Genomic DNA, 68,769 nt, shown 5'->3' on the forward strand with positions numbered 1-68,769 from the left:
GATGCTGCTGCGCAGGCGCCCTGCCGCCAGCCCCCTCCTCGCTTGCTGGCACTTGGCTCCCTTGTTCCTCTGTCTGGCTTCGCCATACAAGCTGGCCAGCCTGTGGCCCCTTATGCCGCCAGCCCGCCTGTTGACGGCCACCATCATGCCGCCTTCTCCCGGCCAGCTTCTTGGCCAGATAAACTGCTTTGGCCCCTGCTGGACACTCCCTGATTCCTGCATCTCTGCCAGCTGCCTGTGCTTCAAATGTCACCAAACTGCCAAACCTGACCAGGTGCCCTGGCTGTTTCTGAATGTGCCTTGCACTGTTCCTGACTAAGAAACCGCAGTGATAAATTTCATGCTGTCGCAGCTTATCTCCCTGCCCCCGCCCGGGCCTAACTTACGAGAAATAGCTAGAAGAGGCAAACGGTTCTATCCTCCTAACATCTGATGCTAACATCAATGGTTGCCCCCCATTGGATCCTGCTGCATTTCCATTGACTTCTGCTAACAAAACCAGTAGCACGCTAAATGCGAACCTCAATGGTTACGAACCCTCGGGAACCAGCTGCCTCTATGCATCTCCGCTGCCGGCAGACCGTGGCCCAACGCTTCAAAGCAGTTAGTTAGGAAAAACCTTCCTAGCCTCCTATTGTATGCCAACATCGATGCTTTGAACCCTTGGATGCTAAAACTGTCTTGGGCCCTCAGTTTTTCTGGTGCGATAGGCACGCTGAATACCTCCAGCATGACCTGTAGTTCGCGCAGCAATTGGCTGAGCTGACACAGAGGTAGCCACAGCCGTGAACTACCGCACTGTACTGTGTCTGCTGCTAATATATAGACTGGTTGATAAAGAGATAGTATACTCGTAACTAGTATGTATGTATAAAGAAAGAAAAAAAAACCACGGTTAGGTGGTATATACAATTATGGACGGGCTGCCGAGTGCCGACACAGAGGTAGCCACAGCCGTGAACTACCGCACTGTACTGTGTCTGCTGCTAATATAGACTGGTTGATAAAGAGATAGTATACTCGTAACTAGTATGTATGTATAAAGAAAGAAAAAAAAACCACGGTTAGGTGGTATATACAATTATGGACGGGCTGCCGAGTGCCGACACAGTGGTAGCCACAGCCGTGAACTACCGCACTGTACTGTGTCTGCTGCTAATATAGACTGGTTGATAAAGAGATAGTATACTCGTAACTAGTATGACTATAAAGAAAGAAAAAAAAACCACGGTTAGGTGGTATATACAATTATGGACGGGCTGCCGAGTGCCGACACAGAGGTAGCCACAGCCGTGAACTACCGCACTGTACTGTGTCTGCTGCTAATATAACTGGTTGATAAAGAGATAGTATACTACTAATATTATATATACTGGTGGTCAGGTCACTGGTCACTAGTCACACTGGCAGTGGCACTCCTGCAGCAAAAGTGTGCACTGTTTAATTTTAATATAATATTATGTACTCCTGGCTCCTGCTATAACCTATAACTGGCACTGCAGTGCTCCCCAGTCTCCCCCACAATTATAAGCTGTGTGAGCTGAGCACAGTCAGATATATATATACATTGATGCAGCACACTGGGCTGAGCAGTGCACACAGATATGGTATGTGACTGAGTCACTGTGTGTATCGTTTTTTTCAGGCAGAGAACGGATATATTAAATAAAACAAACAACTGCACTGTCTGGTGGTCACTGTGGTCGTCAGTCACTAAACTCTGCACTCTCTTCTACAGTATCACAGCCTCAGGTCAATCTCTCTCTCTCTCTCTCAACCCTAATCTAAATGGAGAGGACGCCAGCCACGTCCTCTCCCTATCAATCTCAATGCACGTGTGAAAATGGCGGCGACGCGCGGCTCCTTATATAGAATCCGAGTCTCGCGATAGAATCCGAGCCTCGCGAGAATCCGACAGTGTCATGATGACGTTCGGGCGCGCTCGGGTTAACCGAGCAAGGCGGGAAGATCCGAGTCGCTCGGATCCGTGTAAAAAAAGCTGAAGTTCGGGCGGGTTCGGATTCCGAGGAACCGAACCCGCTCATCTCTAATTCAAGGTATGTGCAAAACATTGGACGTGCTGGAATTTGCCCATATTTAATGCACACACAATATTGCTGGCGTTGTCCGATGCCACAAATCCACAGGAGAGTCCAATTGGGGTAAGCCATTCCGCGATGATCTTCCTCAGTTGCCGTAAGAGGTTTTCAGCTGTGTGCGTATTCTGGAAACCGGTGATACAAAGCGTAGCCTGCCTAGGAAAGAGTTGGCGTTTGCGAGATGCTGCTACTGGTGCCGCCGCTGCTGTTCTTGCGGCGGGAGTCCATACATCTACCCAGTGGGCTGTCACAGTCATATAGTCCTGACCCTGCCCTGCTCCACTTGTCCACATGTCCGTGGTTAAATGGACATTGGGTACAACTGCATTTTTTAGGACACTGGTGAGTCTTTTTCTGACGTCCGTGTACATTCTCGGTATCGCCTGCCTAGAGAAGTGGAACCTAGATGGTATTTGGTAACGGGGGCACACTACCTCAAGAAATTGTCTAGTTCCCTGTGAACTAACGGCGGATACCGGACGCACGTCTAACACCAACATAGTTGTCAAGGCCTCAGTTATCCGCTTTGCAACAGGATGACTGCTGTGATATTTCATCTTCCTCGCAAAGGACTGTTGGACAGTCAATTGCTTGGTGGAAGTAGTAAAAGTGGGCTTACGACTTCCCCTCTGGGATGACCATCGACTCCCAGCAGCAACAACAGCAGCGCCAGCAGCAGTAGGCGTTACACGCAAGGATGCATCGGAGGAATCCCAGGCAGGAGAGGACTCGTCAGAATTGCCAGTGACATGGCCTGCAGGACTATTGGCATTCCTGGGGAAGGAGGAAATTGACACTGAGGGAGTTGGTGGGGTGGTTTGCGTGAGCTTGGTTACAAGAGGAAGGGATTTACTGGTCAGTGGACTGCTTCCGCTGTCGCCCAAAGTTTTTGAACTTGTCACTGACTTATTATGAATGCGCTGCAGGTGACGTATAAGGGAGGATGTTCCGAGGTGGTTAACGTCCTTACCCCTACTTATTACAGCTTGACAAAGGCAACACACGGCTTGACACCTGTTGTCCGCATTTCTGTTGAAATACTTCCACACCGAAGAGCTGATTTTTGGGGTATTTTCACCAGGCATGTCAATGGCCATATTCCTCCCACGGACAACAGGTGTCTCCCCGGGTGCCTGACTTAAACAAACCACCTCACCATCAGAATCCTCCTGGTCAATTTCCTCCCCAGCGCCAGCAACACCCATATCCTCCTCATCCTGGTGTACTTCAACACTGACATCTTCAATCTGACTATCAGGAACTGGACTGCGGGTGCTCCTTCCAGCACTTGCAGGGGGCGTGCAAATGGTGGAAGGCGCATGCTCTTCACGTCCAGTGTTGGGAAGGTCAGGCATCGCAACCGACACAATTGGACTCTCCTTGTGGATTTGGGATTTCAAAGAACGCACAGTTCTTTGCTGTGCTTTTGCCAGCTTGAGTCTTTTCATTTTTCTAGCGAGAGGCTGAGTGCTTCCATCCTCATGTGAAGCTGAACCACTAGCCATGAACATAGGCCAGGGCCTCAGCCGTTCCTTGCCACTCCGTGTGGTAAATGGCATATTGGCAAGTTTACGCTTCTCCTCCGACAATTTTATTTTAGATTTTTGAGTCCTTTTTTTACTGATATTTGGTGTTTTGGATTTTACATGCTCTGTACTATGACATTGGGCATCGGCCTTGGCAGACAACGTTGCTGGCATTTCATCGTCTCGGCCATGACTAGTGGCAGCAGCTTCAGCACGAGGTGGAAGTCGATCTTGATCTTTCCCTATTTTTGGAACCTCAACATTTTTGTTCTCCATATTTTAATAGGCACAACTAAAAGGCACCTCAGGTAAACAATGGAGATGGATGGATACTAGTATACTTATGGATGACGAGCGACTGCCGACACAGAGGTAGCTACAGCCGTGGACTACCGTACTGTGTCTGCTGCTAATATAGACTGGATGATAATGAGATAAAATTAAAATATATATATATATATCACACTAGTACTGCAGCCGGACAGGTATATATTATGTAATGACGGACCTTCTGGACACTGTCTGTCAGCACTGCAGACTCCTAAAGTAAGCTACTAGTATCAAGAAGATAGAAAAAAAAAAACCACGGGTAGGTGGTATACAATTATGGATGGACGAGCGACTGCCGACACAGAGGTAACTACAGCCGTGGACTACCGTACTGTGTCTGCTGCTAATATAGACTGGATGATAATGAGATAAAATTAAAATATATATATATATCACACTAGTACTGCAGCCGGACAGGTATATATTATGTAATGACGGACCTGCTGGACACTGTCTGTCAGCACTGCAGACTCCTAAAGTAAGCTACTAGTATCAAGAAGATAGAAAAAAAAAAAACACGGGTAGGTGGTATACAATTATGGATGGACGAGCGACTGCCGACACAGAGGTAGCTACAGCCGTGGACTACCGTACTGTGTCTGCTGCTAATATAGACTGGATGATAATGAGATAAAATTAAAATATATATATATATCACACTAGTACTGCAGCCGGACAGGTATATATTATGTAATGACGGACCTGCTGGACACTGTCTGTCAGCACTGCAGACTCCTAAAGTAAGCTACTAGTATCAAGAAGATAGAAAAAAAAAAAACACGGGTAGGTGGTATACAATTATGGATGGACGAGCGACTGCCGACACAGAGGTAGCTACTACAGCCGTGGACTACCGTACTGTGTCTGCTGCTAATATAGACTGGATGATAATGAGATAAAATTAAAATATATATATATATATATATATCACACTAGTACTGGCGCCGGACAGGTATATATTATGTAATGACGGACCTGCTGGACACTGTCTGTCAGCACTGCAGACTCCTAAAGTAAGCTACTAGTATCAAGAAGATAGAAGAAAAGAAAAAACACGGGTAGGTGGTATACAATTATGGATGGACGAGCGACTGCCGACACAGAGGTAGCTACAGCCGTGGACTACCGTACTGTGTCTGCTGCTAATATAGACTGGATGATAATGAGATAAAATTAAAATATATATATATTATATATCACACTAGTACTGCAGCCGGACAGGTATATATTATGTAATGACGGACCTGCTGGACACTGTCTGTCAGACTCAGCACTGCAGACTCCTAAAGTAAGCTACTAGTATCAAGAAGATAGAAAAAAAAAACCACGGGTAGGTGGTATACAATTATGGATGGACGAGCGACTGCCGACACAGAGGTAGCTACAGCCGTGGACTACCGTACTGTGTCTGCTGCTAATATAGACTGGATGATAGTGAGATAAAATTAAAATATATATATATATCACACTAGTACTGCAGCCGGACAGGTATATATTATGTAATGACGGACCTGCTGGACACTGTCTGCAGAATGCGTTTATAAAAACACCACACGACGAGTGTTTAACTTTTTCAGGCAGACAATCACAATATACTGGTGGTCAGCAGACAATCACAATACTGGTGGTCAGTGGTCACTGGTCAGTCACACTGGCAGTGGCACTCTGGCAGCAAAAGTGTGCACTGTACTTAAAATATGTACTCCTGCTATAACTGCTCCCCAGTCTCCCCCACAATTAAGCTGTGTGAGCAGTGAGCACTCAGCACAGTCAGATAATGATATACAGTATTACATATAATGCAGCACACTGGGCTGAGCACAGATATGGTATGTGACTGTGTCACACTGTGTATCGTTTTTTTTCAGGCAGAGAACGGATTAATTAAACTGGTGGTCACTGGTCACACTATCAGCAGCAAGTAGTACTCCTCCTAATAATATGCTCCCCAAAATTTGTGTCTCTCTCTAGTACTCTAGTCTAAACGGAGAGGACGCCAGCCACGTCCTCTCCCTATCAATCTCAATGCACGTGTGAAAATGGCGGCGACGCGCGGCTCCTTATATAGAATCCGAGTCTCGCGATAGAATACGAGCCTCGCGAGAATCCGACAGCGGGATGATGACGTTCGGGCGCGCTCGGGTTAACCGAGCAAGGCGGGAAGATCCGAGTCGCTCGGCCCCGTGTAAAAAAACCTGAAGTTCGGGCGGGTTCGGATTCCGAGGAACCGAACCCGCTCATCTCTACCCTCTATACAGTACACTGACCTCTATATACCTGCTAGTACATCCCTGATGCCTATATTTCCTAAGCTAAATCCCTGACGCCTCTATTCCCTACGCTACATCCCTGACGCCTCTATTCCCTATGCTACATCCCTGACGCCTCTATACCCTACGCTACATCCCTGATGCCTCTATTCCCTACGCTACATTCCTGATGCCTCTATAACCTACGCTACATCCCTGACGCCTCTATACCCTACGCTACATCCCTGACGCCTCTATACAGTACAATGCATTACTGATCCCTCTAGACCATACATCCTCATTACATCAGAGAGATAGTGAAACACTGGAAAAAATAAGGATAAAGTGGACTACAGAAACTGATGCTCTAAACAAAGGAGAGAGAGAGAGAGAGAAAAGCACAAGGGAAAGTGGGCAATCGGAACACCATAGAGAGAGGAGAGATAGAAATGCCTGAAAAAGTAAAGGGGGTTGGGTATGGCATCCGGCGCTCGGGATTCCAGCAGTCATATGATACCTAATCCTAACCCTCTGGGGGGGTGGCGGATAGGGCTAACCCTCAGGGGATGGCAGCTAGGACTAACCCCCCCCCCCCTAGTGCCTTCCCTAACACCCCCTCCCCCGGTCCTAACCCTCCCTCCAATACTCGCCTTCGGGATGTTGGCTGTCAGCAAGATGCATCCTCATTTCAATGTCTACTGAAATAATTCAGGTTGACACCAGGAAACATTAACGCCACTGCATCCTTGCTGCTTTCTCATGTGGAAGTCTGTTTAATGTGAAAACAAGGTGATATCTAATTATCTAATTAGCACACAGGTAAGGAATTAAGAAAATCTTTATTTAAGGGTGAAGATGTTTCTCACAAAATCGTTGCCCCAATGCATCATTGAAATTCAAGCTGGAAAGATGATTTTAATATATCACTTGTACATTTTGTATTGCTCTTCTGGTGACAATGTAGTTTGTTTTTGTCAATTACCATTTTAATAATAGGGTAAATAAAATTAAGTGGATTTTTGAAAGAAAACAATACTGTCAATATACTATTAAAACAAATTAAAATGGTAAAAGTTATTGTACTTTAAGTAAAAATAAAAGAGCCAAAATATCAATCCCAGTTTTGGATTACTTTAATTAACAAAAAAAAAAGCATACAGCAGAGGATAGTTTCAATCTGCCTACCTCTGGGTTATGGGTCCAGCATGCTTCCATTGCAGTACTCTGCTGCACATGTAAGTGCAAGAGATCCTGAAGCACTCACTCATCATGGGAAAGTACCAATGTGTTTCTTCGTTGGTTGATGGAAGAAACATCTTACAAAAACTCTCCAGATTATTGACTTTTTAAAGTTTTGCTAGGAAACGTTTTAGATGAATGCTTATTAGCCTTTGTCAGTATGGACTTTTGCAAAGTGTCTCTGTGGCGCAATCAGTTAGTATGTACGGCTATTAACCAAAAGGTTGGTGGTTCAATCCCACCCAGGGACCTAATTGACCTTGTTATCAGATTTTGGTGATCTTTAAGTAGACTAGTCAAAATTTCAAACCCCCTGTTATGGTGTAGGGTACTTGGCCTTCTCTGATGTAATCAGAGTTAGATTTGATTCAGTGATTTTATAAAAACAGCTAGGAAGCACAATTTAGCAGTGGGTTGCAGAGAAAAAAAATATGCTGGCAGAAAAATCCAATTGAGTGATTAAACAGTTTTTTATTTTCTGGCTTTATTTTTATGCTAACAAATTTGTTCTCTGAAAAGTGTCCACAAAGCCAAGTCTCTGATTAACACCTTTGTAAGGATGGTTTTTCACCTATTACTAAATTAAACTTGCTTCATTGGAAAGGCAGCAAGATGCATCCTCATTTCAATGTCTACTGAAATAATACAGGTTGACACCAGGAAACATTAACGCCACTGCATCCTTGCTGCTTTCTCATGTGGAAGTCTGTTTAATGTGAAAACAAGGTGATATCTAATTAGCACACAGGTAAGGAATTAAGAAAATCTTTATTTAAGGGTGAAGATGTTTCTCACAAAATCGTTGCCCCAATGCATCATTGAAATTATAGCTGGAAAGATGATTTTAATATATCACTTGTACATTTTGTATTGCTCTTCTGGTGACAATGTAGTTTGTTTTTGTCAATTACCATTTTAATAATAGGGTAAAGAAAATGAAGTGGATTTTTGAAAGAAAACAATACTGTCAATATACTATTAAAACAAATTAAAATGGTAAAAGTTATTGTACTTTAAGTAAAAATAAAAGAGACAAAATATCAATCCCAGTTTTGGATTACTTTAATTAACAAACAAAAAAATGCATATAGCAGAGGATAGTTTCAATCTGCCTACCTCTGGGTTATGGGCCCAGCATGCTTCCATTGCAGTACTCTGCTGCACATGTAAGTGCAAGAGATCCTGAAGCACTCACTCATCATGGGAAAGTACCAATGTGTTTCTTCGTTGGTTGATGGAAGAAACATCTTACAAAAACTCTCCTGATTATTGACTTTTTAAAGTTTTTCTAGGAAACGTTTTAGATGAATGCTTATTAGCCTTTGTCAGTATGAACTTTTGCAAAGTGTCTCTGTGGCGCAATCAGTTAGTATGTACGGCTATTAACCAAAAGGTTGGTGGTTCAATCCCACCCAGGGACCTAATTGACCTTGTTATCAGATTTTGGTGATCTTTAAGTAGACAAGTCAAATTTCATACCCCCTGTTATGGTGTAGGGTACCTGGCCTTCTCTGATGTAATCAGAGTTAGATTTGATTCAGTGATTTTATAAAAACATCTAGGAAGCACAATTTAGCAGTGGGTTGCAGAGAAAAAGAAATATGCTGGCAAAAAAATCAAATTGCGTGATTAAACAGCTCTTCATTTTCTGGCTTTATTTTTATGCTAACAAATTTGTTCTCTGAAAAGTGTCCACAAAGCCAAGTCTCTGATTAACACCTTTGTAAGGATGGTTTTTCACCTATTACTAAATTAAACTTGCTTCATTGGAAAGGCAGCAAGATGCATCCTCATTTCAATGTCTACTGAAATAATACAGGTTGACACCAGGAAACATTAACGCCACTGCATCCTTGCTGCTTTCTCATGTGGAAGTCTGTTTAATGTGAAAACAAGGTGATATCTAATTAGCACACAGGTAAGAAATTACGAAAATCTTTATTTAAGGGTGAAGATGTTTCTCACAAAATTGTTGCCCCAATGCATCATTGAAATTCAAGCTGGAAAGATGATTTTAATATATCACTTGTACATTTTGTATTGCTCTTCTGGTGACAATGTAGTTTTTTTTGTCAATTACCATTTTAATAATAGGGTAAAGAAAATGAAGTGGATTTTTGAAAGAAAACAATACTGTCAATATACTATTAAAACAAATTAAAATGGTAAAAGTTATTGTACTTTAAGTAAAAATAAAAGAGACAAAATATCAATCCCAGTTTTGGATTACTTTAATTAACAAAAAAAAAAAGCATACAGCAGAGGATAGTTTCAATCTGCCTACCTCTGGGTTATGGGTCCAGCATGCTTCCATTGCAGTACTCTGCTGCACATGTAAGTGCAAGAGATCCTGAAGCACTCACTCATCATGGGAAAGTACCAATGTGTTTCTTCGTTGGTTGATGGAAGAAACATCTTACAAAAACTCTCCAGATTATTGACTTTTTAAAGTTTTGCTAGGAAACGTTTTAGATGAATGCTTATTAGCCTTTGTCAGTATAGACTTTTGCAAAGTGTCTCTGTGGCGCAATCAGTTAGTATGTACGGCTATTAACCAAAAGGTTGGTGGTTCAATCCCACCCAGGGACCTAATTGACCTTGTTATCAGATTTTGGTGATCTTTAAGTAGACAAGTCAAAATTTCAAACCCCCTGTTATGGTGTAGGGTACTTGGCCTTCTCTGATGTAATCAGAGTTAGATTTGATTCAGTGATTTTATAAAAACAGCTTGGAAGCACAATTTAGCAGTGGGTTGCAGAGAAAAAAAATATGCTGGCAGAAAAATCCAATTGAGTGATTAAACAGTTTTTTATTTTCTGGCTTTATTTTTATGCTAACAAATTTGTTCTCTGAAAAGTGTCCACAAAGCCAAGTCTCTGATTAACACCTTTGTAAGGATGGTTTTTCACCTATTACTAAATTAAACTTGCTTCATTGGAAAGGCAGCAAGATGCATCCTCATTTCAATGTCTACTGAAATAATACAGGTTGACACCAGGAAACATTAACGCCACTGCATCCTTGCTGCTTTCTCATGTGGAAGTCTGTTTAATGTGAAAAGAAGGTGATATCTAATTAGCACACAGGTAAGGAATTAAGAAAATCTTTATTTAAGGGTGAAGATGTTTCTCACAAAATCGTTGCCCCAATGCATCATTGAAATTATAGCTGGAAAGATGATTTTAATATATCACTTGTACATTTTGTATTGCTCTTCTGGTGACAATGTAGTTTGTTTTTGTCAATTACCATTTTAATAATAGGGTAAAGAAAATGAAGTGGATTTTTGAAAGAAAACAATACTGTCAATATACTATTAAAACAAATTAAAATGGTAAAAGTTATTGTACTTTAAGTAAAAATAAAAGAGACAAAATATCAATCCCAGTTTTGGATTACTTTAATTAACAAACAAAAAAATGCATATAGCAGAGGATAGTTTCAATCTGCCTACCTCTGGGTTATGGGCACAGCATGCTTCCATTGCAGTACTCTGCTGCACATGTAAGTGCAAGAGATCCTGAAGCACTCACTCATCATGGGAAAGTACCAATGTGTTTCTTCGTTGGTTGATGGAAGAAACATCTTACAAAAACTCTCCAGATTATTGACTTTTTAAAGTTTTTCTAGGAAACGTTTTAGATGAATGCTTATTAGCCTTTGTCAGTATGAACTTTTGCAAAGTGTCTCTGTGGCGCAATCAGTTAGTATGTACGGCTATTAACCAAAAGGTTGTTGGTTCAATCCCACCCAGGGACCTAATTGACCTTGTTATCAGATTTTGGTGATCTTTAAGTAGACAAGTCAAATTTCATACCCCCTGTTATGGTGTAGGGTACCTGGCCTTCTCTGATGTAATCAGAGTTAGATTTGATTCAGTGATTTTATAAAAACATCTAGGAAGCACAATTTAGCAGTGGGTTGCAGAGAAAAAGAAATATGCTGGCAAAAAAATCAAATTGCGTGATTAAACAGCTCTTCATTTTCTGGCTTTATTTTTATGCTAACAAATTTGTTCTCTGAAAAGTGTCCACAAAGCCAAGTCTCTGATTAACACCTTTGTAGGGATGGTTTTTCACCTATTACTAAATTAAACTTGCTTCATTGGAAAGGCAGCAAGATGCATCCTCATTTCAATGTCTACTGAAATAATACAGGTTGACACCAGGAAACATTAACGCCACTGCATCCTTGCTGCTTTCTCATGTGGAAGTCTGTTTAATGTGAAAACAAGGTGATATCTAATTAGCACACAGGTAAGAAATTACGAAAATCTTTATTTAAGGGTGAAGATGTTTCTCACAAAATTGTTGCCCCAATGCATCATTGAAATTCAAGCTGGAAAGATGATTTTAATATATCACTTGTACATTTTGTATTGCTCTTCTGGTGACAATGTAGTTTTTTTTGTCAATTACCATTTTAATAATAGGGTAAAGAAAATTAAGTGGATTTTTGAAAGAAAACTATACTGTCAATATACTATTAAAACAAATTAAAATGGTAAAAGTTATTGTACTTTAAGTAAAAATAAAAGAGCAAAAATATCAATCCCAGTTTTGATTACTTAAATTAACCAAAAAAAATGCATATAGCAAAGGATAGTTTCAATCTGCCTACCTCTGGGTTATGGGTCCAGCATGCTTCCATTGCAGTACTCTGCTGCACATGTAAGTGCAAGAGATCCTGAAGCACTCCCTCATCATGGGAAAGTACCAATGTGTTTATTCATTGGTTGATGGAAGAAACATCTTACAAAAACTCTCCAGATTATTGATTTTTTAATATTTTTCTAGGAAACGTTCTAGATGTATGCTTATTAGCCTTTGTCAGTATGTACTGTTTGCAAAGTGTCTCGGTGGCGCAATCGGTTAGTGTGTTCGGCTATTAACCAAAAGGTTGGTGGTTCAATCCCACCCAGGGACGTAATTGACCTTGTGATCAGATTTTGGTGATATTTAAGTAGACAAGTCAAAATTTCAAACCCCCTCTTATTGTGTAGGGTACCTGGCCTTCTCTGATGTAATCAGAGTTAGATTTGATTCAGTGATTTTATAAAAAACAGCTAGGAAGCACAATTTAGCAGTGGGTTGCAGAGAAAAAAAATATGCTGGCAGAAAAATCCAATTGAGTGATTAAACAGCTCTTCATTTTCTGGAATTTATTTTTATGCTAACAAATTTGTTCTCTGAAAAGTGTCCACAAAGCCAAGTCTCTGATTAACACCTTTGTAAGGATGGTTTTTCACCTATTACTAAATTAAACTTGCTTCATTGGAAAGGCAGCAAGATGCATCCTCATTTCAATGTCTACTGAAATAATACAGGTTGACACCAGGAAACATTAACGCCACTGCATCTTTGCTGCTTTCTCACATGGAAGTCTGTTTAATGTGAAAACAAGGTGATATCTAATTAGCACACAGGTAAGGAATTACGAAAATCTTTATTTAAGGGTGAAGATGTTTCTCACAAAATTGTTGCCCCAATGCATCATTGAAATTCAAGCTGGAAAGATGATTTTAATATATCACTTGTACATTTTGTATTGCTCTTCTGGTGACAATGTAGTTTTTTTGTCAATTACCATTTTAATAACAGGGTAAAGAAAATTAAGTGGATTTTTGAAAGAAAACTATACTGTCAATATACTATTAAAACAAATTAAAATGGTAAAAGTTATTGTACTTTAAGTAAAAATAAAAGAGCAAAAATATCAATCCCAGTTTTGATTACTTAAATTAACAAAAAAAATGCATATAGCAAAGGATAGTTTCAATCTGCCTACCTCTGGGTTATGGGTCCAGCATGCTTCCATTGCAGTACTCTGCTGCCCATGTAAGTGCAAGAGATCCTGAAGCACTCACTCATCATGGGAAAGTACCAATGTGTTTATTCGTTGGTTGATGGAAGAAACATCTTACAAAAACTCTCCAGATTATTGATTTTTTAATGTTTTTCTAGGAAACGTTCTAGATGTATGCTTATTAGCCTTTGTCAGTATGTACTTTTTGCAAAGTGTCTCTGTGGCGCAATCGGTTAGTGTGTTTGGCTGTTAACCAAAAGGTTGGTGGTTCAATCCCACCCAGGGATGTAATTAACCTTGTGATCAGATTTTGGTGATATTTAAGTAGACAAGTCAAAATTTCAAACCTCCTCTTATGGTGTAGGGTACATGGCCTTCTCTGATGTAATCAGAGTTAGATTTGATTCAGTGATTTTATAAAAAACAGCTAGGAAGCACAATTTAGCAGTGGGTTGCAGAGAAAAAAAATTTGCTGGCAGAAAAATCCAATCGAGTGATTAAACAGCTCTTCATTTTCTGGCTTTATTTTTATGCTAACAAATTTGTTCTCTGAAAAGTGTCCACAAAGCCAAGTCTCTGATTAACACCTTTGTAAGGATGGTTTTTCACCTATTACTAAATTAAACTTGCTTCATTGGAAAGGCAGCAAGATGCATCCTCATTTCAATGTCTACTGAAATAATACAAGTTGACACCAGGAAACATTAACGCCACTGCATCCTTGCTGCTTTCTCATGTGGAAGTCTGTTTAATGTGAAAACAAGGTGATATCTAATTAGCACACAGGTAAGGAATTAAGAAAATCTTTATTTAAGGGTGAAGATGTTTCTCACAAAATTGTTGACCCAATGCATCATTGAAATTCAAGCTGGAAAGATGATTTTAATATATCACTTGTACATTTTGTATTGCTCTTCTGGTGACAATGTAGTTTGTTTTTGTCAATTACCATTTTAATAATAGGGTAAAGAAAATGAAGTGGATTTTTGAAAGAAAACAATACTGTCAATATACTATTAAAACAAATTAAAATGGTAAAAGTTATTGTACTTTAAGTAAAAATAAAAGAGACAAAATATCAATCCGAGTTTTGGATTACTTTAATTAACAAAAAAAAATGCATATAGCAGAGGATAGTTTCAATCTGCCTACCTCTGGGTTATGGGCCCAGCATGCTTCCATTGCAGTACTCTGCTGCACATGTAAGTGCAAGAGATCCTGAAGCACTCACTCATCATGGGAAAGTACCAATGTGTTTCTTCGTTGGTTGATGGCAGAAACATCTTACAAAAACTCTCCAGATAATTGACATTTTAAAGTTTTTCTAGGAAACGTTTTAGATGAATGCTTATTAGCCTTTGTCAGTATGAACTTTTGCAAAGTGTCTCTGTGGCGCAATCAGTTAGTATGTACGGCTATTAACCAAAAGGTTGGTGGTTCAATCCCACCAATTGACCTTGTTATCAGATTTTGGTGATATTTAAGTAGACAAGTCAAATTTCATACCCCCTGTTATGGTGTAGGGTACCTGGCCTTCTCTGATGTAATCAGAGTTAGATTTGATTCAGTGATTTTATAAAAACATCTAGGAAGCACAATTTAGCAGTGGGTTGCAGAGAAAAAGAAATATGCTGGCAAAAAAATCAAATTGCGTGATTAAACAGCTCTTCATTTTCTGGCTTTATTTTTATGCTAACAAATTTGTTCTCTGAAAAGTGTCCACAAAGCCAAGTCTCTGATTAACACCTTTGTAGGGATGGTTTTTCACCTATTACTAAATTAAACTTGCTTCATTGGAAAGGCAGCAAGATGCATCCTCATTTCAATGTCTACTGAAATAATACAAGTTGACACCAGGAAACATTAACGCCACTGCATCCTTGCTGCTTTCTCATGTGGAAGTCTGTTTAATGTGAAAACAAGGTGATATCTAATTAGCACACAGGTAAGAAATTCCGAAAATCTTTATTTAAGGGTGAAGATGTTTCTCACAAAATTGTTGCCCCAATGCATCTTTGAAATTCAAGCTGGAAAGATGATTTTAATATATCACTTGTACATTTTGTATTGCTCTTCTGGTGACAATGTAGTTTTTTTTGTCGATTACCATTTTAATAATAGGGTAAAGAAAATTAAGCGGATTTTTGAAAGAAAACTATACTGTCAATATACTATTAAAACAAATTAAAATGGTAAAAGTTATTGTACTTTAAGTAAAAATAAAAGAGCAAAAATATCAATCCCAGTTTTGATTACTTAAATTAACAAAAAAAAATGCATATAACAAAGGATAGTTTCAATCTGCCTACCTCTGGGTTATGGGTCCAGCATGCTTCCATTGCAGTACTCTGCTGCACATGTAAGTGCAAGAGATCCTGAAGCACTCACTCATCATGGGAAAGTACCAATGTGTTTATTCATTGGTTGATGGAAGAAACATCTTACAAAAACTCTCCAGATTATTGATTTTTTAATGTTTTTCTAGGAAACGTTCTAGATGTATGCTTATTAGCCTTTGTCAGTATGTACTGTTTGCAAAGTGTCTCTGTGGCGCAATCGGTTAGTGTGTTCGGCTATTAACCAAAAGGTTGGTGGTTCAATCCCACCCAGGGACGTAATTAACCTTGTGATCAGATTTTGGTGATATTTAAGTAGACAAGTCAAAATTTCAAACCTCCTCTTATGGTGTAGGGTACATGGCCTTCTCTGATGTAATCAGAGTTAGATTTGATTCAGTGATTTTATAAAAAACAGCTAGGAAGCACAATTTAGCAGTGGGTTGCAGAGAAAAAAAATATGCTGGCAGAAAAATCCAATCGAGTGATTAAACAGCTCTTCATTTTCTGGCTTTATTTTTATGCTAACAAATTTGTTCTCTGAAAAGTGTCCACAAAGCCAAGTCTCTGATTAACACCTTTGTAAGGATGGTTTTTCACCTATTACTAAATTAAACTTGCTTCATTGGAAAGGCAGCAAGATGCATCCTCATTTCAATGTCTACTGAAATAATACAAGTTGACACCAGGAAACATTAACGCCACTGCATCCTTGCTGCTTTCTCATGTGGAAGTCTGTTTAATGTGAAAACAAGGTGATATCTAATTAGCACACAGGTAAGGAATTAAGAAAATCTTTATTTAAGGGTGAAGATGTTTCTCACAAAATTGTTGACCCAATGCATCATTGAAATTCAAGCTGGAAAGATGATTTTAATATATCACTTGTACATTTTGTATTGCTCTTCTGGTGACAATGTAGTTTGTTTTTGTCAATTACCATTTTAATAATAGGGTAAAGAAAATTAAGTGGATTTTTGAAAGAAAACAATACTGTCAATATACTATTAAAACAAATTAAAATGGTAAAAGTTATTGTACTTTAAGTAAAAATAAAAGAGACAAAATATCAATCCCAGTTTTGGATTACTTTAATTAACAAAAAAAAAATGCATATAGCAGAGGATAGTTTCAATCTGCCTACCTCTGGGTTATGGGCCCAGCATGCTTCCATTGCAGTACTCTGCTGCACATGTAAGTTCAAGAGATCCTGAAGCACTCACTCATCATGGGAAAGTACCAATGTGTTTCTTCGTTGGTTGATGGAAGAAACATCTTACAAAAACTCTCCAGATTATTGACTTTTTAAAGTTTTGCTAGGAAACGTTTTAGATGAATGCTTATTAGCCTTTGTCAGTATGGAAATTTGCAAAGTGTCTCTGTGGCGCAATCAGTTAGTATGTACGGCTTTTAACCAAAAGGTTGGTGGTTTAATCCCACCTAGGGACCTAATTGACCTTGTTATCAGATTTTGGTGATCTTTAAGTAGACAAGTCAAAATTTCAAACCCCCTGTTAAGGTGTAGGGTACTTGGCCTTCTCTGATGTAATCAGAGTTAGATTTGATTCAGTGATTTTATAAAAACAGCTAGGAAGCACAATTTAGCAGTGGGTTGCAGAGAAAAAAAATATGCTGGCAGAAAAATCCAATTGAGTGATTAAACAGCTCTTTATTTTCTGGCTTTATTTTTATGCTAACAAATTTGTTCTCTGAAAAGTGTCCACAAAGCCAAGTCTCTGATTAACACCTTTGTAAGGATGGTTTTTCACCTATTACTAAATTAAACTTGCTTCATTGGAAAGGCAGCAAGATGCATCCTCATTTCAATGTCTACTGAAATAATACAGGTTGACACCAGGAAACATTAACGCCACTGCATCCTTGCTGCTTTCTCATGTAAAAGTCTGTTTAATATGAAAACAAGGTGATATCTAATTAGCACACAGGTAAGGAATTAAGAAAATCTTTATTTAAGGGTGAAGATGTTTCTCACAAAATCGTTGCCCCAATGCATCATTGAAATTCAAGCTGGAAAGATGATTTTAATATATCACTTGTACATTTTGTATTGCTCTTCTGGTGACAATGTAGTTTGTTTTTGTCAATTACCATTTTAATAATAGGGTAAAGAAAATGAAGTGGATTTTTGAAAGAAAACAATACTGTCAATATACTATTAAAACAAATTAAAATGGTAAAAGTTATTGTACTTTAAGTAAAAATAAAAGAGCCAAAATATCAATCCCAGTTTTGGATTACTTTAATTAACAAAAAAAAATGCATATAGCAGAGGATAGTTTCAATCTGCCTACCTCTGGGTTATGGGCCCAGCATGCTTCCATTGCAGTACTCTGCTGCACATGTAAGTGCAAGAGATCCTGAAGCACTCACTCATCATGGGAAAGTACCAATGTGTTTCTTCGTTGGTTGATGGAAGAAACATCTTACAAAAACTCTCCAGATTATTGACTTTTTAAAGTTTTTCTAGGAAACGTTTTAGATGAATGCTTATTAGCCTTTGTCAGTATGAACTTTTGCAAAGTGTCTCTGTGGCGCAATCAGTTAGTATGTACGGCTATTAACCAAAAGGTTGGTGGTTCAATCCCACCCAGGGACCTAATTGACCTTGTTATCAGATTTTGGTGATCTTTAAGTAGACAAGTCAAATTTCATACCCCCTGTTATGGTGTAGGGTACCTGGCCTTCTCTGATGTAATCAGAGTTAGATTTGATTCAGTGATTTTATAAAAACATCTAGGAAGCACAATTTAGCAGTGGGTTGCAGAGAAAAAGAAATATGCTGGCAAAAAAATCAAATTGCGTGATTAAACAGCTCTTCATTTTCTGGCTTTATTTTTATGCTAACAAATTTGTTCTCTGAAAAGTGTCCACAAAGCCAAGTCTCTGATTAACACCTTTGTAGGGATGGTTTTTCACCTATTACTAAATTAAACTTGCTTCATTGGAAAGGCAGCAAGATGCATCCTCATTTCAATGTCTACTGAAATAATACAGGTTGACACCAGGAAACATTAACGCCACTGCATCCTTGCTGCTTTCTCATGTGGAAGTCTGTTTAATGTGAAAACAAGGTGATATCTAATTAGCACACAGGTAAGAAATTACGAAAATCTTTATTTAAGGGTGAATATGTTTCTCACAAAATTGTTGCCCCAATGCATCATTGAAATTCAAGCTGGAAAGATGATTTTAATATATCACTTGTACATTTTGTATTGCTCTTCTGGTGACAATGTAGTTTTTTTTGTCAATTACCATTTTAATAATAGGGTAAAGAAAATTAAGTGGATTTTTGAAAGAAAACTATACTGTCAATATACTATTAAAACAAATTAAAATGGTAAAAGTTATTGTACTTTAAGTAAAAATAAAAGAGCAAAAATATCAATCCCAGTTTTGATTACTTAAATTAACAAAAAAAAATGCATATAGCAAAGGATAGTTTCAATCTGCCTACCTCTGGGTTATGGGTCCAGCATGCTTCCATTGCAGTACTCTGCTGCACATGTAAGTGCAAGAGATCCTGAAGCACTCCCTCATCATGGGAAAGTACCAATGTGTTTATTCATTGGTTGATGGAAGAAACATCTTACAAAAACTCTCCAGATTATTGATTTTTTAATATTTTTCTAGGAAACGTTCTAGATGTATGCTTATTAGCCTTTGTTAGTATGTACTGTTTGCAAAGTGTCTTGGTGGCGCAATCGGTTAGTGTGTTCGGCTATTAACCAAAAGGTCGGTGGTTCAATCCCACCCAGGGACGTAATTGACCTTGTGATCAGATTTTGGTGATATTTAAGTAGACAAGTCAAAATTTCAAACCCCCTCTTATTGTGTAGGGTACCTGGCCTTCTCTGATGTAATCAGAGTTAGATTTGATTCAGTGATTTTATAAAAAACAGCTAGGAAGCACAATTTAGCAGTGGGTTGCAGAGAAAAAAAATATGCTGGCAGAAAAATCCAATTGAGTGATTAAACAGCTCTTCATTTTCTGGAATTTATTTTTATGCTAACAAATTTGTTCTCTGAAAAGTGTCCACAAAGCCAAGTCTCTGATTAACACCTTTGTAAGGATGGTTTTTCACCTATTACTAAATTAAACTTGCTTCATTGGAAAGGCAGCAAGATGCATCCTCATTTCAATGTCTACTGAAATAATACAGGTTGACACCAGGAAACATTAACGCCACTGCATCTTTGCTGCTTTCTCACATGGAAGTCTGTTTAATGTGAAAACAAGGTGATATCTAATTAGCACACAGGTAAGGAATTACGAAAATCTTTATTTAAGGGTGAAGATGTTTCTCACAAAATTGTTGCCCCAATGCATCATTGAAATTCAAGCTGGAAAGATGATTTTAATATATCACTTGTACATTTTGTATTGCTCTTCTGGTGACAATGTAGTTTTTTTGTCAATTACCATTTTAATAACAGGGTAAAGAAAATTAAGTGGATTTTTGAAAGAAAACTATACTGTCAATATACTATTAAAACAAATTAAAATGGTAAAAGTTATTGTACTTTAAGTAAAAATAAAAGAGCAAAAATATCAATCCCAGTTTTGATTACTTAAATTAACAAAAAAAATGCATATAGCAAAGGATAGTTTCAATCTGCCTACCTCTGGGTTATGGGTCCAGCATGCTTCCATTGCAGTACTCTGCTGCCCATGTAAGTGCAAGAGATCCTGAAGCACTCACTCATCATGGGAAAGTACCAATGTGTTTATTCGTTGGTTGATGGAAGAAACATCTTACAAAAACTCTCCAGATTATTGATTTTTTAATGTTTTTCTAGGAAACGTTCTAGATGTATGCTTATTAGCCTTTGTCAGTATGTACTTTTTGCAAAGTGTCTCTGTGGCGCAATCGGTTAGTGTGTTTGGCTGTTAACCAAAAGGTTGGTGGTTCAATCCCACCCAGGGACGTAATTAACCTTGTGATCAGATTTTGGTGATATTTAAGTAGACAAGTCAAAATTTCAAACCTCCTCTTATGGTGTAGGGTACATGGCCTTCTCTGATGTAATCAGAGTTAGATTTGATTCAGTGATTTTATAAAAAACAGCTAGGAAGCACAATTTAGCAGTGGGTTGCAGAGAAAAAAAATATGCTGGCAGAAAAATCCAATCGAGTGATTAAACAGCTCTTCATTTTCTGGCTTTATTTTTATGCTAACAAATTTGTTCTCTGAAAAGTGTCCACAAAGCCAAGTCTCTGATTAACACCTTTGTAAGGATGGTTTTTCACCTATTACTAAATTAAACTTGCTTCATTGGAAAGGCAGCAAGATGCATCCTCATTTCAATGTCTACTGAAATAATACAAGTTGACACCAGGAAACATTAACGCCACTGCATCCTTGCTGCTTTCTCATGTGGAAGTCTGTTTAATGTGAAAACAAGGTGATATCTAATTAGCACACAGGTAAGGAATTAAGAAAATCTTTATTTAAGGGTGAAGATGTTTCTCACAAAATTGTTGACCCAATGCATCATTGAAATTCAAGCTGGAAAGATGATTTTAATATATCACTTGTACATTTTGTATTGCTCTTCTGGTGACAATGTAGTTTGTTTTTGTCAATTACCATTTTAATAATAGGGTAAAGAAAATGAAGTGGATTTTTGAAAGAAAACAATACTGTCAATATACTATTAAAACAAATTAAAATGGTAAAAGTTATTGTACTTTAAGTAAAAATAAAAGAGACAAAATATCAATCCCAGTTTTGGATTACTTTAATTAACAAAAAAAAATGCATATAGCAGAGGATAGTTTCAATCTGCCTACCTCTGGGTTATGGGCCCAGCATGCTTCCATTGCAGTACTCTGCTGCACATGTAAGTGCAAGAGATCCTGAAGCACTCACTCATCATGGGAAAGTACCAATGTGTTTCTTCGTTGGTTGATGGAAGAAACATCTTACAAAAACTCTCCAGATTATTGACATTTTAAAGTTTTTCTAGGAAACGTTTTAGATGAATGCTTATTAGCCTTTGTCAGTATGGAAATTTGCAAAGTGTCTCTGTGGCGCAATCAGTTAGTATGTATGGCTTTTAACCAAAAGGTTGGTGGTTTAATCCCACCCAGGGACCTAATTGACCTTGTTATCAGATTTTGGTGATCTTTAAGTAGACAAGTCAAAATTTCAAACCCCCTGTTATGGTGTAGGGTACTTGGCCTTCTCTGATGTAATCAGAGTTAGATTTGATTCAGTGATTTTATAAAAACAGCTAGGAAGCACAATTTAGCAGTGGGTTGCAGAGAAAAAAAATATGCTGGCAGAAAAATCCAATTGAGTGATTAAACAGCTCTTTATTTTCTTGCTTTATTTTTATGCTAACAAATTTGTTCTCTGAAAAGTGTCCACAAAGCCAAGTCTCTGATTAACACCTTTGTAAGGATGGTTTTTCACCTATTACTAAATTAAACTTGCTTCATTGGAAAGGCAGCAAGATGCATCCTCATTTCAATGTCTACTGAAATAATACAGGTTGACACCAGGAAACATTAACGCCACTGCATCCTTGCTGCTTTCTCATGTAAAAGTCTGTTTAATATGAAAACAAGGTGATATCTAATTAGCACACAGGTAAGGAATTAAGAAAATCTTTATTTAAGGGTGAAGATGTTTCTCACAAAATCGTTGCCCCAATGCATCATTGAAATTCAAGCTGGAAAGATGATTTTAATATATCACTTGTACATTTTGTATTGCTCTTCTGGTGACAATGTAGTTTTTTTTGTCAATTACCATTTTAATAATAGGGTAAAGAAAATTAAGTGGATTTTTGAAAGAAAACTATACTGTCAATATACTATTAAAACAAATTAAAATGGTAAAAGTTATTGTACTTTAAGTAAAAATAAAAGAGCAAAAATATCAATCCCAGTTTTGATTACTTAAATTAACAAAAAAAATGCATATAGCAAAGGATAGTTTCAATCTGCCTACCTCTGGGTTATGGGTCCAGCATGCTTCCATTGCAGTACTCTGCTGCACATGTAAGTGCAAGAGATCCTGAAGCACTCACTCATCATGGGAAAGTACCAATGTGTTTATTCATTGGTTGATGGAAGAAACATCTTACAAAAACTCTCCAGATTATTGATTTTTTAATATTTTTCTAGGAAACGTTCTAGATGTATGCTTATTAGCCTTTGTCAGTATGTACTGTTTACAAAGTGTCTCGGTGGCGCAATCGGTTAGTGTGTTCGGCTATAAACCAAAAGGTTGGTGGTTCAATCCCACCCAGGGACGTAATTGACCTTGTGATCAGATTTTGGTGATATTTAAGTAGACAAGTCAAAATTTCAAACCCCCTCTTATTGTGTAGGGTACCTGGCCTTCTCTGATGTAATCAGAGTTAGATTTGATTCAGTGATTTTATAAAAAACAGCTAGGAAGCACAATTTAGCAGTGGGTTGCAGAGAAAAAAAATATGCTGGCAGAAAAATCCAATCGAGTGATTAAACAGCTCTTCATTTTCTGGCTTTATTTTTATGCTAACAAATTTGTTCTCTGAAAAGTGTCCACAAAGCCAAGTCTCTGATTAACACCTTTGTAAGGATGGTTTTTCACCTATTACTAAATTAAACTTGCTTCATTGGAAAGGCAGCAAGATGCATCCTCATTTCAATGTCTACTGAAATAATTCAAGTTGACACCAGGAAACATTAACGCCACTGCATCCTTGCTGCTTTCTCATGTGGAAGTCTGTTTAATGTGAAAACAAGGTGATATCTAATTAGCACACAGGTAAGGAATTAAGAAAATCTTTATTTAAGGGTGAAGATGTTTCTCACAAAATTGTTGACCCAATGCAACATTGAAATTCAAGCTGGAAAGATGATTTTAATATATCACTTGTACATTTTGTATTGCTCTTCTGGTGACAATGTAGTTTGTTTTTGTCAATTACCATTTTAATAATAGGGTAAAGAAAATGAAGTGGATTTTTGAAAGAAAACAATACTGTCAATATACTATTAAAACAAATTAAAATGGTAAAAGTTATTGTACTTTAAGTAAAAATAAAAGAGACAAAATATCAATCCCAGTTTTGGATTACTTTAATTAACAAAAAAAAAATGCATATAGCAGAGGATAGTTTCAATCTGCCTACCTCTGGGTTATGGGCCCAGCATGCTTCCATTGCAGTACTCTGCTGCACATGTAAGTTCAAGAGATCCTGAAGCACTCACTCATCATGGGAAAGTACCAATGTGTTTCTTCGTTGGTTGATGGAAGAAACATCTTACAAAAACTCTCCAGATTATTGACTTTTTAAAGTTTTTCTAGGAAACGTTTTAGATGAATGCTTATTAGCCTTTGTCAGTATGGACTTTTGCAAAGTGTCTCTGTGGCGCAATCAGTTAGTATGTACGGCTATTAACCAAAAGGTTGGTGGTTCAATCCCACCCAGGGACCTAATTGACCTTGTTATCAGATTTTGGTGATCTTTAAGTAGACAAGTCAAAATTTCAAACCCCCTGTTATGGTGTAGGGTACCTGGCCTTCTCTGATGTAATCAGAGTTAGATTTGATTCAGTGATTTTATAAAAACAGCTAGGAAGCACAATTTAGCAGTGGGTTGCAGAGAAAAAAAATATGCTGGCAGAAAAATCCAATTGAGTGATTAAACAGCTCTTTATTTTCTGGCTTTATTTTTATGCTAACAAATTTGTTCTCTGAAAAGTGTCCACAAAGCCAAGTCTCTGATTAACACCTTTGTAGGGATGGTTTTTCACCTATTACTAAATTAAACTTGCTTCATTGGAAAGGCAGCAAGATGTATCCTCATTTCAATGTCTACTGAAATAATACAGGTTGACACCAGGAAACATTAACGCCACTGCATCCTTGCTGCTTTCTCATGTGGAAGTCTGTTTAATGTGAAAACAAGGTGGTATCTAATTAGCACACAGGTAAGGAATTACGAAAATCTTTATTTAAGGGTGAAGATGTTTCTCACAAAATTGTTGCCCCAATGCATCATTGAAATTCAAGCTGGAAAGATGATTTTAATATATCACTTGTACATTTTGTATTGCTCTTCTGGTGACAATGTAGTTTTTTTGTCAATTACCATTTTAATAACAGGGTAAAGAAAATTAAGTGGATTTTTGATAGAAAACTATACTGTCAATATACTATTAAAACAAATTAAAATGGTAAAAGTTATTGTACTTTGTACTATGATGATGTAGGTGCTTCTCCCAGGGCAAGGCTCACCCATTGCACTCTGGGTGTGCTGCCCCTTTGATTTCCCCAAATGTGGGAAACTTGACTGCATAATTTGTGTTTCCCCTGGTCGGCTCTCATATAATTCAGATCTCTTTGTCTCAGGTCTCTCTTCAGCCTAGTTTGCTGTCTGTTTCCACTTCTCTTTTCTTGAGCCGCTCCCTTCTATGCCCTTGCGCACTATCCTGACTTCTCCCATCTGCTTACTTTGTGCCTTCCAACGCACAATGCGAACTACAGGTAGTGCTGCAGGGCCCACACCCTTTTACTTGCCTTACAGAGCAGCTCTGGAGCTGTTACAGTGCCCAGCTGCTGCAAGAAATCAGCTTGAATGCTTCAGGGGCTGGGGCATAGCCAACATGAGCCCCACACCGAAGGAGGGTGGAGGTGTTTAATGCGAACTAGGGGTCATCCAAGCGCCGCAAAAGGCCGCCATGCCCTGCACGCCCCTTTTCTCTTTTCATATGCAGATGAGGGTTGAAGCCAACTTTGACCCACTGCTTGGATGACATCACCATATGCAAATCCATCTGCTGCAGGCCTTCCCCCAGGAATGCTTGTACTAGTAGTTGCATTTGGTTTGTTGTTTGGGGGTGCTTCAGTATTAGGCAGCCTTCTGCCCTCCCATGTTCATCTGAAAATATGTGTTCTCCCTGCAGTTGTTGTCCCCAGATGAGAGTTCCCTTGTGCTGCCTCAGTTGAATCTCCTTTACTTGACAGAGATGTGCCTGAGCAGCGGCCCTCCCCAGCCCTATCCCAAATCATACTTATTTTGCATAGGAGATACCATGGTCATGAAGATTGTTCTCCCAGGGTGAGGTTCATTCATTGCATTCTGAGTATGCTGACCCCTGTGATTTCCCCAAATGTGGGAAACTCGACTGCATTATTTGTGGTAGTGGGGGACTGTGTTTGGGCTTTCCTCTGCTCAGCTCTGGTAAAAGTCAGATTTCTTTGTCTCAGATCTTCCTCTAGCCTTGTTCTTCTTTCGAGAGTTCCCTTGTGCTGCCTCAGTTGGATCTCCTTCACTTGACAGGGGGGTGCCCGAGCAGCGACCCACCCCAGCTCTAGCCCAACTCCTACTTACCTGCCAGGTGAGATACTATGATCAGGAAGGTGCTTCTCCCAGGGCAAGGCTCACCCATTGCACTCTGGGTGTGCTGCTCCTGTGATTTCCCCAAATGTGGGAAACTTGACTGCATAATTTGTGTTTCCTCTGGTCGGCTCTCGTATAATTCAGATCTCTTTGTCTCAGGTCTTTCTCCAGCCTAGTTTGCTGTCTGTTTCCACTTCTCTTTTCTTGAGCCGCTCCCTTCTATGCCCTTGCGCACTATCCTGACCTCTCCCGTCTGCTTACTTTGTGCCTTCCAACGCACAATGCATACTACAGGTAGTGCTGCAGGGCCCACACCCTTTTACATGCTTTACAGAACAGCTCTGGAGCTGTTACAGTGCCCAGCTGCTGCAAGAAATCATCTTGAATGCTTCAGGGGCTGGGGCAAAGCCAACATGAGCCCCACACCGAAGGAGGGTGGAGATGTTTAATGCGAATTAAGGGTCATCCAAGCGCCACAAAAGGACGCCATGCCCTGCACATCCCTTTTTTGTTTTCATATGCAGACGAGGGTTGAAGCCAACTTTGACCCACTGCTTGGATGACATCACCATATGCAAATCCATCTGCTGCAGGCCTTCCCCCAGGAATGCTTACACTAGTTGTTGCATTTGGTTTGTTGTTTGGGGGTGCTTCAGTATTAGGCAGCCTTCTGCCCTCCCATGTTCATCTGAAAATATGTGTTCTCCCTGCAGTTGTTGTCCCCAGATGAGAGTTCCCTTGTGCTTCCTCAGTTGAATCTCCTTTACTTGACAGAGCTGTGCCTGAGCAGCGGCCCTCCCCAGCCCTATCCCAAATCATACTTATTTTGCATAGGAGATACCATGGTCATGAAGATTGTTCTCCCAGGGTGAGGTTCATTCATTGCATTCTGGGTATGCTGACCCCTGTGATTTCCCCAAATGTGGGAAACTCGACTGCATTATTTGTGGTAGTGGGGGACTGTGTTTGTGCTTTCTTCTGGTCAACTCTGGTAAAAGTCAGATTTCTTTGTCTCAGATCTTCCTCTAGCCTTGTTCTTCTTTCGAGAGTTCCCTTGTGCTGCCTCAGTTGGATCTCCTTCACTTGACAGGGGGGTGCCCGAGCAGCGACCCTCCCCAGCTCTAGCCCAACTCCTACTTACCTGCCAGGTGAGATACTATGATCAGGAAGGTGCTTCTCCCAGGGCAAGGCTCACCCATTGCACTCTGGGTGTGCTGCTCCTGCGATTTCCCCAAATGTGGGACACTTGACTGCATAATTTGTGTTTCCTCTGGTCGGCTCTCGTATAATTCAGATCTCTTTGTCTCAGGTCTCTCTCCAGCCTAGTTTGCTGTCTGTTTCCACTTCTCTTTTCTTGAGCCGCTCCCTTCTATGCCCTTGCGCACTATCCTGACTTCTCCCGTCTGCTTACTTTGTGCCTTCCAACGCACAATGCGAACTACAGGTAGTGCTGCAGGGCCCACACCCTTTTAGTTGCCTTACAGAGCAGCTCTGGAGCTGTTACAGTGCCCAGCTGCTGCAAGAAATCCGCTTGAATGCTTCAGGTGCTGGGGCATAGCCAACATGAGCCCCACACCTAAGGAGGGTGGAGGTGTTTAATGCGAATTAGGGGTCATGCAAGCGCCGAAAAAGGCCGCCATGCCCTGCACATCCCTTTTTTCTTTTCATATGCAGACGAGGGTTGAAGCCAACTTTGACCCACTGCTTGGATGACATCACCATATGCAAATCCATCTGCTGCAGGCCTTCCCCCAGGAATGCTTGCACTAGTTGTTGCATTTGGTTTGTTGTTTGGGGGTGCTTCAGTATTAGGCAGCCTTCTGCCCTCCCATGTTCATCTGAAAATATGTGTTCTCCCTGCAGTTGTTGTCCCCAGATGAGAGTTCCCTTGTGCTGCCTCAGTTGAATCTCCTTTACTTGACAGAGATGTGCCTGAGCAGCGGCCCTCCCCAGCCCTATCCCAAATCATACTTATTTTGCATAGGAGATACCATGGTCATGAAGATTGTTCTCCCAGGGTGAGGTTCATTCATTGCATTCTGGGTATGATGACCCCTGTGATTTCCCCAAATGTGGGAAACTCGACTGCATTATTTGTGGTAGTGGGGGACTGTGTTTGTGCTTTCTTCTGGTCAACTCTGGTAAAAATCAGATTTCTTTGTCTCAGATCTTCCTCTAGCCTTGTTCCTCTTTCGAGAGTTCCCTTGTGCTGCCTCAGTTGGATCTCCTTCACTTGACAGGGGGGTACCCGAGCAGCGACCCTCCCCAGCTCTAGCCCAACTCCTACTTACCTGCCAGGTGAGATACTATGATCATGTAGGTGCTTCTCCCAGGGCAAGGCTCACCCATTGCACTCTGGGTGTGCTGCCCCTGTGATTTCCCCAAATGTGGGAAACTTGACTGCATAATTTGTGTTTCCCCTGGTCGTCTCTCGTATAATTCAGATCTCTTTGTCTCAGGTCTCTCTCCAGCCTAGTTTGCTGTCTGTTTCCACTTCTCTTTTCTTGAGCCGCTCCCTTCTATGCCCTTGCGCACTATCCTGACTTCTCCCGTCTGCTTACTTTGTGCCTTCCAACACACAATGCAAACTACAGGTAGTGCTGCAGGGCCCACACCCTTTTACTTGCCTCACAGAGCAGCTCTGGAGCTGTTACAGTACCCAGCTGCTGCAAGAAATCAGCTTGAATGCTTCAGGGGCTGGGGCATTGCCAACATGAGCCCCACACCGAAGGAGGGTGGAGGTGTTTAATGCGAACTAAGGGTCACCCAAGCGCCGCAAAAGGCCGCCATGCCCTGCACGCCCCTTTTCTCTTTTCATATGCAGACGAGGGTTGAAGCCAACTTTGACCCACTGCTTGGATGGCATTACCATATGCAAATCAATCTGCTGCAGGCCTTCCCCCAGGAATGCTTGCACTAGTTGTTGCATTTGGTTTGTTGTTTGGGGGTGCTTCGGTATTAGGCAGCCTTCTGCCCTCCCATGTTCATCTGAAAATATGTGTTCTCCCTGCAGTTGTTGTCCCCAGATGAGAGTTCCCTTGTGCTGCCTCAGTTGAATCTCCTTTACTTGACAGAGATGTGCCTGAGCAGCGGCCCTCCCCAGCCCTATCCCAAATCATACTTATTTTGCATAGGAGATACCATGGTCATGAAGATTGTTCTCCCAGGGTGAGGTTCATTCATTGCATTCTGGGTATGCTGACCCCTGTGATTTCCCCAAATGTGGGAAACTCGACTGCATTATTTGTGGTAGTGGGGGACTGTGTTTGTGCTTTCCTCTGCTCAGCTCTGGTAAAAGTCAGATTTCTTTGTCTCAGATCTTCCTCTAGCCTTGTTCTTCTTTCGAGAGTTCCCTTGTGCTGCCTCAGTTGGATCTCCTTCACTTGACAGGGGGGTGCCCGAGCAGCGACCCTCCCCAGCTCTAGCCCAACTCCTACTTACCTGCCAGGTGAGATACTATGATCAGGAAGGTGCTTCTCCCAGGGCAAGGCTCACCCATTGCACTCTGGGTGTGCTGCTACTGCGATTTCCCCAAATGTGGGAAACTTGACTGCATAATTTGTGTTTCCTCTGGTCGGCTCTCGTATAATTCAGATCTCTTTGTCTCAGGTCTTTCTCCAGCCTAGTTTGCTGTCTGTTTCCACTTCTCTTTTCTTGAGCCGCTCCCTTCTATGCCCTTGCGCACTATCCTGACCTCTCCCGTCTGCTTACTTTGTGCCTTCCAACGCACAATGCATACTACAGGTAGTGCTGCAGGGCCCACACCCTTTTACATGCTTTAAAGAACAGCTCTGGAGCTGTTACAGTGCCCAGCTGCTGCAAGAAATCATCTTGAATGCTTCAGGGGCTGGGGCATAGCCAACATGAGCCCCACACCGAAGGAGGGTGGAGATGTTTAATGCGAATTAAGGGTCATCCAAGCGCCACAAAAGGACGCCATGCCCTGCACATCCCTTTTTTCTTTTCATATGCAGACGAGGGTTGAAGCCAACTTTGACCCATTGCTTGGATGACATCACCATATGCAAATCCATCTGCTGCAGGCCTTCCCCCAGGAATGCTTACACTAGTTGTTGCATTTGGTTTGTTGTTTGGGGGTGCTTCAGTATTAGGCAGCCTTCTGCCCTCCCATGTTCATCTGAAAATATGTGTTCTCCCTGCAGTTGTTGTCCCCAGATGAGAGTTCCCTTGTGCTGCCTCAGTTGAATCTCCTTTACTTGACAGAGATGTGCCTGAGCAGCGGCCCTCCCCAGCCCTATCCCAAATCATACTTATTTTGCATAGGAGATACCATGGTCATGAAGATTGTTCTCCCAGGGTGAGGTTCATTCATTGCATTCTGGGTATGCTGACCCCTGTGATTTCCCCAAATGTGGGAAACTCGACTGCATTATTTGTGGTAGTGGGGGACTGTGTTTGTGCTTTCTTCTGGTCAACTCTGGTAAAAGTCAGATTTCTTTGTCTCAGATCTTCCTCTAGCCTTGTTCTTCTTTCGAGAGTTCCCTTGTGCTGCCTCAGTTGGATCTCCTTCACTTGACAGGGGGGTGCCCGAGCAGCGACCCTCCCCAGCTCTAGCCCAACTCCTACTTATCTGCCAGGTGAGATACTATGATCAGGAAGGTGCTTCTCCCAGGGCAAGGCTCACCCATTGCACTCTGGGTGTGCTGCTCCTGCGATTTCCCCAAATGTGGGACACTTGACTGCATAATTTGTGTTTCCTCTGGTCGGCTCTCGTATAATTCAGATCTCTTTGTCTCAGGTCTCTCTCCAGCCTAGTTTGCTGTCTGTTTCCACTTCTCTTTTCTTGAGCCGCTCCCTTCTATGCCCTTGCGCACTATCCTGACTTCTCCTGTCTGCTTACTTTGTGCCTTCCAACGCACAATGCGAACTACATGTAGTGCTGCAGGGCCCACACCCTTTTAGTTGCCTTACAGAGCAGCTCTGGAGCTGTTACAGTGCCCAGCTGCTGCAAGAAATCAGCTTGAATGCTTCAGGTGCTGGGGCATAGCCAACATGAGCCCCACACCTAAGGAGGGTGGAGGTGTTTAATGCGAATTAGGGGTCATGCAAGCGCCGCAAAAGGCCGCCATGCCCTGCACATCCCTTTTTTCTTTTCATATGCAGACGAGGGTTGAAGCCAACTTTGACCCACTGCTTGGATGACATCACCATATGCAAATCCATCTGCTGCAGGCCTTCCCCCAGGAATGCTTGCACTAGTTGTTGCATTTGGTTTGTTGTTTGGGGGTGCTTCAGTATTAGGCAGCCTTCTGCCCTCCCATGTTCATCTGAAAATATGTGTTCTCCCTGCAGTTGTTGTCCCCAGATGAGAGTTCCCTTGTGCTGCCTCAGTTGAATCGCCTTTACTTGACAGAGATGTGCCTGAGCAGCGGCCCTCCCCAGCCCTATCCCAAATCATACTTATTTTGCATAGGAGATATCATGGTCATGAAGATTGTTCTCCCAGGGTGAGGTTCATTCATTGCATTCTGGGTATGATGACCCCTGTGATTTCCCCAAATGTGGGAAACTCGACTGCATTATTTGTGGTAGAGGGGGACTGTGTTTGTGCTTTCCTCTGGTCAGCTCTGGTAAAAGTCAGATTTCTTTGTCTCAGATCTTCCTCTAGCCTTGTTCTTCTTTCGAGAGTTCCCTTGTGCTGCCTCAGTTGGATCTCCTTCACTTGACAGGGGGGTGCCCGAGCAGCGACCCTCCCCAGCTCTAGCCCAACTCCTACTTACCTGCCAGGTGAGATACTATGATCAGGAAGGTGCTTCTCCCAGGGCAAGGCTCACCCATTGCACTCTGGGTGTGCTGCTCCTGCGATTTCCCCAAATGTGGGACACTTGACTGCATAATTTGTGTTTCCTCTGGTCGGCTCTCGTATAATTCAGATCTCTTTGTCTCAGGTCTCTCTCCAGCCTAGTTTGCTGTCTGTTTCCACTTCTCTTTTCTTGAGCCGCTCCCTTCTATGCCCTTGCGCACTATCCTGACTTCTCCCGTCTGCTTACTTTGTGCCTTCCAACGCACAATGCGAACTACAGGTAGTGCTGCAGGGCCCACACCCTTTTAGTTGCCTTACAGAGCAGCTCTGGAGCTGTTACAGTGCCCAGCTGCTGCAAGAAATCCGCTTGAATGCTTCAGGTGCTGGGGCATAGCCAACATGAGCCCCACACCTAAGGAGGGTGGAGGTGTTTAATGCGAATTAGGGGTCATGCAAGCGCCGAAAAAGGCCGCCATGCCCTGCACATCCCTTTTTTCTTTTCATATGCAGACGAGGGTTGAAGCCAACTTTGACCCACTGCTTGGATGACATCACCATATGCAAATCCATCTGCTGCAGGCCTTCCCCCAGGAATGCTTGCACTAGTTGTTGCATTTGGTTTGTTGTTTGGGGGTGCTTCAGTATTAGGCAGCCTTCTGCCCTCCCATGTTCATCTGAAAATATGTGTTCTCCCTGCAGTTGTTGTCCCCAGATGAGAGTTCCCTTGTGCTGCCTCAGTTGAATCTCCTTTACTTGACAGAGATGTGCCTGAGCAGCGGCCCTCCCCAGCCCTATCCCAAATCATACTTATTTTGCATAGGAGATACCATGGTCATGAAGATTGTTCTCCCAGGGTGAGGTTCATTCATTGCATTCTGGGTATGATGACCCCTGTGATTTCCCCAAATGTGGGAAACTCGACTGCATTATTTGTGGTAGTGGGGGACTGTGTTTGTGCTTTCTTCTGGTCAACTCTGGTAAAAATCAGATTTCTTTGTCTCAGATCTTCCTCTAGCCTTGTTCCTCTTTCGAGAGTTCCCTTGTGCTGCCTCAGTTGGATCTCCTTCACTTGACAGGGGGGTACCCGAGCAGCGACCCTCCCCAGCTCTAGCCCAACTCCTACTTACCTGCCAGGTGAGATACTATGATCATGTAGGTGCTTCTCCCAGGGCAAGGCTCACCCATTGCACTCTGGGTGTGCTGCCCCTGTGATTTCCCCAAATGTGGGAAACTTGACTGCATAATTTGTGTTTCCCCTGGTCGTCTCTCGTATAATTCAGATCTCTTTGTCTCAGGTCTCTCTCCAGCCTAGTTTGCTGTCTGTTTCCACTTCTCTTTTCTTGAGCCGCTCCCTTCTATGCCCTTGCGCACTATCCTGACTTCTCCCGTCTGCTTACTTTGTGCCTTCCAACACACAATGCAAACTACAGGTAGTGCTGCAGGGCCCACACCCTTTTACTTGCCTCACAGAGCAGCTCTGGAGCTGTTACAGTACCCAGCTGCTGCAAGAAATCAGCTTGAATGCTTCAGGGGCTGGGGCATTGCCAACATGAGCCCCACACCGAAGGAGGGTGGAGGTGTTTAATGCGAACTAAGGGTCACCCAAGCGCCGCAAAAGGCCGCCATGCCCTGCACGCCCCTTTTCTCTTTTCATATGCAGACGAGGGTTGAAGCCAACTTTGACCCACTGCTTGGATGGCATTACCATATGCAAATCAATCTGCTGCAGGCCTTCCCCCAGGAATGCTTGCACTAGTTGTTGCATTTGGTTTGTTGTTTGGGGGTGCTTCGGTATTAGGCAGCCTTCTGCCCTCCCATGTTCATCTGAAAATATGTGTTCTCCCTGCAGTTGTTGTCCCCAGATGAGAGTTCCCTTGTGCTGCCTCAGTTGAATCTCCTTTACTTGACAGAGATGTGCCTGAGCAGCGGCCCTCCCCAGCCCTATCCCAAATCATACTTATTTTGCATAGGAGATACCATGGTCATGAAGATTGTTCTCCCAGGGTGAGGTTCATTCATTGCATTCTGGGTATGCTGACCCCTGTGATTTCCCCAAATGTGGGAAACTCGACTGCATTATTTGTGGTAGTGGGGGACTGTGTTTGTGCTTTCCTCTGCTCAGCTCTGGTAAAAGTCAGATTTCTTTGTCTCAGATCTTCCTCTAGCCTTGTTCTTCTTTCGAGAGTTCCCTTGTGCTGCCTCAGTTGGATCTCCTTCACTTGACAGGGGGGTGCCCGAGCAGCGACCCTCCCCAGCTCTAGCCCAACTCCTACTTACCTGCCAGGTGAGATACTATGATCAGGAAGGTGCTTCTCCCAGGGCAAGGCTCACCCATTGCACTCTGGGTGTGCTGCTACTGCGATTTCCCCAAATGTGGGAAACTTGACTGCATAATTTGTGTTTCCTCTGGTCGGCTCTCGTATAATTCAGATCTCTTTGTCTCAGGTCTTTCTCCAGCCTAGTTTGCTGTCTGTTTCCACTTCTCTTTTCTTGAGCCGCTCCCTTCTATGCCCTTGCGCACTATCCTGACCTCTCCCGTCTGCTTACTTTGTGCCTTCCAACGCACAATGCATACTACAGGTAGTGCTGCAGGGCCCACACCCTTTTACATGCTTTAAAGAACAGCTCTGGAGCTGTTACAGTGCCCAGCTGCTGCAAGAAATCATCTTGAATGCTTCAGGGGCTGGGGCATAGCCAACATGAGCCCCACACCGAAGGAGGGTGGAGATGTTTAATGCGAATTAAGGGTCATCCAAGCGCCACAAAAGGACGCCATGCCCTGCACATCCCTTTTTTCTTTTCATATGCAGACGAGGGTTGAAGCCAACTTTGACCCATTGCTTGGATGACATCACCATATGCAAATCCATCTGCTGCAGGCCTTCCCCCAGGAATGCTTACACTAGTTGTTGCATTTGGTTTGTTGTTTGGGGGTGCTTCAGTATTAGGCAGCCTTCTGCCCTCCCATGTTCATCTGAAAATATGTGTTCTCCCTGCAGTTGTTGTCCCCAGATGAGAGTTCCCTTGTGCTGCCTCAGTTGAATCTCCTTTACTTGACAGAGATGTGCCTGAGCAGCGGCCCTCCCCAGCCCTATCCCAAATCATACTTATTTTGCATAGGAGATACCATGGTCATGAAGATTGTTCTCCCAGGGTGAGGTTCATTCATTGCATTCTGGGTATGCTGACCCCTGTGATTTCCCCAAATGTGGGAAACTCGACTGCATTATTTGTGGTAGTGGGGGACTGTGTTTGTGCTTTCTTCTGGTCAACTCTGGTAAAAGTCAGATTTCTTTGTCTCAGATCTTCCTCTAGCCTTGTTCTTCTTTCGAGAGTTCCCTTGTGCTGCCTCAGTTGGATCTCCTTCACTTGACAGGGGGGTGCCCGAGCAGCGACCCTCCCCAGCTCTAGCCCAACTCCTACTTATCTGCCAGGTGAGATACTATGATCAGGAAGGTGCTTCTCCCAGGGCAAGGCTCACCCATTGCACTCTGGGTGTGCTGCTCCTGCGATTTCCCCAAATGTGGGACACTTGACTGCATAATTTGTGTTTCCTCTGGTCGGCTCTCGTATAATTCAGATCTCTTTGTCTCAGGTCTCTCTCCAGCCTAGTTTGCTGTCTGTTTCCACTTCTCTTTTCTTGAGCCGCTCCCTTCTATGCCCTTGCGCACTATCCTGACTTCTCCTGTCTGCTTACTTTGTGCCTTCCAACGCACAATGCGAACTACATGTAGTGCTGCAGGGCCCACACCCTTTTAGTTGCCTTACAGAGCAGCTCTGGAGCTGTTACAGTGCCCAGCTGCTGCAAGAAATCAGCTTGAATGCTTCAGGTGCTGGGGCATAGCCAACATGAGCCCCACACCTAAGGAGGGTGGAGGTGTTTAATGCGAATTAGGGGTCATGCAAGCGCCGCAAAAGGCCGCCATGCCCTGCACATCCCTTTTTTCTTTTCATATGCAGACGAGGGTTGAAGCCAACTTTGACCCACTGCTTGGATGACATCACCATATGCAAATCCATCTGCTGCAGGCCTTCCCCCAGGAATGCTTGCACTAGTTGTTGCATTTGGTTTGTTGTTTGGGGGTGCTTCAGTATTAGGCAGCCTTCTGCCCTCCCATGTTCATCTGAAAATATGTGTTCTCCCTGCAGTTGTTGTCCCCAGATGAGAGTTCCCTTGTGCTGCCTCAGTTGAATCGCCTTTACTTGACAGAGATGTGCCTGAGCAGCGGCCCTCCCCAGCCCTATCCCAAATCATACTTATTTTGCATAGGAGATATCATGGTCATGAAGATTGTTCTCCCAGGGTGAGGTTCATTCATTGCATTCTGGGTATGATGACCCCTGTGATTTCCCCAAATGTGGGAAACTCGACTGCATTATTTGTGGTAGAGGGGGACTGTGTTTGTGCTTTCCTCTGGTCAGCTCTGGTAAAAGTCAGATTTCTTTGTCTCAGATCTTCCTCTAGCCTTGTTCTTCTTTCGAGAGTTCCCTTGTGCTGCCTCAGTTGGATCTCCTTCACTTGACAGGGGGGTGCCCGAGCAGCGACCCTCCCCAGCTCTAGCCCAACTCCTACTTACCTGCCAGGTGAGATACTATGATCAGGAAGGTGCTTCTCCCAGGGCAAGGCTCACCCATTGCACTCTGGGTGTGCTGCTCCTGCGATTTCCCCAAATGTGGGACACTTGACTGCATAATTTGTGTTTCCTCTGGTCGGCTCTCGTATAATTCAGATCTCTTTGTCTCAGGTCTCTCTCCAGCCTAGTTTGCTGTCTGTTTCCACTTCTCTTTTCTTGAGCCGCTCCCTTCTATGCCCTTGCGCACTATCCTGACTTCTCCCGTCTGCTTACTTTGTGCCTTCCAACGCACAATGCGAACTACAGGTAGTGCTGCAGGGCCCACACCCTTTTACTTGCCTTACAGAGCAGCTCTGGAGCTGTTACAGTGCCCAGCTGCTGCAAGAAATCAGCTTAAATGCTTCAGGGGCTGGGGCATAGCCAACATGAGCCCCACACCGAAGGAGGGTGGAGGTGTTTAATGCGAACTAGGGGTCATCCAAGCGCCGCAAAAGGCCGCCATGCCCTGCACGCCCCTTTTCTCTTTTCATATGCAGATGAGGGTTGAAGCCAACTTTGACCCACTGCTTGGATGACATCACCGTATGCAAATCCATCTGCTGCAGGCCTTCCCCCAGGAATGCTTGTACTAGTTGTTGCATTTGGTTTGTTGTTTGGGGGTGCTTCAGTATTAGGCAGCCTTCTGCCCTCCCATGTTCATCTGAAAATATGTGTTCTCCCTGCAGTTGTTGTCCCCAGATGAGAGTTCCCTTGTGCTGCCTCAGTTGAATCTCCTTTACTTGACAGAGATGTGCCTGAGCAGCGGCCCTCCCCAGCTCTATCCCAAATCATACTTATTTTGCATAGGAGATACCATGGTCATGAAGATTGTTCTCCCAGGGTGAGGTTCATTCATTGCATTCTGAGTATGCTAACCCCTGTGATTTCCCCAAATGTGGGAAACTCGACTGCATTATTTGTGGTAGTGGGGGACTGTGTTTGTGCTTTCCTCTGGTCAGCTCTGGTAAAAGTCAGATTTCTTTGTCTCAGATCTTCCTCTAGCCTTGTTCTTCTTTCGAGAGTTCCCTTGTGCTGCCTCAGTTGGATCTCCTTCATTTGACAGGGGGGTGCCCGAGCAGCGACCCTCCCCAGCTCTAGCCCAACTCCTACTTACCTGCCAGGTGAGATACTATGATCATGAAGGTGCTTCTCCCAGGGCAAGACTCACCCATTGCACTCTGGGTGTGCTGCCCCTGTGATTTCCCCAAATGTGGGAAACTTGGCTGCATAATTTGTGTTTCCACTGGTCGGCTTTCATATAATTCAGATTTCTTTGTCTTAGGTCTCTCTCCAGCCTAGTTTGCTGTCTGCTGGCATACTCTCTCTCTGTCTCTCCAAAGGGCCTTGTGGGGAAACTGTCTTCAGAAAAAGCATTCCCTGTGTGTGTAGTGTGTCGGTACACGTGTGTCGACATGTCTGAGGAAGAAGGCTATATTAGAGAGGAGCGGGAGCAAATGAACGTGGTGTCTCCGCCGACACCTGATTGGATGGATATGTGGAATGTTTAAAATGCTAGTGTAAACTCATTGCACAAAAGATTAGACAAGGCAGAAGCTTTGGGACAGTCAGGGTCTCAACCAATGCCTAATCCTATGTCGCAGGGACTGTCAGGGTCTCATAAGCGCCCACTATCCAGATTGTTGACACAGATACCGACACGGATTCTGACTCCAGTGTCGATTACGATGATGCAAAGTTACAGCCAAAATTGGCAAAATACATTTGATATATGATTATGGCAATAAAAGATGTTTTGCACATCACAGAGGAGCCCCCTATCCCTGACAAGAGGGTACATATGTACAAGGGAAAGAAGCCTGAGGTAACCTTTCCCCCCTCACACGAGCTGAACGAGTTATGTGAAAAAGCTTGGGAATCTCCTGCAGATTTCCAAAAGGATTCCCCTTTCCCATCAACGGATAGGTTACGATGGGAATCCTCCCCTTGGGTGGACAAAGCATTAACACGCTTATCCAAGAAGGTAGCCCTCCCGTCCCAGGATACGGCTACCCTCAAAGAGTCTGCTGACCGCAAACAGGAGATTACCCTGAAGTCCATTTATACACATTCAGGTACCTTACTCAGACCGGCAATTGCGTCGGCCTGGGTGTGTAGTGCTGTAGCGGCATGGACGGATACCCTAGATAAGGCTACTATTTTATTGCCCCTGGGGCATATAAGAGATGCTGTCCTATATATGTGTGTATGCAAACTACAGGTGGTGCTGCAGGGCTCACACCCTTTTACTTGTCTTGTAGAGCAACTCTGGAGCTGTTACTGGGTCCAGCTGCTGCAAGAAATCAGCTTGAATGCTTCAGGGGCTTGGGCATGGCCAACATGAGCCCCACACTGATGGGGGTGTATAAAGCGATCTAGGGGTCATCCAAGCGCAACCCCACAAAGGCCGCCATGCCCTGCGTGACCATTTTCTCTTTTCATATGCAGACGAGGGTTGCAGCCAACTATGCCCATTGCTTGGATGACATCACCGTATGCAAATCCGTCTGCTGCAGACCTTTCCCCAGGAATGCTTGTACTAGTTGTTGCATATGGTTTGATGTTTGAGGGTGCTTCAGTATTAGGCAGCCTTCCGCCCTCTCATGTTCATCTGAAAATATGTGGTCTCCCTGCAGTTCCCTTGTGCTTCCTCAGTTGAATCTCCTTAACTTGACGGGTGTGTGCCCGAGCAGCCGCCCTCCACAGCCCTATCCCAGCACATGCTTTTCTTGCGTATGAGATCTCTTGATCATGAAGATAGTTCTCACAGGGTGAGGTTCATCCATTACATTTTAAAGTAGGAAGGTACAAATTACATATTCAAATTACATATATGTGCTGGATTCAAATGTTTTCCCCCCTTCCTTTCTCAATTGTGCCCATCAGCAGCTATTCTAATGTTGCTGCCAATGGGTGTGACACATTCATTTCTTCTGTGGGGTACACTGGACTCCACAAGGATTCACATTGGGGTGTAGAGTAGGATCTTGATCTGAGGCACCAACAGGCTCAAAGCTTTTGACTGTTCCCAAGATGCTCAGCGCCCCCTCCTCTATAACCTCGCTTCCATGAACAGGGAGCTCAGTTTGTAGTTGGTGCCTTCAGTAGCAGGCCACTTAAGAGGGGGCTGCCTCAGGCAGCCTATTCTTAGCTATTAATTTTGACAAGAAAAGAAGAACTTTTATTTATAAGAATCTACAAGGGCTGCAGCGGCCCTCCCCAGCCCTATCCCAAATCATACTTATTTTGCATAGGAGATACCATGGTCATGAAGATTGTTCTCCCAGGGTGAGGTTCATTCATTGCATTCTGGGTATGCTGACCCCTGTGATTTCCCCAAATGTGGGAAACTCAACTGCATTATTTGTGGTAGTGGGGGACTGTGTTTGTGCTTTCTTCTGGTCAACTCCCCCCTCTTCCTGCTGTGTTCGGCCACCCCCTACCCCCTCCCCTCCCTGCCGTGTGTCCGGTCACCCTCCCCTCTCTGCTGTGTGTCCAGCCACCCCCCCCCCTCTCAGCTGTGTGTCCGGCCACCCCCCCCAGACACGCAGCGCCTGACACACACAGACATGCAACGCCTGACACGCATACGCATATGCAGCGCTGGACGCACACGCACACAGCACCTGACACACACACACACACACACAGCACCTGACACACACGCACACACACAGCACCTGACACACACACACACAGCACCTGACACTCACACGGACCTGACACACGCGCACACACTCACACGCAGCACCTGACACACGCACACACAGACGCAGCACCTGACACTCACACGGACCTGACACACACGCACACACTCACACGCGGCGCCTGACGCACATAGACACGCGGCGCCTGACGCACATAGACACGCGGCGCCTGACGCACACGCGGCGCCTGACGCACACGCGGCGCCTGACGCACACGCGGCGCCTGACAGACACGCGGCGCCTGACACACACGCACAGGCAGCGCCTGGCACACACGCACAGGCAGCGCCTGACACACACGCAGCGCCTGACACACACAGACACGCAGCGCCTGACACACACAGACACGCAGCGCCTAACGCACAGGCAGCGCCTGACACACGCAGCGCCTGACACACGCAGCGCCTGACACACGCAGCGCCTGACACACGCAGCGCCTGACACACACACGCACCTGACACTCACATGCTCCTGACACACGAAGCATGATGGCCTAACAGGAGGCTTTAAAATTTTCTTTCTAGTGACCTTCGTTTGGGAGAAAAATGCAAAGGTACAAGACAGCTTTTCCTTGCCAATATCTCTCTTTTGCAAAGAGCTGCGCATTGGAAAATTCAGGGCTATGTCGTGTAGATGATGGCCTAACAGGAGGCTTTAAAATTATCTTTCTAGTGTCCTTCGTTTGGGAGAAAAATGCAAAGGTACAAGACAGCTTTTCCTTGCCAATATCTCTCTTTTGCAAAGAGCTGCGCATTGGAAAATTCAGGGCTATGTCGTGTAGATGATGGCCTAACAGGAGGCTTTAAAATTATCTTTCTAGTGTCCTTCGTTTGGGAGAAAAATGCAAAGGTACAAGACAGCTTTTCCTTGCCAATATCTCTCTTTTGCAAAGAGCTGCGCATTGGAAAATTCAGGGCTATGTCGTGTAGATGATGGCCTAACAGGAGGCTTTAAAATTTTCTTTCTAGTGTCCTTCGTTTGGGAGAAAAATGCAAAGGTACAAGACAGCTTTTCCTTGCCAATATCTCTCTTTTGCAAAGAGCTGCGCATTGGAAAATTCAGGGCTATGTCGTGTAGATGATGGCCTAACAGGAGGCTTTAAAATTTTCTTTCTAGTGTCCTTCGTTTGGGAGAAAAATGCAAAGGTACAAGACAGCTTTTCCTTGCCAATATCTTTCTTTTGCAAAGAGCTGCGCATTGGAAAATTCAGGGCTATGTCGTGTAGATGATGGCCTAACAGTAGGCTTTAAAATTATCTTTCTAGTGTCCTTCGTTTGGGAGAAAAATGCAAAGGTACAAGACAGCTTTTCCTTGCCAATATCTCTCTTTTGCAAAGAGCTGCGCATTGGAAAATTCAGGGCTATGTCGTGTAGATGATGGCCTAACAGGAGGCTTTAAAATTTTCTTTCTAGTGTCCTTCGTTTGGGAGAAAAATGCAAAGGTACAAGACAGCTTTTCCTTGCCAATATCTTTCTTTTGCAAAGAGCTGCGCATTGGAAAATTCAGGGCTATGTCGTGTAGATGATGGCCTAACAGTAGGCTTTAAAATTATCTTTCTAGTGTCCTTCGTTTGGGAGAAAAATGCAAAGGTACAAGACAGCTTTTCCTTGCCAATATCTCTCTTTTGCAAAGAGCTGCGCATTGGAAAATTCAGGGCTATACCGTGTAGATGAAGCACTATCAGGAGGCTTTAAAATTTTCATTCTAGTGTCCTTCGTTTGGGAGAAAAATGCAAAGGTACAAGACAGCTTTTCCTTGCCAATATCTCTCCTTTGCAAAGAGCTGCGCATTGGAAAATTCAGGGCTATGCCGTGTAGATGATGGCCTAACAGGAAGCTTTAAAATTTTCTTTCTAGTGTCCTTCGTTTGGGAGAAAAATGCAAAGGTACAAGACAGCTTTTCCTTGCCAATATCTCTCTTTTGCAAAGAGCTGTGCATTGGAAAATTCAGGGCTATGTCGTGTAGATGATGGCCTAACAGGAGGCTTTAAAATTATCTTTCTAGTGTCCTTCGTTTGGGAGAAAAATGCAAAGGTACAAGACAGCTTTTCCTTGCCAATATCTCTCTTTTGCAAAGAGCTACGCATTGGAAAATTCAGGGCTATGTCTTGTAGATGATGGCCTAACAGTAGGCTTTAAAATTTTCTTTCTAGTGTCCTTCGTTTGGGAGAAAAATGCAAAGGTACAAGACAGCTTTTCCTTGCCAATATCTCTCTTTTGCAAAGAGCTACGCATTGGAAAATTCAGGGCTATGTCTTGTAGATGATGGCCTAACAGTAGGCTTTAAAATTTTCTTTCTAGTGTCCTTCTTTTGGGAGAAAAATGCAAAGGTACAAGACAGCTTTTCCTTGCCAATATCTCTCTTTTGCAAAGAGCTGCGCATTGGAAAATTCAGGGCTATGTCGTGTAGATGATGGCCTAACAGGAGGCTTTAAAATTATCTTTCTAGTGTCCTTCGTTTGGGAGAAAAATGCAAAGGTACAAGACAGCTTTTCCTTGCCAATATCTCTCTTTTGCAAAGAGCTACGCATTGGAAAATTCAGGGCTATGTCGTGTAGATGATGGCCTAACAGGAGGCTTTAACATTTTCTTTCTAGTGTCCTTCGTTTGGGAGAAAAATGCAATGGTACAAGACAGCTTTTCCTTGCCAATATCTCTCTTTTGCAAAGAGCTGCGCATTGGAAAATTCAGGGCTATGTCGTGTAGATGATGGAATAACAGGAGGCTTTAAAATTTTCTTTCTAGTGTCCTTCGTATGGGAGAAAAATGCAAAGGTACAAGACAGCTTTTCCTTGCCAATATCTCTCTTTTGCAAAGAGCTGCGCATTGGAAAATTCAGGGCTATGCCGTGTAGATGATGGCCTAACAGGAGGCTTTAAAATTTTCTTTCTAGTGTCCTTCGTTTGGGAGAAAAATGCAAAGGTACAAGACAGCTTTTCCTTGCCAATATCTCTCTTTTGCAAAGAGCTGCGCATTGGAAAATTCAGGGCTATGTCGTGTAGATGATGGCCTAACAGGAGGCTTTAAAATTATCTTTCTCTATCGTCCTAAGTGGATGCTGGGGTTCCTGAAAGGACCATGGGGAATAGCGGCTCCGCAGGAGACAGGGCACAAAAGTAAAGCTTTTACAGGTCAGGTGGTGTGTACTGGCTCCTCCCCCTATGACCCTCCTCCAGACTCCAGTTAGATTTTTGTGCCCGGCCGAGAAGGGTGCAATTCTAGGTGGCTCTCATAAAGAGCTGCTTAGAGAGTTTAGCTTAGGTTTTTTATTTTACAGTGATTCCTGCTGGCAACAGGATCACTGCAACGAGGGACAGAGGGGAGAAGAAGTGAACTCACCTGCGTGCAGGATGGATTGGCTTCTTGGCTACTGGACATGAAGCTCCAGAGGGACGATCACAGGTACAGCCTGGATGGTCACCGGAGCCACGCCGCCGGCCCCCTCACAGATGCTGAAGCAAGAAGAGGTCCAGAATCGGCGGCTGAAGACTCCTGCAGTCTTCTTAAGGTAGCGCACAGCACTGCAGCTGTGCGCCATTTTCCTCTCAGCACACTTCACACGGCAGTCACTGAGGGTGCAGGGCGCTGGGGGGGGGGCGCCCTGGGAGGCAAATGAAAACCTTCAAAAAGGCTAAAAATACCTCACATATAGCCCCAGAGGCTATATGGAGATATTTACCCCTGCCTAAATGTACTAAATAGCGGGAGACGAGCCCGCCGAAAAAGGGGCGGGGCCTATCTCCTCAGCACATGGCGCCATTTTCTGTCACAGCTCCGCTGGTCAGGAAGGCTCCCAGGTCTCTCCCCTGCACTGCACTACAGAAACAGGGTATAACAGAGAGGGGGGGCAAAATAAATGGCAATATATTAATATAAAAGCAGCTATAAGGGAGCACTTAATCATAAGGCTATCCCTGTCATATATAGCGCTTTTTGGTGTGTGCTGGCAGACTCTCCCTCTGTCTCCCCAAAGGGCTAGTGGGTCCTGTCTTCGTATAGAGCATTCCCTGTGTGTCTGCTGTGTGTCGGTACGTGTGTGTCGACATGTATGAGGACGTTATTGGTGTGGAGGCGGAGCAATTGCCAAATATGAGGATGTCACCTCCTAGGGGGTCGACACCAGAATGGATGCCTTTATTTGTGGAATTACGGGATAGCGTCAACTCGCTTAAGCAGTCGTTTGCCGACATGAGGCGGCCGGACACTCAATTAGTGCCTGTCCAGGCGCCTCAAACACCGTCAGGGGCTGTAAAACGCCCCTTGCCTCAGTCGGTCGACACAGACCCAGACACAGGCACTGATTCCGGTGGTGAAGGTGACGAATCAACCGTATTTTCCAGTAGGGCCACACGTTATATGATTTTGGCAATAAAGGAGATGTTACATTTAGCTGATACTACAGGTACCACTAAACAGGGTATTATGTGGGGTGTGAAAAAACTACCAGTAGTTTTTACCGAATCAGAAGAATTAAATGACGTGTGTGATGAAGCGTGGGGTGCCCCGATAAAAAACTGCTAATTTCAAAGAAGTTATTGGCTTTATACCCTTTCCCGCCAGAGGTTAGGGAGCGCTGGGAAACACCTCCTAGGGTGGACAAAGCGCTAACACGCTTATCAAAACAAGTGGCGTTACCCTCTCCTGAGACGGCCGCACTTAAAGATCCATCAGATAGGAGGATGGAAAATATCCAAAAAGGTATATACACACATGCAGGTGTTATACTACGACCAGCTATTGCGACTGCCTGGATGTGCAGTGCTGGGGTAGTTTGGTCAGAGTCCCTGATCGAAAATATTGATACCCTGGACAGGGACAATATTTTACTGTCGTTAGAACAAATAAAGGATGCATTTCTTTATATGCGTGATGCACAGAGAGATATCTGCACACTGGCATCACGGGTAAGTGTGCTATGTCCATTTCGGCCAGAAGAGCTTTATGGACACGACAGTGGACAGGCGATGCGTAGAGGAGTTATTTGGGGTCGGTCTATCGGATTTGGTGGCCACGGCTACGGCCGGGATATCCACCTTTCTACCTCAAGTCACTCCCCAACAGAAAAAGGCACCGACCTTTCAACCGCAGCCCTTTCGTTCCTTTAAAAATAAGAGAGCAAAGGGCTATTCATATCTGCCACGAGGCAGAGGACGAGGGAAGAGACAGCAACAGGCAGCTCCTTCCCAGGAACAGAAGCCCTCCCCGGCTTCTACAAAAGCCTCAGCATGACGCTGGGGCTTCGCAAGCGGACTCGGGGGCGGTAGGCGGTCGTCTCAAGAATTACAGCGCGCAGTGGGCTCACTCGCAGGTAAATCCCTGGATCCTGCAGATAATATCTCAGGGGTACAGGTTGAAATTAGAGACAGAGCCACCTCGCCGTTTCCTGAAGTCTGCTTTACCAACGTCCCCCTCAGAAAGGGAGACGGTTTTGGAAGCCATTCACAAGCTGTATTCTCAGCAGGTGATAGTCAAGGTACCTCTTCTACAACAAGGGAAGGGGTATTATTCCACTCTTTTTGTGGTACCGAAGCCGGATGGCTCGGTAAGGCCTATTCTAAATCTGAAGTCCTTGAACCTGTACATAAAGAAGTTCAAGTTCAAGATGGAGTCACTCAGAGCAGTGATAGCGAACCTGGAAGAAGGGGACTTTATGGTATCCTTGGACATCAAGGATGCGTATCTCCACGTTCCAATTACCCCTCACACCAGGGGTACCTCAGGTTCGTTGTACAAAACTGTCACTATCAGTTTCAGACGCTGCCGTTTGGTTTGTCCACGGCACCTCGGGTCTTTACAAAGGTAATGGCCGAGATAATATTTCTTCTTCGAAGAAAAGGCGTATTAATTATCCCATACTTGGACGATCTCCTAATAAGGGCAAGGTCCAGAGAACAGCTAGAGATGGGTTTAGCACTATCTCAAGAGGTGCTAAAGCAGCACGGATGGATTCTGAATATTCCAAAATCCCAATTAATGCCGACAACTCGTCTGCTGTTCCTGGGGATGATTCTGGACACAGTTCAGAAAAAGGTTTTTCTTCCCGAAGAAAAAGCCAAGGAGTTATCTGACCTGGTCAGGAACCTCCTAAAACCAGGAAAGGTGTCTGTACATCAATGCACAAGAGTCCTGGGAAAAAATGGTAGCTTCTTACGAAGCAATCCCTTTCGGCAGATTCCATGCAAAGGGATCTGTTGGACAAATGGTCAGGGTCGCATCTTCAGATGCACCTGCGGATAACCCTGTCGCCGAGGACAAGGGTATCCCTTCTGTGGTGGTTGCAGGAGGCTCATCTATTGGAGGGCCGCAGATTCGGCATGCAGGATTGGATCCTGGTGACCACGGATGCCAGCCTGAGAGGCTGGGGAGCAGTCACACAGGGAAGAAATTTCCAGGGAGTGTGGTCGAGCCTGAAAAAGTCTCTTCACATAAGCATTCTGGAACTAAGAGCAATCTACAATGCTCTAAGCCAGGCGGAACCTCTGCTTCAAGGAAGACCGGTGTTGATCCAGTCGGACAACATCACGGCAGTCGCCCATGTAAACAGACAGGGCGGCACAAGAAGCAGGAGGGCAATGGCAGAAGCTGCCAGGATCCTTCGCTGGGCGGAGAATCACGTGATAGCACTGTCAGCAGTATTCATCCCGGGCGTGGACAACTGGGAAGCAGACTTCCTCAGCAGACACGACCTTCACCCGGGAGAGTGGGGACTTCATCCAGAAGTTTTCCACATGCTATTAAACCGTTGGGTAAAACCAATGGTGGACATGATGGCGTCTCGCCTCAACAAAACACTGGACAGGTATTGCGCCAGGTCAAGAGATCCGCAGGCAATAGCTGTGGACGCGCTGGTAACACCTTGGGTGTACCAGTCGGTATATGTGTTTCCTCCTCTGCCTCTCATACCAAAGGTATTGAGGATTATACGGCAAAGAGGAGTAAGACTAGTGGCTCCGGATTGGCCAAGAAGGACTTGGTACCCGGAACTTCAAGAGATGGTCACGGACGATCCGTGGCCTCTAGTTCTGAGAAGGGACCTGCTTCAGCAGGGTCCTTGTCTTTTTCAAGACTTACCGCGGCTGCGTTTTGACGGCATGGCGTTTGAATGCCAGATCCTAAAAGGAAAAGGCATTCCAGAAGAAGTCATTCCTACCTTGATAAAGGCAAGGAAGGAAGTCACCGCGAAGCATTATCGCCGTATTTGGCGAAAATATGTTGCGTGGTGCGAGCAGCGGAGTGCTCCGATGGAGGAATTTCAACTGGGTCGTTTTCCTACATTTCCTGCAATCAGGATTGTCTATGGGTCTCAAATTGGGATCTATTAAGGTTCAAATTTCGGCCCTATCAATATTCTTCCAAAAAGAATTGGCCTCAGTCCCTGAGGTCCAGATTTTTATCAAAGGAGTACTGCATATACAGCCTCCTGTGGTGCCTAAGGTGGCACCGTGGGATCTAAATGTAGTTTTAGATTTCCTCAAATCCAATTGGTTTGAACCACTAAAGAATGTGGATTTGAAATATCTCACATGGAAAGTGACTATGTTACTGGCCCTGGCTTCGGCCGGGAGAGTATCTGAACTGGCGGCTTTGTTTTATAAAAGCCCATATTTAATTTTCCATTCGACATAGGGCAGAGCTGCGGACGCGTCCGCATTTTCTCCCTAAGGTGGTATCAGCGTTTCACCTGAACCAGCCTATTGTAGTGCCTGCGGCTACAGACGACTTGAAGGACTCCAAGTTGTTGGACGTTGTCAGAGCCTTAAAAATATACATTTAAAGGACGGCTGGAGTCAGAAAATCTGACTCGCTGTTTATACTGTATGCACCCAACAAGTTGGGTGCACCTGCTTCTAAGCAGTCGATTGCTCGTTGGATTTGTAACAAAATTCAACTTGTACATTCTGTGGCAGGCCTGCCACAGCCTAAATCTGTTAAGGCCCATTCCGCAAGGAAGGTGGGCTCATCTTGGGCGGCTGCCCGAGGGGTCTCGGCATTACAACTCTGCCGAGCAGCTACGTGGTCAGGGGAGAACACGTTTGTAAATTTTTACAAATTTGATACCCTGGCAAAGGAGGACCTGGAGTTCTCTCATTCGGTGCTGCAGAGTCATCCGCACTCTCCCGCCCGTTTGGGAGCTTTGGTATAATCCCCATGGTCCTTTCAGGAACCCCAGCATCCACTTAGGACGATAGAGAAAATAAGAATTTACTTACCGATAATTCTATTTCTCGGAGTCCGTAGTGGATGCTGGGCGCCCATCCCAAGTGCGGATTATCTGCAATACTTGTACATAGTTATTGTTAACTAATTCGGGTTATTGTTTAGGAAGCCATCTTTCAGAGGCTCCTCTGTTATCATACTGTTAACTGGGTTTAGATCACAAGTTGTACGGTGTGATTGGTGTGGCTGGTATGAGTCTTACCCGGGATTCAAAATCCTCCCTTATTGTGTACGCTCGTCCGGGCACAGTACCTAACTGGAGTCTGGAGGAGGGTCATAGGGGGAGGAGCCAGTACACACCACCTGACCTGTAAAAGCTTTACTTTTGTGCCCTGTCTCCTGCGGAGCCGCTATTCCCCATGGTCCTTTCAGGAACCCCAGCATCCACTACGGACTCCGAGAAATAGAATTATCGGTAAGTAAATTCTTATTTTCTAGTGTCCTTCGTTTGGGAGAAAATGCAAAGGTACAAGACAGCTTTTCCTTGCCAATATCTCTCTTTTGCAAAGAGCTGCGCATTGGAAAATTCAGGGCTATGTCGTGTAGATGATGGCCTAACAGGAGGCTTTAAAATTATCTTTCTAGTGTCCTTCGTTTGGGAGAAAAATGCAAAGGTACAAGACAGCTTTTCCTTGCCAATATCTCTCTTTTGCAAAGAGCTGCGCATTGGAAAATTCAGGGCTATGCCGTGTAGATGAAGCACTAACAGGAGGCTTTAAAATTATCTTTCTAGTATCCTTCGTTTGGGAGAAAAATGCAAAGGTACAAGACAGCTTTTCCTTGCCAATATCTCTCTATTGCAAAGAGCTACGCATTGGAAAATTCAGGGCTATGCCGTGTAGAGGAAGCACTAACAGGAGGCTTTAAAATTATCTTTCTAGTGTCCTTCGTTTGGGAGAAAAATGCAAAGGTACAAGACAGCTTTTCCTTGCCAATATCTCTCTATTGCAAAGAGCTACGCATTGGAAAATTCAGGGCTATGCCGTGTAGATGAAGCACTAACAGGAGGCTTTAAAATTATCTTTCTAGTGTCCTTCGTTTGGGAGAAAAATGCAAAGGTACAAGACAGCTTTTCCTTGCCAATATCTCTCTTTTGCAAAGAGCTGCGCATTGGAAAATTCAGGGCTATGTCGTGTAGATGACGGCCTAACAGGAGGCTTTAAAATTATCTTTCTAGTGCCCTTCGTTTGGGAGAAAAATGCAAAGGTACAAGACAGCTTTTCCTTGCCAATATCTCTCTTTTGCAAAGAGCTACGCATTGGAAAATTCAGGGCTATGTCGTGTAGATGATGGCCTAACAGGAGGCTTTAAAATTATCTTTCTAGTGCCCTTCGTTTGGGAGAAAAATGCAAAGGTAAAGACAGCTTTTCCTTGCCAATATCTCTCTTTTGCAAAGAGCTGCGCATTGGAAAATTCAGGGCTATGCCGTGTAGATGATGGCCTAACAGGAGGCTTTAAAATTTTCTTTCTAGTGTCCTACGTTTGGGAGAAAAATGCAAAGGTACAAGACAGCTTTTCCTTGCCAATATCTCTCTTTTGCAAAGAGCTGCGCATTGGAAAATTCAGGGCTATGTCGTGTAGATGATGGCCTAACAGGAGGCTTTAAAATTATCTTTCTAGTGTCCTTCGTTTGGGAGAAAAATGCAAAGGTACAAGACAGCTTTTCCTTGCCAATATCTCTCTTTTGCAAAGAGCTACGCATTGGAAAATTCAGGGCTATGTCTTGTAGATGATGGCCTAACAGTAGGCTTTCAAATTTTCTTTCTAGTGTCCTTCGTTTGGGAGAAAAATGCAAGGTACAAGACAGCTTTTCCTTGCCAATATCTCTCTTTTGCAAAGAGCTACGCATTGGAAAATTCAGGGCTATGTCTAGTAGATGATGGCCTAACAGTAGGCTTTAAAATTTTCTTTCTAGTGTCCTTCGTTTGGGAGAAAAATGCAAAGGTACAAGACAGCTTTTCCTTGCCAATATCTCTCTTTTGCAAAGAGCTACGCATTGGAAAATTCAGGGCTATGTCGTATAGATGATGGCCTAACAGGAGGCTTTAAAATTTTCTTTCTAGTGTCCTTCGTTTGGGAGAAAAATGCAAAGGTACAAGACAGCTTTTCCTTGCCAATATCTCTCTTTTGCAAAGAGCTACGCATTAGAAAATTCAGGGCTATGCCGTGTAGCTGAAGCACTAACAGGAGGCTTTAAAATTTTCATTCTAGTGTCCTTCGTTTGGGAGAAAAATGCAAAGGTACAAGACAGCTTTTCCTTGCCAATATCTCTCTTTTGCAAAGAGCTGCGCATTGGAAAATTCAGGGCTATACCGTGTAGATGAAGCACTAACAGGAGGCTTTAAAATTTTCTTTCTAGTGTCCTTCGTTTGGGAGAAAAATGCAATGGTACAAGACAGCTTTTCCTTGCCAATATCTCTCTTTTGCAAAGAGCTACGCATTGGAAAATTCAGGGCTATGTCGTGTAGATGATGGCCTAACAGGAGGCTTTAACATTTTCTTTCTAGTGTCCTTCGTTTGGGAGAAAAATGCAAAGGTACAAGACAGCTTTTCCTTGCCAATATCCCTCTTTTGCAAAGAGCTGCGCATTGGAAAATTCAGGGCTATGTCGTGTAGATGATGGCCTAACAGGAGGCTTTAAAATTTTCTTTCTAGTGACCTTCGTTTGGGAGAAAAATGCAAAGGTACAAGACAGCTTTTCCTTGCCAATATCTCTCTTTTGCAAAGAGCTGCGCATTGGAAAATTCAGGGCTATGTCGTGTAGATGATGGCCTAACAGGAGGCTTTAAAATTTTCTTTCTAGTGACCTTCGTTTGGGAGAAAAATGCAAAGGTATAAGACAGCTTTTCCTTGCCAATATCTCTCTTTTGCAAAGAGCTGCGCATTGGAAAATTCAGGGCTATGTCGTGTAGATGATGGCCTAACAGGAGGCTTTAAAATTTTCTTTCTAGTGTCCTTCGTTTGGGAGAAAAATGCAATGGTACAAGACAGCTTTTCCTTGACAATATCTCTCTTTTGCAAAGAGCTGCGCATTGGAAAATTCAGGGCTATGTCGTGTAGATGATGGCCTAACAGGAGGCTTTAAAATTTTCTTTCTAGTGTCCTTCGTTTGGGAGAAAAATGCAAAGGTACAAGACAGCTTTTCCTTGCCAATATCTCTCTTTTGCAAAGAGCTGCGCATTGGAAAATTCAGGGCTATGTCGTGTAGATGATGGCCTAACAGGAGGCTTTAAAATTTTAATTCTAGTGTCCTTCGTTTGGGAGAAAAATGCAAAGGTACAAGACAGCTTTTCCTTGCCAATATCTCTCTATTGCAAAGAGCTACGCATTGGAAAATTCAGGGCTATGCCGTTTAGATGAAGCACTAACAGGAGGCTTTAAAATTTTAATTCTAGTGTCCTTCGTTTGGGAGAAAAATGCAAAGGTACAAGACAGCTTTTCCTTGCCAATATCTCTCTTTTGCAAAGAGCTACGCATTGGAAAATTCAGGGCTATGTCGTGTAGATGATGGCCTAACAGGAGGCTTTAAAATTATCTTTCTAGTGTCCTTCGTTTGGGAGAAAAATGCAAAGGTAAAGACAGCTTTTCCTTGCCAATATCTCTCTTTTGCAAAGAGCTGCGCATTGGAAAATTCAGGGCTATGCCGTGTAGATGATGGCCTAACAGGAGGCTTTCAAATTTTCTTTCTAGTGTCCTTCGTTTGGGAGAAAAATGCAAAGGTACAAGACAGCTTTTCCTTGCCAATATCTCTCTTTTGCAAAGAGCTACGCATTGGAAAATTCAGGGCTATGTCATATAGATGATGGCCTAACAGGAGGCTTTAAAATTTTCTTTCTAGTGTCCTTCGTTTGGGAGAAAAATGCAAAGGTACAAGACAGCTTTTCCTTGCCAATATCTCTCTTTTGCAAAGAGCTGCGCATTGGAAAATTCAGGGCTATGTCGTGTAGATGATGGCCTAACAGGAGGCTTTAAAATTATCTTTCTAGTGTCCTTCGTTTGGGAGAAAAATGCAAAGGTACAAGACAGCTTTTCCTTGCCAATATCTCTCTTTTGCAAAGAGCTACGCATTGGAAAATTCAGGGCTATGCCGTGTAGATGAAGCACTAACAGGAGGCTTTAAAATTATCTTTCTAGTATCCTTCGTTTGGGAGAAAAATGCAAAGGTACAAGACAGCTTTTCCTTGCCAATATCTCTCTATTGCAAAGAGCTACGCATTGGAAAATTCAGGGCTATGCCGTGTAGAGGAAGCACTAACAGGAGGCTTTAAAATTATCTTTCTAGTGTCCTTCGTTTGGGAGAAAAATGCAAAGGTACAAGACAGCTTTTCCTTGCCAATATCTCTCTATTGCAAAGAGCTACGCATTGGAAAATTCAGGGCTATGCCGTGTAGATGAAGCACTAACAGGAGGCTTTAAAATTATCTTTCTAGTGTCCTTCGTTTGGGAGAAAAATGCAAAGGTACAAGACAGCTTTTCCTTGCCAATATCTCTCTTTTGCAAAGAGCTGCGCATTGGAAAATTCAGGGCTATGTCGTGTAGATGACGGCCTAACAGGAGGCTTTAAAATTATCTTTCTAGTGCCCTTCGTTTGGGAGAAAAATGCAAAGGTACAAGACAGCTTTTCCTTGCCAATATCTCTCTTTTGCAAAGAGCTACGCATTGGAAAATTCAGGGCTATGTCGTGTAGATGATGGCCTAACAGGAGGCTTTAAAATTATCTTTCTAGTGCCCTTCGTTTGGGAGAAAAATGCAAAGGTAAAGACAGCTTTTCCTTGCCAATATCTCTCTTTTGCAAAGAGCTGCGCATTGGAAAATTCAGGGCTATGCCGTGTAGATGATGGCCTAACAGGAGGCTTTAAAATTTTCTTTCTAGTGTCCTACGTTTGGGAGAAAAATGCAAAGGTACAAGACAGCTTTTCCTTGCCAATATCTCTCTTTTGCAAAGAGCTGCGCATTGGAAAATTCAGGGCTATGTCGTGTAGATGATGGCCTAACAGGAGGCTTTAAAATTATCTTTCTAGTGTCCTTCGTTTGGGAGAAAAATGCAAAGGTACAAGACAGCTTTTCCTTGCCAATATCTCTCTTTTGCAAAGAGCTACGCATTGGAAAATTCAGGGCTATGTCTTGTAGATGATGGCCTAACAGTAGGCTTTCAAATTTTCTTTCTAGTGTCCTTCGTTTGGGAGAAAAATGCAAGGTACAAGACAGCTTTTCCTTGCCAATATCTCTCTTTTGCAAAGAGCTACGCATTGGAAAATTCAGGGCTATGTCTAGTAGATGATGGCCTAACAGTAGGCTTTAAAATTTTCTTTCTAGTGTCCTTCGTTTGGGAGAAAAATGCAAAGGTACAAGACAGCTTTTCCTTGCCAATATCTCTCTTTTGCAAAGAGCTACGCATTGGAAAATTCAGGGCTATGTCGTATAGATGATGGCCTAACAGGAGGCTTTAAAATTTTCTTTCTAGTGTCCTTCGTTTGGGAGAAAAATGCAAAGGTACAAGACAGCTTTTCCTTGCCAATATCTCTCTTTTGCAAAGAGCTACGCATTAGAAAATTCAGGGCTATGCCGTGTAGCTGAAGCACTAACAGGAGGCTTTAAAATTTTCATTCTAGTGTCCTTCGTTTGGGAGAAAAATGCAAAGGTACAAGACAGCTTTTCCTTGCCAATATCTCTCTTTTGCAAAGAGCTGCGCATTGGAAAATTCAGGGCTATACCGTGTAGATGAAGCACTAACAGGAGGCTTTAAAATTTTCTTTCTAGTGTCCTTCGTTTGGGAGAAAAATGCAATGGTACAAGACAGCTTTTCCTTGCCAATATCTCTCTTTTGCAAAGAGCTACGCATTGGAAAATTCAGGGCTATGTCGTGTAGATGATGGCCTAACAGGAGGCTTTAACATTTTCTTTCTAGTGTCCTTCGTTTGGGAGAAAAATGCAAAGGTACAAGACAGCTTTTCCTTGCCAATATCCCTCTTTTGCAAAGAGCTGCGCATTGGAAAATTCAGGGCTATGTCGTGTAGATGATGGCCTAACAGGAGGCTTTAAAATTTTCTTTCTAGTGACCTTCGTTTGGGAGAAAAATGCAAAGGTACAAGACAGCTTTTCCTTGCCAATATCTCTCTTTTGCAAAGAGCTGCGCATTGGAAAATTCAGGGCTATGTCGTGTAGATGATGGCCTAACAGGAGGCTTTAAAATTTTCTTTCTAGTGACCTTCGTTTGGGAGAAAAATGCAAAGGTATAAGACAGCTTTTCCTTGCCAATATCTCTCTTTTGCAAAGAGCTGCGCATTGGAAAATTCAGGGCTATGTCGTGTAGATGATGGCCTAACAGGAGGCTTTAAAATTTTCTTTCTAGTGTCCTTCGTTTGGGAGAAAAATGCAATGGTACAAGACAGCTTTTCCTTGACAATATCTCTCTTTTGCAAAGAGCTGCGCATTGGAAAATTCAGGGCTATGTCGTGTAGATGATGGCCTAACAGGAGGCTTTAAAATTTTCTTTCTAGTGTCCTTCGTTTGGGAGAAAAATGCAAAGGTACAAGACAGCTTTTCCTTGCCAATATCTCTCTTTTGCAAAGAGCTGCGCATTGGAAAATTCAGGGCTATGTCGTGTAGATGATGGCCTAACAGGAGGCTTTAAAATTTTAATTCTAGTGTCCTTCGTTTGGGAGAAAAATGCAAAGGTACAAGACAGCTTTTCCTTGCCAATATCTCTCTATTGCAAAGAGCTACGCATTGGAAAATTCAGGGCTATGCCGTTTAGATGAAGCACTAACAGGAGGCTTTAAAATTTTAATTCTAGTGTCCTTCGTTTGGGAGAAAAATGCAAAGGTACAAGACAGCTTTTCCTTGCCAATATCTCTCTTTTGCAAAGAGCTACGCATTGGAAAATTCAGGGCTATGTCGTGTAGATGATGGCCTAACAGGAGGCTTTAAAATTATCTTTCTAGTGTCCTTCGTTTGGGAGAAAAATGCAAAGGTAAAGACAGCTTTTCCTTGCCAATATCTCTCTTTTGCAAAGAGCTGCGCATTGGAAAATTCAGGGCTATGCTGTGTAGATGATGGCCTAACAGGAGGCTTTCAAATTTTCTTTCTAGTGTCCTTCGTTTGGGAGAAAAATGCAAAGGTACAAGACAGCTTTTCCTTGCCAATATCTCTCTTTTGCAAAGAGCTACGCATTGGAAAATTCAGGGCTATGTCATATAGATGATGGCCTAACAGGAGGCTTTAAAATTTTCTTTCTAGTGTCCTTCGTTTGGGAGAAAAATGCAAAGGTACAAGACAGCTTTTCCTTGCCAATATCTCTCTTTTGCAAAGAGCTACGCATTAGAAAATTCAGGGCTATGCCGTGTAGCTGAAGCACTAACAGGAGGCTTTAAAAAATTCTTTCTAGTGACCTTCGTTTGGGAGAAAAATGCAAAGGTAAAGACAGCTTTTCCTTGCCAATATCTCTCTTTTGCAAAGAGCTGCGCATTGGAAAATTCAGGGCTATGCCGTGTAGATGATGGCCTAACAGGAGGCTTTAAAATTTTCTTTCTAGTGTCCTTCGTTTGGGAGAAAAATGCAAAGGTACAAGACAGCTTTTCCTTGCCAATATCTCTCTTTTGCAAAGAGCTACGCATTGGAAAATTCAGGGCTATGTCGTATAGATGATGGCCTAACAGGAGGCTTTAAAATTTTCTTTCTAGTGTCCTTCGTTTGGGAGAAAAATGCAAAGGTACAAGACAGCTTTTCCTTGCCAATATCTCTCTTTTGCAAAGAGCTACGCATTAGAAAATTCAGGGCTATGCCGTGTAGCTGAAGCACTAACAGGAGGCTTTAAAATTTTCATTCTAGTGTCCTTCGTTTGGGAGAAAAATGCAAAGGTACAAGACAGCTTTTCCTTGCCAATATCTCTCTTTTGCAAAGAGCTGCGCATTGGAAAATTCAGGGCTATACCGTGTAGATGAAGCACTAACAGGAGGCTTTAACATTTTCTTTCTAGTGTCCTTCGTTTGGGAGAAAAATGCAATGGTACAAGACAGCTTTTCCTTGCCAATATCTCTCTTTTGCAAAGAGCTACGCATTGGAAAATTCAGGGCTATGTCGTGTAGATGATGGCCTAACAGGAGGCTTTAACATTTTCTTTCTAGTGTCCTTCGTTTGGGAGAAAAATGCAAAGGTACAAGACAGCTTTTCCTTGCCAATATCTCTCTTTTGCAAAGAGCTGCGCATTGGAAAATTCAGGGCTATGTCGTGTAGATGATGGCCTAACAGGAGGCTTTAAAATTTTCTTTCTAGTGACCTTCGTTTGGGAGAAAAATGCAAAGGTACAAGACAGCTTTTCCTTGCCAATGTCTCTCTTTTGCAAAGAGCTGCGCATTGGAAAATTCAGGGCTATGTCGTGTAGATGATGGCCTAACAGGAGGCTTTAAAATTTTCTTTCTAGTGACCTTCGTTTGGGAGAAAAATGCAAAGGTACAAGACAGCTTTTCCTTGCCAATATCTCTCTTTTGCAAAGAGCTGCGCATTGGAAAATTCAGGGCTATGTCGTGCAGATGATGGCCTAACAGGAGGCTTTAAAATTTTCTTTCTAGTGTCCTTCGTTTGGGAGAAAAATGCAATGGTACAAGACAGCTTTTCCTTGCCAATATCTCTCTTTTGCAAAGAGCTGCGCATTGGAAAATTCAGGGCTATGTCGTGTAGATGATGGCCTAACAGGAGGCTTTAAAATTTTCTTTCTAGTGTCCTTCGTTTGGGAGAAAAATGCAAAGGTACAAGACAGCTTTTCCTTGCCAATATCTCTCTTTTGCAAAGAGCTGCGCATTGGAAAATTCAGGGCTATGTCGTGTAGATGATGGCCTAACAGGAGGCTTTAAAATTATCTTTCTAGTGTCCTTCGTTTGGGAGAAAAATGCAAAGGTACAAGACAGCTTTTCCTTGCCAATATCTCTCTTTTGCAAAGAGCTGCGCATTGGAAAATTCAGGGCTATGCCGTGTAGATGAAGCACTAACAGGAGGCTTTAAAATTATCTTTCTAGTATCCTTCGTTTGGGAGAAAAATGCAAAGGTACAAGACAGCTTTTCCTTGCCAATATCTCTCTATTGCAAAGAGCTACGCATTGGAAAATTCAGGGCTATGCCGTGTAGAGGAAGCACTAACAGGAGGCTTTAAAATTATCTTTCTAGTGTCCTTCGTTTGGGAGAAAAATGCAAAGGTACAAGACAGCTTTTCCTTGCCAATATCTCTCTATTGCAAAGAGCTACGCATTGGAAAATTCAGGGCTATGCCGTGTAGATGAAGCACTAACAGGAGGCTTTAAAATTATCTTTCTAGTGTCCTTCGTTTGGGAGAAAAATGCAAAGGTACAAGACAGCTTTTCCTTGCCAATATCTCTCTTTTGCAAAGAGCTGCGCATTGGAAAATTCAGGGCTATGTCGTGTAGATGACGGCCTAACAGGAGGCTTTAAAATTATCTTTCTAGTGCCCTTCGTTTGGGAGAAAAATGCAAAGGTACAAGACAGCTTTTCCTTGCCAATATCTCTCTTTTGCAAAGAGCTACGCATTGGAAAATTCAGGGCTATGTCGTGTAGATGATGGCCTAACAGGAGGCTTTAAAATTATCTTTCTAGTGCCCTTCGTTTGGGAGAAAAATGCAAAGGTAAAGACAGCTTTTCCTTGCCAATATCTCTCTTTTGCAAAGAGCTGCGCATTGGAAAATTCAGGGCTATGCCGTGTAGATGATGGCCTAACAGGAGGCTTTAAAATTTTCTTTCTAGTGTCCTACGTTTGGGAGAAAAATGCAAAGGTACAAGACAGCTTTTCCTTGCCAATATCTCTCTTTTGCAAAGAGCTGCGCATTGGAAAATTCAGGGCTATGTCGTGTAGATGATGGCCTAACAGGAGGCTTTAAAATTATCTTTCTAGTGTCCTTCGTTTGGGAGAAAAATGCAAAGGTACAAGACAGCTTTTCCTTGCCAATATCTCTCTTTTGCAAAGAGCTACGCATTGGAAAATTCAGGGCTATGTCTTGTAGATGATGGCCTAACAGTAGGCTTTCAAATTTTCTTTCTAGTGTCCTTCGTTTGGGAGAAAAATGCAAGGTACAAGACAGCTTTTCCTTGCCAATATCTCTCTTTTGCAAAGAGCTACGCATTGGAAAATTCAGGGCTATGTCTAGTAGATGATGGCCTAACAGTAGGCTTTAAAATTTTCTTTCTAGTGTCCTTCGTTTGGGAGAAAAATGCAAAGGTACAAGACAGCTTTTCCTTGCCAATATCTCTCTTTTGCAAAGAGCTACGCATTGGAAAATTCAGGGCTATGTCGTATAGATGATGGCCTAACAGGAGGCTTTAAAATTTTCTTTCTAGTGTCCTTCGTTTGGGAGAAAAATGCAAAGGTACAAGACAGCTTTTCCTTGCCAATATCTCTCTTTTGCAAAGAGCTACGCATTAGAAAATTCAGGGCTATGCCGTGTAGCTGAAGCACTAACAGGAGGCTTTAAAATTTTCATTCTAGTGTCCTTCGTTTGGGAGAAAAATGCAAAGGTACAAGACAGCTTTTCCTTGCCAATATCTCTCTTTTGCAAAGAGCTGCGCATTGGAAAATTCAGGGCTATACCGTGTAGATGAAGCACTAACAGGAGGCTTTAAAATTTTCTTTCTAGTGTCCTTCGTTTGGGAGAAAAATGCAATGGTACAAGACAGCTTTTCCTTGCCAATATCTCTCTTTTGCAAAGAGCTACGCATTGGAAAATTCAGGGCTATGTCGTGTAGATGATGGCCTAACAGGAGGCTTTAACATTTTCTTTCTAGTGTCCTTCGTTTGGGAGAAAAATGCAAAGGTACAAGACAGCTTTTCCTTGCCAATATCCCTCTTTTGCAAAGAGCTGCGCATTGGAAAATTCAGGGCTATGTCGTGTAGATGATGGCCTAACAGGAGGCTTTAAAATTTTCTTTCTAGTGACCTTCGTTTGGGAGAAAAATGCAAAGGTACAAGACAGCTTTTCCTTGCCAATATCTCTCTTTTGCAAAGAGCTGCGCATTGGAAAATTCAGGGCTATGTCGTGTAGATGATGGCCTAACAGGAGGCTTTAAAATTTTCTTTCTAGTGACCTTCGTTTGGGAGAAAAATGCAAAGGTATAAGACAGCTTTTCCTTGCCAATATCTCTCTTTTGCAAAGAGCTGCGCATTGGAAAATTCAGGGCTATGTCGTGTAGATGATGGCCTAACAGGAGGCTTTAAAATTTTCTTTCTAGTGTCCTTCGTTTGGGAGAAAAATGCAATGGTACAAGACAGCTTTTCCTTGACAATATCTCTCTTTTGCAAAGAGCTGCGCATTGGAAAATTCAGGGCTATGTCGTGTAGATGATGGCCTAACAGGAGGCTTTAAAATTTTCTTTCTAGTGTCCTTCGTTTGGGAGAAAAATGCAAAGGTACAAGACAGCTTTTCCTTGCCAATATCTCTCTTTTGCAAAGAGCTGCGCATTGGAAAATTCAGGGCTATGTCGTGTAGATGATGGCCTAACAGGAGGCTTTAAAATTTTAATTCTAGTGTCCTTCGTTTGGGAGAAAAATGCAAAGGTACAAGACAGCTTTTCCTTGCCAATATCTCTCTATTGCAAAGAGCTACGCATTGGAAAATTCAGGGCTATGCCGTTTAGATGAAGCACTAACAGGAGGCTTTAAAATTTTAATTCTAGTGTCCTTCGTTTGGGAGAAAAATGCAAAGGTACAAGACAGCTTTTCCTTGCCAATATCTCTCTTTTGCAAAGAGCTACGCATTGGAAAATTCAGGGCTATGTCGTGTAGATGATGGCCTAACAGGAGGCTTTAAAATTATCTTTCTAGTGTCCTTCGTTTGGGAGAAAAATGCAAAGGTAAAGACAGCTTTTCCTTGCCAATATCTCTCTTTTGCAAAGAGCTGCGCATTGGAAAATTCAGGGCTATGCCGTGTAGATGATGGCCTAACAGGAGGCTTTCAAATTTTCTTTCTAGTGTCCTTCGTTTGGGAGAAAAATGCAAAGGTACAAGACAGCTTTTCCTTGCCAATATCTCTCTTTTGCAAAGAGCTACGCATTGGAAAATTCAGGGCTATGTCATATAGATGATGGCCTAACAGGAGGCTTTAAAATTTTCTTTCTAGTGTCCTTCGTTTGGGAGAAAAATGCAAAGGTACAAGACAGCTTTTCCTTGCCAATATCTCTCTTTTGCAAAGAGCTGCGCATTGGAAAATTCAGGGCTATGTCGTGTAGATGATGGCCTAACAGGAGGCTTTAAAATTATCTTTCTAGTGTCCTTCGTTTGGGAGAAAAATGCAAAGGTACAAGACAGCTTTTCCTTGCCAATATCTCTCTTTTGCAAAGAGCTACGCATTGGAAAATTCAGGGCTATGCCGTGTAGATGAAGCACTAACAGGAGGCTTTAAAATTATCTTTCTAGTATCCTTCGTTTGGGAGAAAAATGCAAAGGTACAAGACAGCTTTTCCTTGCCAATATCTCTCTATTGCAAAGAGCTACGCATTGGAAAATTCAGGGCTATGCCGTGTAGAGGAAGCACTAACAGGAGGCTTTAAAATTATCTTTCTAGTGTCCTTCGTTTGGGAGAAAAATGCAAAGGTACAAGACAGCTTTTCCTTGCCAATATCTCTCTATTGCAAAGAGCTACGCATTGGAAAATTCAGGGCTATGCCGTGTAGATGAAGCACTAACAGGAGGCTTTAAAATTATCTTTCTAGTGTCCTTCGTTTGGGAGAAAAATGCAAAGGTACAAGACAGCTTTTCCTTGCCAATATCTCTCTTTTGCAAAGAGCTGCGCATTGGAAAATTCAGGGCTATGTCGTGTAGATGACGGCCTAACAGGAGGCTTTAAAATTATCTTTCTAGTGCCCTTCGTTTGGGAGAAAAATGCAAAGGTACAAGACAGCTTTTCCTTGCCAATATCTCTCTTTTGCAAAGAGCTACGCATTGGAAAATTCAGGGCTATGTCGTGTAGATGATGGCCTAACAGGAGGCTTTAAAATTATCTTTCTAGTGCCCTTCGTTTGGGAGAAAAATGCAAAGGTAAAGACAGCTTTTCCTTGCCAATATCTCTCTTTTGCAAAGAGCTGCGCATTGGAAAATTCAGGGCTATGCCGTGTAGATGATGGCCTAACAGGAGGCTTTAAAATTTTCTTTCTAGTGTCCTACGTTTGGGAGAAAAATGCAAAGGTACAAGACAGCTTTTCCTTGCCAATATCTCTCTTTTGCAAAGAGCTGCGCATTGGAAAATTCAGGGCTATGTCGTGTAGATGATGGCCTAACAGGAGGCTTTAAAATTATCTTTCTAGTGTCCTTCGTTTGGGAGAAAAATGCAAAGGTACAAGACAGCTTTTCCTTGCCAATATCTCTCTTTTGCAAAGAGCTACGCATTGGAAAATTCAGGGCTATGTCTTGTAGATGATGGCCTAACAGTAGGCTTTCAAATTTTCTTTCTAGTGTCCTTCGTTTGGGAGAAAAATGCAAGGTACAAGACAGCTTTTCCTTGCCAATATCTCTCTTTTGCAAAGAGCTACGCATTGGAAAATTCAGGGCTATGTCTAGTAGATGATGGCCTAACAGTAGGCTTTAAAATTTTCTTTCTAGTGTCCTTCGTTTGGGAGAAAAATGCAAAGGTACAAGACAGCTTTTCCTTGCCAATATCTCTCTTTTGCAAAGAGCTACGCATTGGAAAATTCAGGGCTATGTCGTATAGATGATGGCCTAACAGGAGGCTTTAAAATTTTCTTTCTAGTGTCCTTCGTTTGGGAGAAAAATGCAAAGGTACAAGACAGCTTTTCCTTGCCAATATCTCTCTTTTGCAAAGAGCTACGCATTAGAAAATTCAGGGCTATGCCGTGTAGCTGAAGCACTAACAGGAGGCTTTAAAATTTTCATTCTAGTGTCCTTCGTTTGGGAGAAAAATGCAAAGGTACAAGACAGCTTTTCCTTGCCAATATCTCTCTTTTGCAAAGAGCTGCGCATTGGAAAATTCAGGGCTATACCGTGTAGATGAAGCACTAACAGGAGGCTTTAAAATTTTCTTTCTAGTGTCCTTCGTTTGGGAGAAAAATGCAATGGTACAAGACAGCTTTTCCTTGCCAATATCTCTCTTTTGCAAAGAGCTACGCATTGGAAAATTCAGGGCTATGTCGTGTAGATGATGGCCTAACAGGAGGCTTTAACATTTTCTTTCTAGTGTCCTTCGTTTGGGAGAAAAATGCAAAGGTACAAGACAGCTTTTCCTTGCCAATATCCCTCTTTTGCAAAGAGCTGCGCATTGGAAAATTCAGGGCTATGTCGTGTAGATGATGGCCTAACAGGAGGCTTTAAAATTTTCTTTCTAGTGACCTTCGTTTGGGAGAAAAATGCAAAGGTACAAGACAGCTTTTCCTTGCCAATATCTCTCTTTTGCAAAGAGCTGCGCATTGGAAAATTCAGGGCTATGTCGTGTAGATGATGGCCTAACAGGAGGCTTTAAAATTTTCTTTCTAGTGACCTTCGTTTGGGAGAAAAATGCAAAGGTATAAGACAGCTTTTCCTTGCCAATATCTCTCTTTTGCAAAGAGCTGCGCATTGGAAAATTCAGGGCTATGTCGTGTAGATGATGGCCTAACAGGAGGCTTTAAAATTTTCTTTCTAGTGTCCTTCGTTTGGGAGAAAAATGCAATGGTACAAGACAGCTTTTCCTTGACAATATCTCTCTTTTGCAAAGAGCTGCGCATTGGAAAATTCAGGGCTATGTCGTGTAGATGATGGCCTAACAGGAGGCTTTAAAATTTTCTTTCTAGTGTCCTTCGTTTGGGAGAAAAATGCAAAGGTACAAGACAGCTTTTCCTTGCCAATATCTCTCTTTTGCAAAGAGCTGCGCATTGGAAAATTCAGGGCTATGTCGTGTAGATGATGGCCTAACAGGAGGCTTTAAAATTTTAATTCTAGTGTCCTTCGTTTGGGAGAAAAATGCAAAGGTACAAGACAGCTTTTCCTTGCCAATATCTCTCTATTGCAAAGAGCTACGCATTGGAAAATTCAGGGCTATGCCGTTTAGATGAAGCACTAACAGGAGGCTTTAAAATTTTAATTCTAGTGTCCTTCGTTTGGGAGAAAAATGCAAAGGTACAAGACAGCTTTTCCTTGCCAATATCTCTCTTTTGCAAAGAGCTACGCATTGGAAAATTCAGGGCTATGTCGTGTAGATGATGGCCTAACAGGAGGCTTTAAAATTATCTTTCTAGTGTCCTTCGTTTGGGAGAAAAATGCAAAGGTAAAGACAGCTTTTCCTTGCCAATATCTCTCTTTTGCAAAGAGCTGCGCATTGGAAAATTCAGGGCTATGCTGTGTAGATGATGGCCTAACAGGAGGCTTTCAAATTTTCTTTCTAGTGTCCTTCGTTTGGGAGAAAAATGCAAAGGTACAAGACAGCTTTTCCTTGCCAATATCTCTCTTTTGCAAAGAGCTACGCATTGGAAAATTCAGGGCTATGTCATATAGATGATGGCCTAACAGGAGGCTTTAAAATTTTCTTTCTAGTGTCCTTCGTTTGGGAGAAAAATGCAAAGGTACAAGACAGCTTTTCCTTGCCAATATCTCTCTTTTGCAAAGAGCTACGCATTAGAAAATTCAGGGCTATGCCGTGTAGCTGAAGCACTAACAGGAGGCTTTAAAAAATTCTTTCTAGTGACCTTCGTTTGGGAGAAAAATGCAAAGGTAAAGACAGCTTTTCCTTGCCAATATCTCTCTTTTGCAAAGAGCTGCGCATTGGAAAATTCAGGGCTATGCCGTGTAGATGATGGCCTAACAGGAGGCTTTAAAATTTTCTTTCTAGTGTCCTTCGTTTGGGAGAAAAATGCAAAGGTACAAGACAGCTTTTCCTTGCCAATATCTCTCTTTTGCAAAGAGCTACGCATTGGAAAATTCAGGGCTATGTCGTATAGATGATGGCCTAACAGGAGGCTTTAAAATTTTCTTTCTAGTGTCCTTCGTTTGGGAGAAAAATGCAAAGGTACAAGACAGCTTTTCCTTGCCAATATCTCTCTTTTGCAAAGAGCTACGCATTAGAAAATTCAGGGCTATGCCGTGTAGCTGAAGCACTAACAGGAGGCTTTAAAATTTTCATTCTAGTGTCCTTCGTTTGGGAGAAAAATGCAAAGGTACAAGACAGCTTTTCCTTGCCAATATCTCTCTTTTGCAAAGAGCTGCGCATTGGAAAATTCAGGGCTATACCGTGTAGATGAAGCACTAACAGGAGGCTTTAACATTTTCTTTCTAGTGTCCTTCGTTTGGGAGAAAAATGCAATGGTACAAGACAGCTTTTCCTTGCCAATATCTCTCTTTTGCAAAGAGCTACGCATTGGAAAATTCAGGGCTATGTCGTGTAGATGATGGCCTAACAGGAGGCTTTAACATTTTCTTTCTAGTGTCCTTCGTTTGGGAGAAAAATGCAAAGGTACAAGACAGCTTTTCCTTGCCAATATCTCTCTTTTGCAAAGAGCTGCGCATTGGAAAATTCAGGGCTATGTCGTGTAGATGATGGCCTAACAGGAGGCTTTAAAATTTTCTTTCTAGTGACCTTCGTTTGGGAGAAAAATGCAAAGGTACAAGACAGCTTTTCCTTGCCAATGTCTCTCTTTTGCAAAGAGCTGCGCATTGGAAAATTCAGGGCTATGTCGTGTAGATGATGGCCTAACAGGAGGCTTTAAAATTTTCTTTCTAGTGACCTTCGTTTGGGAGAAAAATGCAAAGGTACAAGACAGCTTTTCCTTGCCAATATCTCTCTTTTGCAAAGAGCTGCGCATTGGAAAATTCAGGGCTATGTCGTGCAGATGATGGCCTAACAGGAGGCTTTAAAATTTTCTTTCTAGTGTCCTTCGTTTGGGAGAAAAATGCAATGGTACAAGACAGCTTTTCCTTGCCAATATCTCTCTTTTGCAAAGAGCTGCGCATTGGAAAATTCAGGGCTATGTCGTGTAGATGATGGCCTAACAGGAGGCTTTAAAATTTTCTTTCTAGTGTCCTTCGTTTGGGAGAAAAATGCAAAGGTACAAGACAGCTTTTCCTTGCCAATATCTCTCTTTTGCAAAGAGCTGCGCATTGGAAAATTCAGGGCTATGTCGTGTAGATGATGGCCTAACAGGAGGCTTTAAAATTTTAATTCTAGTGTCCTTCGTTTGGGAGAAAAATGCAAAGGTACAAGACAGCTTTTCCTTGCCAATATCTCTCTATTGCAAAGAGCTACGCATTGGAAAATTCAGGGCTATGCCGTTTAGATGAAGCACTAATAGGAGGCTTTAAAATTTTAATTCTAGTGTCCTTCGTTTGGGAGAAAAATGCAAAGGTACAAGACAGCTTTTCCTTGCCAATATCTCTCTTTTGCAAAGAGCTGCGCATTGGAAAATTCAGGGCCATGTCGTGTAGATGATGGCCTAACAGGAGGCTTTAAAATTATCTTTCTAGTGTCCTTCGTTTGGGAGAAAAATGCAAAGGTACAAGACAGCTTTTCCTTGCCAATATCTCTCTTTTGCAAAGAGCTGCGCATTGGAAAATTCAGGGCTATGTCGTGTAGATGATGGCCTAACAGGAGGCTTTAAAATTTTAATTCTAGTGTCCTTCGTTTGGGAAAAAAATGCAAAGGTACAAGACAGCTTTACCTTGCCAATATCTCTCTTTTGCAAAGAGCTGCGCATTGGAAAATTCAGGGCTATGTCGTGTAGATGATGGCCTAACAGGAGGCTTTAAAATTTTCTTTCTAGTGTCCTTCGTTTGGGAGAAAAATGCAAAGGTACAAGACAGCTTTTCCTTGCCAATATCTCTCTTTTGCAAAGAGCTACGCATTGGAAAATTCAGGGCTATGTCGTGTAGATGATGGCCTAACAGGAGGCTTTAAAAATTTCTTTCTAGTGACCTTCGTTTGGGAGAAAAATGCAAAGGTACAAGACAGCTTTTCCTTGCCAATATCTCTCTTTTGCAAAGAGCTGCGCATTGGAAAATTCAGGGCTATGTCGTGTAGATGATGGCCTAACAGGAGGCTTTAAAATTTTCTTTCTAGTGACCTTCGTTTGGGAGAAAAATGCAAAGGTACAAGACAGATTTTCCTTGCCAATATCTCTCTTTTGCAAAGAGCTGCGCATTGGAAAATTCAGGGCTATGTCGTGTAGATGATGGCCTAACAGGAGGCTTTAAAATTTTCTTTCTAGTGTCCTTCGTTTGGGAGAAAAATGCAATGGTACAAGACAGCTTTTCCTTGCCAATATCTCTCTTTTGCAAAGAGCTGCGCATTGGAAAATTCAGGGCTATGTCGTGTAGATGATGGCCTAACAGGAGGCTTTAAAATTTTCTTTCTAGTGTCCTTCGTTTGGGAGAAAAATGCAATGGTACAAGACAGCTTTTCCTTGCCAATATCTCTCTTTTGCAAAGAGCTGCGCATTGGAAAATTCAGGGCTATGTCGTGTAGATGATGGCCTAACAGGAGGCTTTAAAATTTTCTTTCTAGTGTCCTTCGTTTGGGAGAAAAATGCAAAGGTACAAGACAGCTTTTCCTTGCCAATATCTCTCTTTTGCAAAGAGCTGCGCATTGGAAAATTCAGGGCTATGTCGTGTAGATGATGGCCTAACAGGAGGCTTTAAAATTTTCTTTCTAGTGTCCTTCGTTTGGGAGAAAAATGCAAAGGTACAAGACAGCTTTTCCTTGCCAATATCTCTCTTTTGCAAAGAGCTACGCATTGGAAAATTCAGGGCTATGTCGTGTAGATGATGGCCTAACAGGAGGCTTTAAAATTTTCTTTCTAGTGACCTTCGTTTGGGAGAAAAATGCAAAGGTACAAGACAGCTTTTCCTTGCCAATATCTCTCTTTTGCAAAGAGCTGCGCATTGGAAAATTCAGGGCTATGTCGTGTAGATGATGGCCTAACAGGAGGCTTTAAAATTTTTATTCTAGTGTCCTTCGTTTGGGAGAAAAATGCAAAGGTACAAGACAGCTTTTCCTTGCCAATATCTCTCTTTTGCAAAGAGCTGCGCATTGGAAAATTCAGGGCTATGTCGTGTAGATGATGGCCTAACAGGAGGCTTTAAAATTTTCTTTCTAGTGTCCTTCGTTTGGGAGAAAAATGCAAAGGTACAAGACAGCTTTTCCTTGCCAATATCTCTCTTTTGCAAAGAGCTACGTATTGGAAAATTCAGGGCTATGTCGTGTAGATGATGGCCTAACAGGAGGCTTTAAAAATTTCTTTCTAGTGACCTTCGTTTGGGAGAAAAATGCAAAGGTACAAGACAGCTTTTCCTTGCCAATATCTCTCTTTTGCAAAGAGCTGCGCATTGGAAAATTCAGGGCTATGTCGTGTAGATGATGGCCTAACAGGAGGCTTTAAAATTTTCTTTCTAGTGACCTTCGTTTGGGAGAAAAATGCAAAGGTACAAGACAGCTTTTCCTTGCCAATATCTCTCTTTTGCAAAGAGCTGCGCATTGGAAAATTCAGGGCTATGTCGTGTAGATGATGGCGTAACAGGAGGCTTTAAAATTTTCTTTCTAGTGTCCTTCGTTTGGGAGAAAAATGCAATGGTACAAGACAGCTTTTCCTTGCCAATATCTCTCTTTTGCAAAGAGCTGCGCATTGGAAAATTCAGGGCTATGTCGTGTAGATGATGGCCTAACAGGAGGCTTTAAAATTTTCTTTCTAGTGTCCTTCGTTTGGGAGAAAAATGCAAAGGTACAAGACAGCTTTTCCTTGCCAATATCTCTCTTTTGCAAAGAGCTGCGCATTGGAAAATTCAGGGCTATGTCGTGTAGATGATGGCCTAACAGGAGGCTTTAAAATTTTAATTCTAGTGCTACTCCGATCAACAACTGTTCCTTGGACCTCGCCTTTATCTGGAGATCGTCCAAGTACGGGATAATTATAACTCCCTTTTTTCGCAGGAGTATCATCATCTCGGCCATTACCTTGGTAAACACCCTCGGTGCCGTGGACAGACCAAACGGCAGCGTCTGGAATTGGTAATGACAGTCCTGTACCACAAATCTGAGGTACTCCTGGTGAGGAGAGTAAATGGGGACATGCAGGTAAGCATCCTTGATGTCCAGTGATACCATGTAATCCCCTTCCTCCAGGCTTGAGATAACCGCCCTGAGCGATTCCATCTTGAACTTGAACCGTTTTATATACGTGTTCAAAGATTTAAAATTTAAAATGGGTCTCACCGAACCGTCCGGTTTCGGTACCACAAACCTTATTATTTCAAAACTTGTAACCATGCCAATCACAGACAGAAGGTTTCCATTAGACACAGATCTGAGAATATACTTAACTGAACATTATGTCCCACACACAAAACCATAACACACAAATTTAAATACAGTTTGCAAACTTCAATTTCTTGCAGATTTCAACAGTTTTGCCGATTTCAAAATACGCTTAGTATTGGTTGATCAGGCCAATATTATACAGCATGATTTAAATGCAAAACATATACTGTACCCTTTGTCACAGTACTATACAAAATTTGTGCTTCTATGGAATATTTCTTCCATACATGATATG

At 42.8% G+C, this 68,769-nt stretch overlaps 25 non-coding genes across 25 annotated transcripts; all 25 read left to right on the top strand.

Moving 5' to 3' along the window:
• Nucleotides 1-20,461: 20,461 nt before the first annotated feature.
• TRNAN-GUU (transfer RNA asparagine (anticodon GUU)) lies at nt 20,462-20,535 on the top strand. Its single transcript has one exon. It is a non-coding gene; the product is annotated as a tRNA-Asn (tRNA).
• A 2,261-nt stretch (nt 20,536-22,796) lies between these two features.
• Nucleotides 22,797-22,870, top strand: TRNAY-AUA (transfer RNA tyrosine (anticodon AUA)). The gene has a single exon. It is a non-coding gene; the product is annotated as a tRNA-Tyr (tRNA).
• Nucleotides 22,871-25,616: 2,746 nt separating this feature from the next.
• Nucleotides 25,617-25,780, top strand: LOC135043299 (U1 spliceosomal RNA). Its single transcript, XR_010236198.1, has one exon. It is a non-coding gene; the product is annotated as a U1 spliceosomal RNA (small nuclear RNA).
• Nucleotides 25,781-25,932: 152 nt separating this feature from the next.
• Nucleotides 25,933-26,095, top strand: LOC135043323 (U1 spliceosomal RNA). Its single transcript, XR_010236221.1, has one exon. It is a non-coding gene; the product is annotated as a U1 spliceosomal RNA (small nuclear RNA).
• Nucleotides 26,096-26,766: 671 nt separating this feature from the next.
• LOC135043300 (U1 spliceosomal RNA) lies at nt 26,767-26,930 on the top strand. The gene has a single exon (XR_010236199.1). It is a non-coding gene; the product is annotated as a U1 spliceosomal RNA (small nuclear RNA).
• A 152-nt stretch (nt 26,931-27,082) lies between these two features.
• Nucleotides 27,083-27,245, top strand: LOC135043317 (U1 spliceosomal RNA). Its single transcript, XR_010236215.1, has one exon. It is a non-coding gene; the product is annotated as a U1 spliceosomal RNA (small nuclear RNA).
• A 671-nt stretch (nt 27,246-27,916) lies between these two features.
• On the top strand, nt 27,917-28,080 carry LOC135043311 (U1 spliceosomal RNA). Its single transcript, XR_010236210.1, has one exon. It is a non-coding gene; the product is annotated as a U1 spliceosomal RNA (small nuclear RNA).
• Nucleotides 28,081-28,232: 152 nt separating this feature from the next.
• LOC135043333 (U1 spliceosomal RNA) lies at nt 28,233-28,395 on the top strand. The gene has a single exon (XR_010236231.1). It is a non-coding gene; the product is annotated as a U1 spliceosomal RNA (small nuclear RNA).
• Nucleotides 28,396-29,066: 671 nt separating this feature from the next.
• Nucleotides 29,067-29,230, top strand: LOC135043291 (U1 spliceosomal RNA). Its single transcript, XR_010236190.1, has one exon. It is a non-coding gene; the product is annotated as a U1 spliceosomal RNA (small nuclear RNA).
• Nucleotides 29,231-29,382: 152 nt separating this feature from the next.
• Nucleotides 29,383-29,545, top strand: LOC135043325 (U1 spliceosomal RNA). Its single transcript, XR_010236223.1, has one exon. It is a non-coding gene; the product is annotated as a U1 spliceosomal RNA (small nuclear RNA).
• Nucleotides 29,546-30,216: 671 nt separating this feature from the next.
• Nucleotides 30,217-30,380, top strand: LOC135043301 (U1 spliceosomal RNA). The gene has a single exon (XR_010236200.1). It is a non-coding gene; the product is annotated as a U1 spliceosomal RNA (small nuclear RNA).
• A 152-nt stretch (nt 30,381-30,532) lies between these two features.
• LOC135043328 (U1 spliceosomal RNA) lies at nt 30,533-30,695 on the top strand. Its single transcript, XR_010236226.1, has one exon. It is a non-coding gene; the product is annotated as a U1 spliceosomal RNA (small nuclear RNA).
• A 671-nt stretch (nt 30,696-31,366) lies between these two features.
• LOC135043308 (U1 spliceosomal RNA) lies at nt 31,367-31,530 on the top strand. Its single transcript, XR_010236207.1, has one exon. It is a non-coding gene; the product is annotated as a U1 spliceosomal RNA (small nuclear RNA).
• A 152-nt stretch (nt 31,531-31,682) lies between these two features.
• Nucleotides 31,683-31,845, top strand: LOC135043318 (U1 spliceosomal RNA). The gene has a single exon (XR_010236216.1). It is a non-coding gene; the product is annotated as a U1 spliceosomal RNA (small nuclear RNA).
• A 671-nt stretch (nt 31,846-32,516) lies between these two features.
• Nucleotides 32,517-32,680, top strand: LOC135043312 (U1 spliceosomal RNA). The gene has a single exon (XR_010236211.1). It is a non-coding gene; the product is annotated as a U1 spliceosomal RNA (small nuclear RNA).
• A 152-nt stretch (nt 32,681-32,832) lies between these two features.
• LOC135043334 (U1 spliceosomal RNA) lies at nt 32,833-32,995 on the top strand. Its single transcript, XR_010236232.1, has one exon. It is a non-coding gene; the product is annotated as a U1 spliceosomal RNA (small nuclear RNA).
• A 671-nt stretch (nt 32,996-33,666) lies between these two features.
• Nucleotides 33,667-33,830, top strand: LOC135043292 (U1 spliceosomal RNA). Its single transcript, XR_010236191.1, has one exon. It is a non-coding gene; the product is annotated as a U1 spliceosomal RNA (small nuclear RNA).
• Nucleotides 33,831-33,982: 152 nt separating this feature from the next.
• LOC135043326 (U1 spliceosomal RNA) lies at nt 33,983-34,145 on the top strand. The gene has a single exon (XR_010236224.1). It is a non-coding gene; the product is annotated as a U1 spliceosomal RNA (small nuclear RNA).
• A 671-nt stretch (nt 34,146-34,816) lies between these two features.
• Nucleotides 34,817-34,980, top strand: LOC135043302 (U1 spliceosomal RNA). Its single transcript, XR_010236201.1, has one exon. It is a non-coding gene; the product is annotated as a U1 spliceosomal RNA (small nuclear RNA).
• A 152-nt stretch (nt 34,981-35,132) lies between these two features.
• On the top strand, nt 35,133-35,295 carry LOC135043329 (U1 spliceosomal RNA). The gene has a single exon (XR_010236227.1). It is a non-coding gene; the product is annotated as a U1 spliceosomal RNA (small nuclear RNA).
• Nucleotides 35,296-35,966: 671 nt separating this feature from the next.
• Nucleotides 35,967-36,130, top strand: LOC135043309 (U1 spliceosomal RNA). The gene has a single exon (XR_010236208.1). It is a non-coding gene; the product is annotated as a U1 spliceosomal RNA (small nuclear RNA).
• Nucleotides 36,131-36,282: 152 nt separating this feature from the next.
• Nucleotides 36,283-36,445, top strand: LOC135043319 (U1 spliceosomal RNA). The gene has a single exon (XR_010236217.1). It is a non-coding gene; the product is annotated as a U1 spliceosomal RNA (small nuclear RNA).
• Nucleotides 36,446-37,116: 671 nt separating this feature from the next.
• Nucleotides 37,117-37,280, top strand: LOC135043290 (U1 spliceosomal RNA). Its single transcript, XR_010236189.1, has one exon. It is a non-coding gene; the product is annotated as a U1 spliceosomal RNA (small nuclear RNA).
• A 152-nt stretch (nt 37,281-37,432) lies between these two features.
• On the top strand, nt 37,433-37,595 carry LOC135043287 (U1 spliceosomal RNA). Its single transcript, XR_010236187.1, has one exon. It is a non-coding gene; the product is annotated as a U1 spliceosomal RNA (small nuclear RNA).
• A 1,965-nt stretch (nt 37,596-39,560) lies between these two features.
• LOC135043298 (U1 spliceosomal RNA) lies at nt 39,561-39,724 on the top strand. Its single transcript, XR_010236197.1, has one exon. It is a non-coding gene; the product is annotated as a U1 spliceosomal RNA (small nuclear RNA).
• Nucleotides 39,725-68,769: the final 29,045 nt, after the last annotated feature.

This window comes from Pseudophryne corroboree, unplaced genomic scaffold, assembly GCF_028390025.1.
Source record: "Pseudophryne corroboree isolate aPseCor3 unplaced genomic scaffold, aPseCor3.hap2 scaffold_853, whole genome shotgun sequence".
Taxonomy (NCBI): Eukaryota; Metazoa; Chordata; class Amphibia; order Anura; family Myobatrachidae; genus Pseudophryne; species Pseudophryne corroboree.